Genomic DNA, 72,089 nt, shown 5'->3' on the forward strand with positions numbered 1-72,089 from the left:
CAACTTTTTGTAAATCTAAAATTATTTCAAAATGAAGAGTTAGAAAAAGAAATTATCTTTTTTTTTTTTTGAGGAAGATCAGCCCTGAGCTAACATCCGTGCCCATCTTCCTCCAATTTATATGTGGGACATGTACCACAGCATGGCTTGCCAGGCAGTGCCATGTCTGCAGCAGGGATCGGAACCTGCGAGGCCCGGGCCACCGAAGCGAAACGTGTAAACTTAACCGCTCCGCCACTGGGCCAGACCCTAGAGATTATCTTTTTTTTATAACCCTAGCCCTAAGTCTACTTTAAACAATTTTAAAGGATTTAAATCTATTACATGCTATGCTTATATCATTTTATCTAAATTAACTCAACATTGATGTTTGCTTTTAAATGTTGAATGACGCTTAAATGCATGAACTACAGGAGAGATAATATTCAGAATGGGAAAATATAGGTTGTCAATGCCTATTCTTTACTTGCTTTCTGCATGGTGATTGTCGTTTATGTTTCTAAACACTCTTTAGATGCAGACCTCAACCCTATCCCTCCTTTGGCGAATTGCTCTTTCCTTACTGGAAACACTGAAGTACTGATGTAGCTGCAAGTCATGGTAATGCTAATACCCTCCTCCCGCTTTCAAACACAAGCTTGGCCACATGGCCTACCCACATCTGGCCAAACACAATACAAAAATTTCCTGGCTACAGCGATCAGTCCAGGGTGAACATATTGGTCAAGCCTAGCACGTAGAGTTCTTCTCCAGGGCTTTCACATTGAGCATGGAAAGGAAGTCCTCTTTTTCTCCTGTAGTATGAACTGGAAAGCTGTGATCCCAGAAGGACCAGTAGTCTTGTACTTCACCCTGTGGAAGAGCCTGAGAAATGAGAGCTACAAAGATGTAGAAGCTGAGAAGCGGGGAGAGAGAGAGAACACTTGCTATGCTATTTAAGTCTCTAGGTCTAGTCTCCTTGGCCAGCTCTCTATTTCTTTTTTCATGTGTTAATTACACAAGCCAATTAATTTTCCTTTTCTTGCTTAAGTTAGTTTTAATTAGGATATAGCTCTTTGTCTTTTGAAACCAAAATAATTTTGATTCACCCAAGATGACTTTGTTTTGATAGATGAAAATGTCACATAGATTATACTGTTTATACTACTACTACTTGGGGCTAACTCAAGAAGAGGGGACAGGTAATGTGTGCAAATTTCAATTTAAGAATAAATTCATTCTAAAAGGGAGACACCTGAACCTGTGTCAGAGATCACTAAGGAATATGAGAAAGCAGAACAAGGATCAGTGCTGAAAGACTGGAGGTAGTAAAATAATTCTCAGTTTCAGGAATGAAAAGAGGGTAAATTCTATGGACTTGATCAGTGGACCATCAGTAATTTCAGAACACACTAATAAAAACTGGATTTGTTTTACTCACAAGATAAATATTGATCACTGGCATCCAGCATGACATAGAGCAGGTCATACTAATGCCAGTGAGTGTCAATCCTATAGCCACTATATATCTGGACTTCAGCACATCACGCAATGAGTTCTTTCTGTCATCGTTATGAATAGGCACTGGTAAGGTAAATTAGTAGCTATTTCTAAAGGCAGTGATTATTGAATCAATTAACTTACAGGGAATTTCCTGGTGGCTCTATGTTCTGTCCTGTCTTTGTAAATCTTTTTATTCATAACCTGAATGAAGACACCAGTGGAAAGCTGATGACATTTGTATATAGCATGAAGCTGGGAGCAAATCATAAGATGATAAATCAAGATTCCAAACATCTCAAGAGGCGAAATTCAGCAGGGAAAAAAACTAGTCTTATACTTAGGCTCCTGCCTCCATACATACAGATAACAAAAACAAAAAACTGTCCAAGTCAGGGTGGAAATGTGACTTAATAGCAGCACATGTGACTACAAATCGATTTCTAGTAGAATATTAGTTTAATAAGAAAAAAATACCACTAACTCAATTTTAGGCTATAGTGATAGTGGCAAAAGGATAGTTTCCAAAAAGAGATGAAATTCTTGCTCTAATCAGCACAGATTTGGCCAACTAGTCTACATTTAATTCTGGGTGACATATTTTTAAAAGTATGTTAGAAAGATCCTGTCCAGACAAGAGTAAACAGGATGCAAAAATCATTAAAAAGATTGGAGATGTTTCATCAGGAGTAGAAAAAAGTTAGGCAAGACATTATAATCTGTTTTCAAAGTCTGAAGAGCTGTCATACAGAAAAGAGACTGAGACTTAGTGTGTGCTATAGGGCAAAGTTAGGATGCTTCAGTGGAGGTGGGTAATGAGGGACGATTTATATCATTATAAGGAAAGACTTGGTAACCATTGGAGCCAATCCAAACCAAAGAATGGTCTGCTTTGGGAGACTATGAATCCCTATCCACTTAATAATAATATTCTTGAGGAGTGTCATATATTTAGGAGGGTGTTAACTAGATCAATGCTTCTCAAACTTTAATTGAATATGAATCACCAGGAACTCATTAAAAGTGCAGATTCTGATTCAGTAGTTCTGGGGTGGGGGCTGAGAGACCGAATTTCTAACAAGCTCCAAAGTGATGCCCATCATGCTGATATATGGACCACACTCTGAGAAACAAGAACTAGATAACTTGTAAAGTGACTTTTCAATACTGAGAGTCTATAATTCTCATACAAAAATATACTTCTGGAACAGAGAAAGCAATTATATTCTCGATTTTCTATATGAAAATGGCAGTGTTCGAGAACATAGAGGAAGCAGGAGCATCACCTGGAAACAGAAGCAAAGATACTCCAAAACTCACTCAGTAAATGCATTGTTTAACAACACGTGTTCTAAAGAAAAAATTGTTAATAAATATTTGTATATGACTGCATTTTATTATCCACTTTCAGTAGAAATTACCATTTTCAATAATTGGAATTAATAGCATTCATTTCTTCAATTTTAGTAATTTAATTCTATATTAAATTCAAGATTTTAAGCATTTGTCTAGTTCATTCAACAAAAGTCCTTCATAATTATTCATCCCCTCAGAGCCTTTCAGTGTAAAGATTTTGCTTTTTATTCTCTTACTTCTATTTTTATAGATCAGAGCATCCCAACTGGTGGAATTATAGATGCCTCTCAAGATATTTGGTCTTCTCATCCTTCGGGGAGGCCAGGCAAGTAGCTTGATCCTGGGCTCCGGGGAAGAAGACCCAACTGGACTGACAATTAGCCAATCATGATTAGTGACACCTAAATCTCTTTGGTCTGGCCTCGAGGCAGTGAGCTTCACCAAGCAGAGTGACTATCACTTTGATATCTACTTTAGCAACTTGCAGCAAGCTGGTCCCTTTCCATCATGGGAAAGGGATCTATAGATCTACTGGAGGAGTTCATGTTCTAAGTGATTAATTAGAGCAGTCTGCCCACCAAAATTTGGCCACAGGAGGATAGAAAATGTGAAAAAGAGTAGCGGCTCCTGGCAGATGTATCTTTAGGTGCTGGTTCCAATAACACCCTCTCATACATTAAATAATTTTATCCATTTGTGGCAAAGTAGGTGCAGGGTAACACTTTTAAAAGGCATATGTATTTTCCAGTTTAGAATTTCAGTATTATTCTGTAATACTTGACATGTGAAATTTAGGTAGATTCTAAATCTGTAGCATCATCTTATGAAACTCCAGTGGTAAATTTGGCAAGGAAATAAAAGGAAGAGTTGCTATATTTAAAATCAAATGTTGCAAATTTTTCAGTGGTTGTAAAAATGTCAAAATTTTTATTCTCTACTTGTGCAGATAAAATTTTTCATTGACAGTAGCTATCAAGAATTTGAATAGATTGTCATTAAAATGTTTTAATTGGAAATGGTATATAGGCCCTCAAGCATAAAACTTGAGATAAAAATTTATATTGAAGGAAGTATATTCATTTTCTCAATTTAAAGTTATCTATATTCAATTTTAATATGTTGCCCAAAATATTGCATTTCATTTTCTTGTAAAAATTGTGTCATGTAAAGAAAATGTAATGAATCTCTTTACTAAGTCCCATACAGATGTCCCCAAATTTCCTCCAGTTTACCCCAGCATGCCCTACAAATATTATTTTCTATTTTGAGGAACACTGCTATAGGTAAACTTGCCTCTGTAAAATGCTCTGCTACCAAATACCTTCTAGTTTAATTACAGACTAATTAATTACAGACTTGACTTAATATATAGTTACTCTTACCCACAGGAAACAGATAAGTCTACATAACAACTGGAAAATGTTAAACCTAAGTTATTTCCTCACTCTTTCTCCTATGCCTCTTGAAAATCTTGGAATATTATTCTGGAGGGATAGCAATGATTTTTTTTCTTGAATTAAATAGTTACACAGTGTTAACTTTGTGATAAAGTGGGCACATTGTTTTGTCCACTTTAGTGTACATATTTTATTTCACAGTAACAAAAGGTTTAGAAAATTTGTTTTCGAAGACTAAAAAGATGGTGATTATAGGTCTCTGAACATATTCCTACTTCCTTCTGGTACTAGCCTTGCTCTTATTACTCTCCAAGAAAACTTAATAAATGATTAACTGCATCATTAACAGGGCAGTTGGGAGCCGTCATGAAAGACATGACACTTACGTGACAGTTCATAATAGAAACACAGTCCTCTGGTTTCTGAATTATCCTGTTTTCTATATAAATTAATCAGATGAGTCAAATGCTGTTAAAACTTATGGGTAATAATTGGCTCTTCTAATTCATGATATAAAATATGACGCTGATGGGTCTGGAGGTTATTACTATGATCCAAATAGCAGGATAGGGCTGGCCCTTGATATGACAAAGTTAAGATGGATCTCACATTTATTTGCACCCCTAGACTTGGCAAACATTCATTTCTTCTACATACCAGAAATTTGTGGTAAATAAGGTCCATTGGATAAAATTCAGACAATTTGAGAATAAATTACTCATATATATGCTATTACTATATATTGTATATATACGTACTATATACTATATATATACGAATTACTATATATATATATATATATATATATATATAGTAGTTTGGTTGAGGATATTATCTTCTTACTGTGAGAATTTAGTTTGCCCTATTAAGTATATCAAACAAATGTTTGTTCCAGGCTTGTAAGGTGCTCCATCTAAGACAAATGCTTCATTAATGAGACACTGGTTTCATTGCCAACACTATGCCAAGCTGATTTTCTTGAACAATAATAAGAAAGGGGCAAATATGTTCCTGCTCTAACCTTACCTACCATCATTAAACATTTGCCATGAGGTTCTTTTGCCTTGCTAGCACATAGTTAGCATCTGTCTGCTATGAGAATGAAACCCCCTAGAGAGCTTGAGGCCACGACTCAGCCTGAAGCATGAAGGGAAAAGAAGACAGCTCACTCAGCCATCAACAGTTACGCATGTGAATTTACAGAGCAGACAGAAAAGCTATCGATCTGAGCCCATTCCACAACATCTCATGTGAGAGTTACTTACATTATTGTAATATCCTTAACTGCATCACATGGCTTATTAACACTGGCACTTGTTTTGGTTAAGAAGCTTTATGTTTAAAGAAATCATCTAGTCCACATGTCTGCAAACATGGAAGCAAATGAAGAATTAGCACCACTCAGCCTCATCCTCCACCAAGTCCCAGTCTCATTTGCTTCCTGTAAAGAACATCTCTTGCTTCCTTTCTCCACAAGCTGTCGTGCCTTCTTCTCAATCTTATATCCCTTTTCTTCTCTTTCTCTCGAATAGGCTGCGCCCCCCGGCGGTTGGGAGCTTAAAAAAAGAAAAAACCTTTCGCAGACGAGACTTCTAATCCTCAGCAATTTTATTTGGGGGCTGTGTCCAACGCGTTCCTGTGAGCTCGATGCAAGTAGTCACGATCATGAACCTAACCACATTTCCCCTCTGTGGTCAATTTCCTATTTTTCTGTTTGAAAGAGGGGGAAGACACACGCCAAAAGAGAAACAGCTTGGTTCTGACCAGTCGCAGAAGGGCAGCCGTCCTTAGGGCTCAAAAGGAGGAGCAGCTCCGGCCACGGGCGCGCGTGGCGCTGTCCATTCCTCGGTGCTGAATACTACACACCAGGGCATTTCCTGCCAGGTTCTACCCCTCAGGATAGCAATAGGCTCAGCCACAGTAGACTGAACTCCTTTCTCTTGGGGACGGGGGGGTGGGGGGTGGGGGTGGGGGTGTTATTTAGACATTTGCCTATTCTCTTTCCATGGGAAAACATTCTTCCACAAAGAGATATTGTGCATTTTATGGGAAAGTAATGGCACAGCTCCAGTTCAACACCAAAACGAAATGCTCTACTGAAGGAAAAATGCAAAGTTCGGAGTTAACGAAACCTGCTCTTTCTCTCCCTGAGTCAACGCAACAGCATTAGGCCCCATTTGGGTCCCTAAACCCCCCTGTTGATGAAGAAAGAAAACAATTTTCTGTTTAAAAAATTAATGTAACTAATCATTTTTCTGATAAGCACTCTGAAAGAGGTGATGCTAGACTCTGCAATATCTGGAATAAAATTTTAGATATTGTTTTACTGAGGTTGAGAAACAGAGGAGAGAAGAAAGTAAACTTGTTAACTGAGGTGGTTCGAATGGCTAAAATACATTTTTAAAAGTATTTCCTTTAACATTATCTTCCAGATGTGCTCATTTTCTTAGGCAATTTAGATCAGAATCGGAGCAGTAGACGCTTTTCTCCTCTCTGTCCTCCCAGGCTCTGTCCGATTTGAAAGGCTTGAGAGCCCTGTTCTTCATAGCAGGTGCTAATATCCACAGGGCCATTCTAAGAATTCTCTTCCCTCCCTACCCCCCACCTCGAGACAATCAAGAAAATATAAAGAAAATGGACAGAAGGGAGGGAAAGTGTGCTGCACTCCCAGTTTTTGGTAGCACTTCTCTCTGAGAAGTAAAGGTGTTTCTCACGGCTGCAGAATTTACAGTCAGAGAGCAGACCTAACTGATCCCAGCAAACTGTTCCTTCCTTTTCTTAATCCCCCGCTGCTTATTTTAGCCGCTTCTCCACCCCGCCGGGAATACCATCCAGATCTTAGTCCAGGTAGATCTGACGTCAAGAGATGGCTTTCGTCGATTTGACGTGTAAACACTCATTTCCATTCCGGCTCTGAAGGGCTGGGGCTCCACTCAGCCGGGAGACCGAAGCGCTGCACTGAGCGCTCGCCGCCGCCCAGCCTCTTATCAAGTGCCTCCTATCTCCTCGCAGAACAACTGGGAGCGAGAAGTGGTCCAGAGCCCCGAGGGTGGAAAGGGCGAGTCTTTCCGGATTTTTTTCTATTTTGCTTCTTTCCCCCCTCTCCTTCCCACTTGTGTGCAAGCGAGTGTGTGAGCCATGGAGCGAAGAGCCTGGACTCTGCAGTGTACTGCTTTCGCTCTCTTTTGCGCTTGGTGTGCATTGAACAGTGTAAAAGCAAAGAGGCAGTTTGTGAATGAATGGGCGGCGGAAATCCCCGGGGGACCGGAGGCAGCCTCGGCCATAGCCGAGGAGCTGGGCTATGACCTTTTGGGTCAGGTAAGAGTTTGCACTTTCAAGAAACTTTCTGGGGCCCGAGGGGACGGGCGGTACTGAAGCGCGATGTCCCAAGTGGGAGCCCCAGGTTGCACTCTCCTGAGCCCAGTCGCAAAGAGCAGGAGCTTCTCCAGCTCTCGTCCCTGGCGCTGTTGGAGAGAGAAGGCTTGCATTATTTATTGTTTGGGCAGGGCGCAGCCAGGCAGAACGAAGCCGCTGCAGCTGGGTAGAGCTTATTCTTGCTGTTGTCCTCTCTGGAATTGAAATCAGTTCCCGCGCGGTTTGGAAGAAAAATCTCTCCACGCTTGCTCACGGAACTTGAGATGTACACAGGCTCTTACCAACCAAGCGTCCCCAGGAGAGGCAGCGCGCTCTGTTGCCTGGGACTCAGCGGGTCTGCGTCAGGAGCGGGCTGTTTCCTTCTTTTCAATATGGCAGCATCAGATCCAAGTCCTGATGCAAGGGGCCAAGCAGGCTTGGTGATGTCCGCCGCCAGCCTTTGGGAGCACGCCCAGGGTGTTGGGAGAGCACCAGCGGCCGGGACTTGCAACCCGGAGACTGGGGTGCCGCCGAGTGGCCTGGGTAGCCGGCGGGAGAAGAGGTGGGTAAAAGACAGAGGACCAGCTCTCCGCGTCTCCAATGGGAGCTCCAGGTTTTCACCGGGAACTTGCAAAGTCCAAGCTTCACAACTTTGCTAGGTCACGCTCCCTGAAGGAACAAGCTGCCGAATTGACTATTGAGGAAAGGATTTATTTCTTTCTTGTTCCTCAGCCAAATGCGTAATAGCTTCCCTAGGGATTTCAGCTTGTGATGAAAACTGTTGCCTGTCCAAGTGAAGGCTGGGTTAATAGATAGCTGGGTGAGGGGGACATTAAGGCTTTACGAGGGAGGCTGCTGTGCGATTCCGGGGAACTCCAGGGGGTGTGAGTTCTAATCTAAGCTTTCTTTTCCTTGGCTCAGAATCAAGCCCTCGCCCCTTGCCTTGGAAGTCTGTACGCATCAAAGCGGGGGAGGAGGGAGTTGTGAAAATTTTGGCGCGTTTTTTCTGGAGGTGGTGGTAGAGACGCTGCTGAAGTCATGGATGAGTAATCGACGTGGGCGTTGGCGATTCCACAGATCGAATTCACTGGGGAATACGCCTTCCCTTGCCAGAGGCTTCATTCTCAAATTTTATGAGCCAAACTGTCTTTGAAATGCCCAGCAGGAAAGTCAACACACAGATTAATTTCTCCGTGTCCCGGTAGCAAACCAAGACTTTTGCTTTTGCCCAGACCTTGTTCCGTGCCAGGCTCCGTCTTAGGGGCTGAGGAATAATAGGAGAAAAAGAAACTTTTAAGAAACCAAAAATCTAGAGGAGACTGGTTTGGAAACAAATGATTGCAATTACATGTAATTGCTGTAAAAGTTATGCCTGGAGTCTCAGTATTTGTTGATTGAAGGATTGAAGGTGGAAAGGAACTGGGGAGGGATAAAAGAAGACAGTCCAAAGGAGGAAGCAATTGCACAGGGTTTAGGAAGAAGAGTCAGAGGTTTCCAGGAGAACAGGAAGAGACTGGAGAAGACACTCCAGAGGTAGAAAACAGCTAGTGGGGAGCCAGGGAGATATAAAGAAAAGGGTTTAGTAGTAAGTCTGGTAAGTCTGCAAGGAATAGTTGGGATCTAAAGAGAGTGAGTAGTGGGTGGAATTGTACTGGTGGATACTGAGGGTATCATGGAAATCATGTGTGTCCTATGCAGGGAGGTGACTGGGGACTTAATCCTATATCCCTTGGGCAGCTAAATAGCACTGGTAACTGTGAAAGGAGATTAGAGGAGAGAGCAAAAAGTAAATCCCTCTTTCTTTTCTTACCTATTAGCCCCGGGTATACATCTAAACCTGGACCATGCATTATGGAAACTGCCTTTCAAAATCATAAATCCCCAAACTAAAAATAACAATAAATCAGTATTCTTGGTAGGATCTTCGAAGAAGGGATGGCATAGTCACAAGAAGCTTTAAAAGTAGTGAGAAAAACCACCTATATTTACACATGATTTGCATATTCTATATTTTCTCTAGCCATTTACAGTTAAAATGGCATTACTAACAATCGTTTAAAAAATAATAATTCTTTGTAAAAGACTGATAGAGCTTTGCTGGTTCTGCTTATTTCTCCCTTTGTTTACACGAACTTAGCATCACTATCTTGAGTTCCTTAAGGCCTCAAGACAAAGCTAGGATTAGGGGTGAACAGAATCAAAGCCAGTTGATATCAGAAACAGAGCTAAACATCGGTAATCTTTTCTTATGGCTACTGTTCTCTCTCTCCAACTCCATCTATAGCTTATAGCAGATTCACTGCCTGAGGTCCAGGCTTGGAGCAGGGCCTAGGCATCTCTATTAAAAAAATTCTCTAGGTGATGAGAACCACCAAGTTGAAGAATGTCATTCTTCTGAAATAACCCATTGTCAATTGTTTGTCTCTTAATTAAAAAAATACAGGGCATCTAGAGAATTTGCTGGATTCAAATTAAGTACCATTTTGAATAAAAGAAACACTAGCTTAAAAGAATAATGAACATGGTTCTGAATGGACCGAAGGTATTGACAGTCACCCAGAGAAGTTTACACACTCAGGTGGAACACCTGTCCTAAATGTGGCATGCTGGCTTTTTCCCACAGCCTTGAACTAGTGGAAAGTCAAATGGTCACTACTAGTAGCTTATAGCAATTATCACTATGGATTCAATAGCTATGTTTTACAACAACAACAAATTGTTTTAACTGAATATGGCACTGATAGTACACAAAGGGTTTGCCTGCTTTCCACAGATTATTGTTCTCTAACAGACTAAATTTGATGAAATGGGTATATTTTTTAGAAATGTCAACTACACAACATTGTCACGTAGGAAAACAAATGTAGTTCCTCTGAAATGTGTGAAACAGAAGTATCACAAGCCCACAAGTATATTGTGAACCCAACTGATAACATCATGAGGCTCATCTCGCTCAACACACTGACAAGAGAGGGAAGGCTTTTATCTGTGTCTTCCTCATGAAGAAAAAAAGTTAACTTCAAATACAAGGAATAAGCTTAATAAAAGTTGCCTATCTCTAAGTTAGTTGGGGCACAGTCTAACCCATATAGACTTATTTTGGAAAGTGGACATTTTGCTTTTTGGTGAGGAAGATTGGCCCTGAGCTAACATCTGTTGCCAATCTTTCTTTTTATTTTTCTCCCCAAAGCCCCAGTACATAGTTTGTATATGCTAGTCATAAGTCCTTCTAGTTCTTCTATGTCGGATGCCACCAAAGCATGGCTTTATAAGCAGTGTGTAGGTCCACGTCCAGGATCCAAACAGGTGAACCCTAGGCAACCAAAGCAGAGTGTGCAAATTTAACCACTACGCCACCAGGCTGGCTCCGAAAGTAGATTTTAATTCTAATTTTTTCTTTTATAGATAGGATCACTTGAAAATCACTATTTATTCAAACATAAAAACCATCCCCGAAGATCTCGAAGGAGTGCCTTTCATATCACCAAGAGATTATCTGATGATGATCGTGTAAGTGTTATGCATGTTTTCAAATGGTAACCTGACTTATTTGCTTTTTTTATAGTTGCCAACAAGAGCAAAAGCACTTTGCAAATATGATTCTTTTTTATTGTGCTCACAATTATTTATCATTAGTGTTTCCTGTTATTTCCTTAAGCTTATAATTGCACATAATAATAACTGAATTGAATCGGATTGGATTGATTGAGTTAACTAAATTATATATATAAATGAATAATATGTATAAAGAATATATATTATATATATAATACTAGCTCACAGGTCCAGTCTAAGAGCATTAAAGTGAACATTAAAAATCAAGTAGCAGTACTAATTAAAATGTTTGACAATAAAAGCAGTCAATAACCTTTTATTATATGCCTATTATGTACCAAGCCCTTTAATATCTCATGTAGGAATGCCAAAGAACTATAATACATGAAGCTTGCTTTTGATAACATTTCAGCATAACTTAAAAAACATTGTGTCATTTCTATTTGGTTTGGTTGTGTAGGAAACTAGTGTTTATGAAAGAGCTTTAAATCCATGTCTTCATGAGGCAAATATTTTACTAAGTATTGTATTGTTTGATCCAAAGCATTGGATCTCTTTTTATCCTAGTTTGTATCCATATTCCATCATTAGGCAACAGCAGGAAATGTCTAGACTGAATGTAGATAAATAGTGTGGGGACAGTTTGAATGTATATCTAATGGACCTATTGATTTTTGAACTATGTTTTTGAAGTCAGCAAACATATCAATAGAAATATTGACTGTATTGGGAGTATTGCAATTTGCACACATAATGTTGCCTTTTCTCAAGAATGCGCCTTCCTGGTGGAAATTTATTCTGGCTGGCCTGATATCTGAATACATGATTTCTGTTGCCCAGGACACTCCAGGGAATATGGAAGCTTTGTGAGAGATAGAACACATCCTTTCAACTTCCCAGAAAGAAAAGTATAAGTGACGGAAAGGTGATAGAACTGTTGAAAGTACATGAACCCTGTGAAATAGTTTGCTATTTTATTTGTTCGGCAACTGATAGAATTTTTAAAAAAGAAGAGAGAAAATTATGAGAGTAGAGAATGACCGAGCCTGGGTTACCAGAGTTCAAATGTAAACGCAGCAGCCACACCCAGACAAAGAATACTGAGTCAGGACCGCGGACAGCGACCCACAACTTATACACATCCGTTGCTAGCTTTTACTCAGGTTAAAGGCTAGCTGTGGGAGACCAAATCAGAGACCCTGGACATTAAAAGTTTCTTGTCCGATGAAATCTTCCCTTCCCCATCCCAAGGCAGATGGCATATTGCACGTGGTCTTTGAAAAGTAGGACAACTTCCAGCACCCTGACTAGGCTTAATTCTTATGTAAAGCAGGAGAGATTTCCTTGTCTGCCTCACTGCTTGCCTGATATTAATGCACAAGGAATCAAACTGACTTCCCTTCTCATCTTCATAGGAGAAAATTGGACACAGTAGAGCATACATAACTATTACTACTACTCAAAGTATCTCACTAATATGAACAGATGGTCCAGTTCTATTCTTTAGATATTTCCTTAATCGTTGATTTTGGGGAGAAATCTTAAGGCATAATTAAGAAGAACTAAGAATTTGCTCTGCAACATAACTTCATAAAAAAGGAGTCTATATAATCCTACGAAAAAAATATTTTTAGAATAATTTTATTTTAAGAAAAATCATAGAAGCTTGCAGTGAAAGCTTGGATTAGATGATCTTTAATGCTCTTTGCAAATCAACAGTATTATTTACAATTAAGTACATGATACCTATTATATACAAAATACAAAGACACCACCAATTTGCTCTGTTCCATTTGTTCTGTTCTTGTAGAGATTAATATGGGATTTGGAGTTAATGGCATTAATCATAACACTGTTTCCAACAATTGGATGTTTATCTGATCAGATGGCAGAGTGCTTCTTCTTGTGCTTCATTTTTTAAAAATTGCTTTTGATTTTCACTTTATTGCTCTTTCTTTTGATAGGGAATAATATTCTCTCAAATTAGTCCTCTGACATGCAGCAATAGGCTATCTTTACAAGTCTGTTAATGAAATCTCCAACTGTAAGTGACTCTCTCCCTCAAAGATTAGTACTTGTTCCCTAGCAGCCAGCTCCAAAGACCAAATCAGATGAGAGGCAGTATATTCCAAGCATTGAGGTATTTTAAGCCAAAACAATTAACTTAAAAATATAGGCACTTTAAAAATAAATTATAGTGACTAATTGCTAACTCTCAAGTCCCTCCCAATGTTTATAAAAGGTTTGCAGTATACTTTCTAATTGAAAATTCAGGACAGTTTTAGTGGGTGATTTTATCCCTTAATTGCAAATTATCTTTCAGTTTTTATTTTTGGGTTTAACTTCTGAGTATTCTCACATTAACAATATCCCACCGCACACTGGAGTATCATCACGTGTACAATAGACAGCGTATGTTTTGAGTAGGAAATAGTCATGTTGCCAAGCAAAATAAGAGCATGGTATTATCTCATAGGAGCTGCCCTGGTGGTCTAACGGTTAAAATTTGTGGTCTCATGACCAGAGCCTGGGTTTGTTTCCCAGTCAGGGAACCATACCACCTGTCTGTCAGTTGTCATACTGTGGCAGCTGCATGTTGCTGTGATACCGAAAACTATGCCACCGGTATTTCAAATACTAGCAGGGTTACCCATGGTGGAGAGGTTTCAGCGGAGCTTCCAGACTAAGCCAGACTAGGAAGAAGGACCCACTTCTGAAATATTGGCCATGAAAACCTTATGAATAGCAGTGGAGCATTGTCTGATACAGTGCCAGAAGATGAGAGGATGGTGCAAAAAGACTGAGCAGCGTTCCACTCTGCTGGATACAGGGTCACTAGGAGTTGGAATCGACTCAACAGTACTACCAACAACAAATTATCTCATAATAAATAGAACCACAGGCAGCCCCTCATACTCTCAGGGCCTCAAGTATAATAGGATTATGCCATAAATATGGGGCGGGTAATTTTTGTATTGTCAGATCTCTTTGCATAATACATGAAACTAAATTAATGGTAAGTGTGTATAGTCAGTAGTGCCCATTCAACACCCTGGATCTGTTTCTCATATTAAACACTCTTAAGTAGGAGGTTGAAGCACAGGGGAGCCAGCGTTTCAGATACGCAAAGACACAGCACCTTTCTTGTCTTGTGTAACATTTGCAATTTCTACCTTTTGTGTGTAAAGAAAGAGAAATTAAGCTGTAAGAGCACCAAACAGCAGTCTCTGGGATCTCTTAGCTTGTTGACTCATTCCATGAAAACGGACAAATTTTCAGCTACAGAGCCCTGGAACCTCAATACAAAAATGAGTATTATGGTCCATTTGCTGATGAAAGCAGGCTGAACTTTTACTTCCACTGTAATCACAGTGTAAATAATTTGAGGGAATCATCGCTTCACTGACTGGTTCTCCTCCCCCTAAAGGTACAATTTACTATAATAGAGGAAATATTCATCTTCCCAGTGGGTAACCCCTTCTTCTCATTGAGCTACCAGTTTGATCTGTAGTCAAATGAGAACATGGCGGAGCTGCCTGAACTCTGATAGGAAGGGCACTGGAACTAGTTAGAGGGAAGATGGTTACACAGAGGTGGGTATTTGGCTGTTGACTTTCTTGCTATAAATCTCCTTGTAGGTGATATGGGCTGAACAACAGTATGAAAAAGAGAGAAGTAAACGTTCAATTCTAAGAGACTCAGCACTAAATCTCTTCAATGATCCAATGTGGAATCAGCAGTGGTACTTGGTAAGTACCTACCAAAGGACTGTGTAGAACCTGGGTTATTTATATTGTTACGTTTGCACAATAGTTTTTTTTTTTTTTTTTTTTTGAGGAAGGTTAGTCCCGAGCTAACTACTGCCAATCCTCTTTTTGCTAAGGAAGACTGGCCCTGAGCTAACATCCATGCCCATCTTCCTCTACTTTATACATGGGACACCTACCACAGAATGGCTTTTGCCAAGTAGTGCCATGTCCACACAGGGGATCCAAACTGGCAACCCTGGGCCACCGAGAAGCGGAACCTGTGAACTTAACTGCTGCATCACCGGGCTGGCCCCTAGATTTTTTTTTAATGATGGAGAATTCAGCAGAAGGCTATGTTACCTGGAAACTAGGGCCGATGGGACCTTCCATGATCTGGATCTTCTGTTTTACTAGGCGAGAGTGTCTAAACACAGATCTTTGGCTGCTGTGAGAGAAGTTGTTAGCTTTTTGTCTTCTTAAGTTATCAGGAGTAAATGCAGAAGAATCATGCCTTGCAAGTTAGGGATTCCAAAATAGTACTCATGGCAAAAATTGCATTTGGTCAAAGTTACTCTTGAGAACCATTTATATAACCCAAAGTGTACGGTGAATATGATTCAGTAGATACAGCCCTGAGTGGCAGTTTTTACATGCTTACAGGTGAGATTTTCTGAACTAGGTAAAAGAAGGAATACAAGGAAGGACAAAAGATATCTACTTGCAGTTATCTAGACTTGCAAACCATTCTGCCTTTAAAATAGTTACTAAATCTTTATTGGTATGTGGGCATTGAGTGGACAATTTGTAAGTGTTCCTGCTTGCCTGCAGAGTGTTTCCCATCGGTTTTAGTATTACGTCTCTATAGCAGTAATACACGTTCATAGAAGTGTTTATTGTCGAGAGTATCATAAAAGATAAATTTTCTTGACAACCGTAAGCTAAGGCTTAGACTTCCTTGTGGCATAATGGATTGGAAAGCGGATCAATGCCTTTTGACACTCTCTTAACCTAAGCAGTACTTGCTCATTGCAGCAGAAGGGACTCATTAGCTAACATTTGTGCATACGTTATGTGCCAAATACTGTTCTAAGCGTTTGACATAAAATAATTCATCTGGTTCTCACCACATTATGCTATAGATTCAAGAATTACGCCCATTTAACAGAGGAAGAAACAGAGGCATTGGCAAGTTGAATAACTTGCCAAAATCACATGGTTACTAGTGGTGGGGCCATAATTCATGGCTCCAGAGGCCATACTCTTAACAACCACACTCTATGATTGTTCTTGTGACTGATATGGGGGCTTTCTTCTCTGACTTTGGCCAACAATCTGTGTATATTTCCAGTCTCTTGTGAGTCAGCTTCATGGAGGCCTAGTAAGTTTTTTTCCCCCACATCTTTCTGAGGAGCATCAGCCCAGGGGGCAATCCATTCACTGACACTTCTGATTGTTTTTATTTATAAATTTCTTATTGACCCTTCATTATAAACCAGGCACTCTTCTAATACACCCCCCTCAAATGCTTGGGAATGTGCTCATATCTGCCTTCCCTTGCTGTCCATCTCTTCTCACCTTCAGTCTCATACACTGTAACTCACTAGTTATCTGAAAAAGAAAACCCCAAGTCTCCTCTCAACACATACTTGCTCCCTAAATCACTCTTACTTGGAAGTAGGCCATTAAATTGCAAGTCCTGGTGAGACCACAGCCTCCTGGGCATTCCAGGTTCTGCTTCTTTTTTAGAAAATTTAGAAAAACATCTATGAACGAGAATATAAAGTGGGTTCAGTGTGGCGATGGAGGCTCAGGATTTTGGGGGAGACGGAAATATGGGACATCAAATAAAGCTTCAGTAGATGAAAAGCTTGAGCATATCCTTATAAATGAAAGAAACTAGAGACAAACTTCTTCTCTGAAGTCACAATGTTCAAAGAGAAGGGGCACAGGGTGATTCATCCTTTCTTGTGATTTTCCATTGGAACAACTGGGGAAAGAGCTGCACTCTGATGATTCACTTGGCCCTCAACTTTGTTTTTTATTTCATCTAATTGCCTTCGTCTACAGAGTAGAGTAACCCCAAGAAAAAGAAAGATGGGTCTCCAGACTGGAACTTCAGTTCTCATTTTGCAGCAAGCAAATCATGATTTTACCAGTGCTTCTTTGTTTTTCTTTACCAGCAAGATACTAGGATGACCGCAGCCCTGCCCAAACTGGACCTCCATGTGATACCTGTTTGGCAAAAAGGCATCACAGGCAAAGGAGTTGTTATCACTGTACTGGATGATGGCCTGGAGTGGAATCACACAGACATCTATGACAATTATGTGAGTATGGGCCCTCTGGTGACTGCAGCTTAGGGAGGTCTCTATACAGACACACAGAGCTTTCCTTCCCTCAAGCAGAAGGCTGTTCTGATGTCCGGGCATGATGGGCCAAAGTTTTGCCATTTCCCTCACCCTCCTGCAAGCCCACGTGAACTTTTTTAGTATCAGTGGGCATTGAAAGAATTCAGTGGAGCCAAGGATTGCACAAAAGCATATGCATTGGGGGTGGGGGTGGGGGTGGCACCTACACCAACTAAGTTATTAAAAGCCATTCAGACTCTATACCACTCAATATTTGGGGCATTAAAACAATCAAATCTAGCCTGATGTCTGAGACTATTTTCACAGACTTCCTCCTTATATCCCTCATGGGTCAGTTTCTCTGACATTGTAAAGTTATATGAATGTAATTCCTTCCATGCAAATTCAAAGTGTACATTACACAGCACAAAAATGACAAGCCGAGAAAAATAAAAGTTTACTAGAAATGGGAAATAAGTAAATGAAAACTATTTACTTCATTGTTTATGAAGTTCTCCATAATACCTTAGGCTTTTAGATCAGTGTTTCATCTTTAAGATTGGCCCTTGTCTTTCTCTCATCCTTTCCGCTCATCCACTATTCCCCAACTAAAGAGCAAAGGAAAAGAGGGAAAAAAAGAGAAGAAAAAAGCTAGTAGAAAGTAGGAATTACTGAAAGATATGGAAATATAGAGAAGTAGCAGTCTTGGTGGCAGCATTCCTTTGTGGGAGATGTTTAAGTGTAGCAATCTGGTTGGAAAAGGGGGTGGTACATGGAAGCTTGTCTTAAATTTCAAGCTGATTCCCTTTAAGTAAATCACGTGTTTATTTAGTGTAACTGTGGAGGCCGAAGGAGATTACTGTGGGCCTGAGCCCCACCCCACTGCCACCTCTTTGCACCTATCTTCATGGGAGAGATGAATGTCAAAGTGTCGCTAACTAGCTCTGTAGCTTAATTAAGGCATTCAACTTCTCTGGGTTTCAATTTTCTCATTTGAAAAGTGAGGTGGTTGAACTATGTAAACTCTGATTGATTCTGGTTCTAATATCCTATGAGATTCCACGAGCTGTAGGTTTGGTAACATTTACTGAGAATTGGATGCTGGCTTGCTTTTCTGCATACATCATCTGTTTGGTTTATGGGTGTAATAAATGATCAGTGACTGGGCCATAGTCTGAAATAGACTTTCAAGCTATCAGCCAGGATGGGACTGGGGAATGGGTAGAAGGCATGGGAAGTGCTGGTTTTTTAAATCATGCTGCAGTATTATTTTTATCGTCTCTTTAGGATCCAGAGGCTAGCTATGATTTTAACGATAATGACCATGATCCATTTCCCAGATATGATCCCACAAATGAGAACAAGTGAGTAACTGTGGATTGGTGGGGGGAATAAGTACTTTAAAATGCTTTTATCTTATTTCAGAAAGTTACACTAGAAATATGATCCACATTTCAGCTCTCAGAAAATGTGCATGCGCACCATCCATACCACAATATTTTGTTGTTTTTAAAACAGAAACCAAAGCTTCTGTTTTTATATTCCTTTGAGCTTACAGAATTACAGTTCAATTAAATTTTTTTCTTATATTATGAAGTGCTCCCCTCAGATGTTACTGAATAGGTATAGCTTTAGAATGAGTGTTGGGACATAAAGAGTAAAGATCTTGTGCCCGTCCCCACCGCCTTCAATTCCTCTAAGACTCAGTTGGCAACATGCTTGATGTTACTCATGAAAAGAAATATAGATGACCAAAATAACACATCCCCAGGACTTTCTGTGGTGGTCACAACCATGCTCACTAGTTCCCTCAGAAGAGCGTGGTCAGACACCAGACAAGAGAAATGCACCCTGAGGCCTGGCCCTCAAATTCAACACAGTCTCCAGGGCATTGGACTAGTTTGTGGCCTGTTCCAGAATTCCTGCTGGGTATTCTAAAGCTAAAGGGAAGGGAAAGAGGGTATCTTCCAACTCCTAAATTAGCTCTCCGTAGCAGCCATAGGGCGATGAGGAAGGCCAAGAGCCAGACCTGCCAAAGCAAGAAGCCAAACAAAGACCAGGAGGCAAGAGACTTTTTAACCTTCTTTCCTAGCCCCAAAGAAACTTCAGCCTCTAGACATGTGGCCCCAAGTGTGCATGCCCATGTCAGAATTCATCTTTGCACATAATATTATCTCTCACAGACTCTGAGGAAACATGCTTTCTCTTCATTTGCTCCACCCAGAAGAGACTTGCACCAGAATAGATCAAAGCCAAGGCAAAATTAGGGCATGCTGCTACAAGTGGAGATGGAAAGAGCAAGCAATGACAGCTCTTTGTGTATGCTACATAAAGTGCTCCTCTTGTCCCTCATATGGCTTTTTCTCTCTGGGACTATCACCCAACTTAGATCAATTGTGTTCTCTCTTTTTCTCCCTCTCTCCTTCGCTCTCACTTTCCATCTCCCTATCTCCCTAATTTTCTCTCAGAATTCCCGTGTGGCTGTAATATCGTAACATTCCCATGGTGCAGTAATATTGACCTAAAGTTGCTTCTTTGGGTAGTCCCCCCCAGAAAGCCAACAATCCCCCAGAGGCAGGCTGGGGCCCATGCACTTGGCCTCAACTTCTGGGTTTATATTTCTTCCTTGGGCAGAAGGGGAGAGTTCAGGAGGGTTCCACGATATTGCTTCTTTGAGTACCATTTACTTCTTCTAGGGTTTATTTCTTAAAGGAGTTAACCACAAAGGCTCGCTACAGGTAAGAACATTCTAGTAACAATACAACAGGAACTGTGAAGAAGCACCTTTGGAGGAAAGGGGGATGTCTTAGAAACTTATAGCAGGGACCCCAGACAAGCTTTCAGCCTTATCTCTGAGTCAGGGCAGTGCAGGACCAGGAGGAACACCTACTCTTTTGGAGCATGACCTCGTAACGTTAGCCTGGCTGATAGTCACAGTTTTGCAGATTACCATTATAGAGGGTGACCTCTTCTGCCTCCATTTTTAATTTTGTCTCCTAAAATGGGTGACAAGGCACCTGCTCCCTACACTCCTGAGAGGAACTTCCTAAAGAAATGGGCAGTAAGTGTTTGGAAGAAAGGAGCACCTTTCTTAGAATGAAGTAAAAGTGACAGCTCTTATGCCACTGCTTTGGTCAAGACTAAGAGAGAAATCTGCTCCCGGCCACACAGTGCTGCTGAGGAAACTGTTAGGGGGATAAGTCAGCCTCCTTCCTGGGCAGCACAGCCTGGGTCCAGCCCCAGGATCCAGTGTGAGCGCTAACTTGTGTGGTGGCTGGTATGATAGGGAAATACTTGGTGAAATAATATGCTGTGGAGTTTCTCTACTCATGAGAAGGGGACTCAGATTTTCCTCTTCATTCCCCCAAAAGGGGGAATCTAACATCACAGTATTTATAATAGCCAAATTTCCCCCAACTCACAGAGCTCCAAAGGCCCTTAGGAGGCAGCCCACGTAGTGATACTTATTTTGTATCTGAAAACTCTGAGCTTCCAGAACATAGCCTGCCATGGACCTTCCCCAAAGCATAGAGTTAGTCTGGCTAGCCAAACAGTTCAGAGAATAGACTTTGCAGCTAGATTTAGACCAAATATTAGATCTGCAACTCAATAGCTGAGTGACCTTGAACAAATTATTTAACTGCTTTATGCCTCAGTTTTATCATCTATTAAAAAGAGATAATAGAATCTATTTCATAGGGTTATTATGGGGATTAAATGAGTTTATATATGTAATTGGCTTAGATAGTGCCTAGTACAGAGAAAAAGTTGTGTTGTGATGATGATGACAATGACACTAATGACAAATGATGATGATGAAGGCTTCTCATGTTGCAACTAAGGTAGACCTCCTTTTAGTGGGAAATCAGCATGACAAGAATAAGATCATTTGATAGGAGCAGAACCAGAGACAAGTCAATTTTCTAAGCCGATTTAGAATCTGCTGTTTGAAACTTACACAATAAACAACTATCTCTCAGGGTCCTCTTAACTATTAACCAAAAGGGCAGCATCCCTATCATTTATCAAAAGGTGTAATAAAAAATAGAGTCACCCTTCTAGTATGTTGTCAGAAATAGATCCCTTAGGTTTGGAAAATGAATGGCCCCGTTTTATCTTGGCCTTTATTGAAGTTAGAGAACTACCATCTCCTAATTCCAAAGGAATTCTCTCTCCAATCTGTGTTGCTGCTGTTCTTTATTAGTATGTAAATGAGATTAATAGAAGCTGCATTTGAATTCTTCTCCACAAATCAAAAGAGGAATCACTAAATAATAGAATCTTAAAAGTGCAGGTAACTCTTACTATTAAGTTGGCATGAATCTGAATTCAGTATTTCAACACCAAGTACAGATTATTTTTCTAGTTAAATAACATGTGTGACAAGATATTTTAACCAGAACAATATTAGTCTTTAAACTATCTTGTGCAATAATTTTTTAAAAATCAATTTGTTTAAACGCCACTTACAACCATTGTTCTAAGATAATAGAGCGTTCTTTTATCTCAGCACCTGATTTAAGGGAAAAAAAAGCTGTAGGTCTATAAAGAATGACATAGAACAATTTCGATAAAATCTCTTTTTCTTAAGGTGTGGAGCTGGGAAGTGGGGATAAGAGGAGGAAAAATTACCAACCCCTATTTGTACCATGATCCTATTGCAAATTCCAAGAAAATAGTCCTCAGTATGTAAGGAGAGATAAATAACAGGTGGCCACATTGCATCATTTTTAGGACCGAGGTACATTGCTGAGGATGTTTGCCAATGGGTTGATTCTGTTGGCTCAGGTTGGAGACTTTTCTGTCCCGGGCCCTGTGTCTCATCCTGTATAAAGAAATATAGGTGGTGGTGACTTTTGGGAGCACATTCCAGAGGATGACAACTGAATTTCTCCTACAATGACAAAGAGGGCCAATCCATCAAAGAAGTGTAAGGTCCTTCCTATGTGTTCAGTGTGCACATATTTCTCAGAGAATGGGTGTGTTGGTCAGGACACCTTCAGTGGCAAATGAAGATCCTAACTCAAAGATTAAGTAAAATGGGTTTAAAAAAAAAAAAAAATCACCTAAAGGATGCTCTAGCTTCAGGCATTGCAAGATCCAGGAGCTCAGATAATATTCCACCAGGACACCAACCATTCTTTCCATCTCCTAGTGCTGCTTGCCTCTACTTAGCTTCATTCTCAAGAGAATCTTGCCTGGCATAAAGATCCACATGGTTCACAGGGAACCTAAAGCTCAAGAGAAAGAATGTAATTCTTTTCCCCGGAATCTGTATAAATCCTTGAAAGCTGTGTGGGACGAGAAGCCTCAGGGATAGAGGATCACAAGGAGTGAGGAACGACCACTTCCCAAAAGGGGAAAATGCTAGGAAACAAAAAAGAAGTAGATGTTTGCTGCATTAGGGAAGACCTTGAATTATTATTATATGTTGTTCTGATTTAGGATTCCTACCCAGGGTTAACATGAAAAAGCAGGAACATCATTTAACAGAAAAAGACCATGAAATCATCTTTGGTACTTTAGGAAAAAAAGATAAGTGAAAAACAGAATCATTTTGAATGGCCCAGTCAATTTAGGATTTTTACGCCCCATGCTGGGCTAAATTAATAGATGTCTAGTGCAGGAGTGTCTAAAAGTAGCCGGCTGACAGAGCTGCTCAGAGCTAACACTTCCTCTCTTTTCATCTGTGTCAGCCTATGTCTGGTCAATGGCTCCTCCAAGGCAACAGCATTCACACTGCTCCTCGGTGCTTCCACAATGGAATAAAGTCATGAAATAAACAGTGAAAGTTCTCTTGACTTATTGGCCCTCATGAGGTCAGAGGGGTGGTGAGAAAAGACAATTATTATCCCCAGAATTTCAGAATTCATGCTTTAATGGTGGACTTTTGTGTGTTTTAGAGAAGGAATTTTTTTCTCCCAAATACTCTGAAAGCATAAATTACCCCCTTTGTCTAATTGAAAAACCAGTCTTGTTTAGGCTTCTGGCCCCAGTCAGAGTTGCAGGAGCACCCTAGCTTCCCAATTAGCCTGTAGTGTCTTGTTAAAATCTCAAACTCCTCTTGGTACCAGAAACCCCTCAGATGTTGTAGTTTGGTGTATGGTTAGAAGAGGGGAAAAAGGCTTGAGGGGGGTCTCTGTTCTATCATATCCTACTAGGGCTGGCCCAGGACAGCCTAATTCAAGGAAGTCACTAGGGGGAAAGTGAGGAGCCACTTCTCAACCATGCAGCAGCCATTTCTTTGAAAAGGTTTCCAAAAGTGTCAGATTTGCTCATAATAGTATCCATAACTAACATTTCCTAGGTTCTTACTATATACCTACTGGCCACTGTTCTAAGTGTTCTACATACAATATCTTGTGTGATGACACAACCCTTTGAGGACAAGTAAGTTCCCCAAGGTCACACCATACTTAGTGGCAGAAGCTCGAATTTGAACTCACATACTCTGGCTCCACTACCTGGGCTCTTCATCTGATATCTATACTTCATCTAACACGGATGAGAAGAAATCCAGCAATAAGGCGGAAAAAAACTTAATATATTCATGTACCATGGATTCATGTGCAAAAGAAAATGTTTATCCTCATTTATATTTTATAATTCCTATTTTTTAATCCTCAGACATGGGACCAGATGCGCAGGAGAAATTGCCATGCAAGCAAATAATCACAAGTGCGGGGTTGGAGTTGCATACAATTCCAAAGTCGGAGGTAAAGCAGAGGGCCATTCCTGTAGTTGTGCACTTTAATTTGAGTCTTGCATCACCTGGTATAAATGAGGTGGGGTGGGGGACTTTCAATAACCAGAGGAAGAAATGAACTCCATGCAAAATTTGCTATGAACTTGACTGTGACTTGCAAGCAAATCAATGGATCTGGATTCCTAGGAAATGATAGCTGAAAATAGCCTATACATTTTTGTAGGGAAATAAAATGCAAATGTTGAATAGTTTTTGAGCCAAATCTAATTTTCTCAGTGTTCTGATTTAGACGGGTTTGCTATTGAGTGCTTACTAAGGGACCAAAAGGACGAGGTAAATTTAGGTGGAGGCTCTCCCTACCTCCCAATTCTGTAGTTCTTCATTTCATAGCAAAGAACAGTTTTTAAAAATAAGAAGAAAACATATTTGTTATATTAAGCTAAAGGTTATCTTTGATAGCAGGAATTTAGAATTTTTCGTTGTTTCAGTCAGGATCTTTATGGGGAAACATATGGTAGGTTCCATCAGGGCAATTTAATAAAGGAACCATTTACTAGAGTTAAAGGAAACCAACGAGGGGCCAATTAGTGTAGGCAGATGTTACCACCTTTAGGCGTAATGGAGCAGGGGGAAGGAGAGGTCAGCAGAAACTGGAGATAGAAAGCTGTGGCCATCAGAGAGATCCACTGGACAAGAGCCATGGCCTTGAGCAAAACAACAGAGTTAGTTCTAGGCAGAGAGGATCCAGGGGAATGAGTACCTCACTCTCCTCTCATCCCCCAACCTCTTGCTGCTGTCATCTTCAGTTGGCTGAACCCAGTGGAAAGGGAAGAGAACCCACTGGTGCAGTCGTTTTTCCTGTGGAGAAGGTGGAGAGGGGATCTGCATGGGCTCACAGAGAATATAACAATACTCTCTCCTCTTTACACTATCCCTGCCATTGGCTTTCATGGTTATGCTATAAACTTCGAGTTTCTTTCGTTCTTAAAAACTATAACCACAAGAAAGTTCAGTTGTAGAACATGTCAATGACAGTAAAATTCTTTTAAACTCTTCATAAGTGTATCTTGAATTCGGTTGTGTATTCCTTTTTAGAAATCAAATATATATACATCCTGGCATAGACAATGCATCTCTCACTAACAGCATACTTAGATTTTAAATGTTATTACTAATTCCTTTGATACTAGCATCGCCAAAGTGCAGTGTTAATTTAAGGAAAATTAAGACAGAAGGACAAATTATGTAATTACCTGGAAAAAGAAATCACTTTTTAAGTTATGATGAACTAAGCAGCTACAGTTTGTGACAGAATCATCAATATAGAGGACGAATCAGAAACAAGATTCTCAAGGTAACAGTTTGTGGCAGTGTAGCACTAAAACACGAGACTTCTGAATCCAAGTCTACTGGTGTTTTTTTTTTATTACTCCACCCTTTGATGATCTAGCCCCAAATGCATTTTTTAAATAATATTTTTCATTTATTAGGTGCCTACAACACATTATAGGCAGTGTATCCTGGAAGTTAACAGGATGGATTTGGGTGCCAGATTTCTGGGATTCAAGTCCCAGCTCCCCAGTTTCAAGCTGTGTGGCCTTGGGCAAGTCACTTTTCCTCTCTGGCTTCAGTCTCTCCACCTGTAAAATGGGTAGAATTATGGCGCCCACCTCAAATGGTTGTCATAAGGATAGATGAGTTCATACATTTAAGGCCGATAGAATGGTAGTTCCATATAGTATAGCTTCAATGCATGTGAGCTGTTATTGTCCCCACTTTACAGATGAAGAAACTGAGGCACAGAGAGGTGAACTGGTTTGCACAAGATCATGCAGCTAGTCAGTAGAAGAGCTGGGATTTTATTTTCCCAAATGCATTTTTAACCAATTTTCTTTTTATAAATATGACTTTCACTAATCACGTCAATTACATGTTCTTTTTACCTATGCTCCATAGTGAAAAATAGTGTGAAAGTCTCAGGCTGTGTACTGCATTGCCTTATCAGTCTGAAGCTGAGAATAACCAGGTAGCTTCATGTATCTGTCTAAATTGCTTTTGCCTTCCTTGTTCTTGGATCCATGAGTCTGATGATGGGTGACAGCCTGTTGGAAGGCACAAAAAGCTAGCACATCTGCCTTCTCCTGATGAAAAATGATTCTCCCTCAGGAGTGAAATCCATGGCAATGATTTCATCCTTGAGATTATTTAGAAGAAAAGGAAGCATGTTCCTTGAAAATGTTTCTTAGCAAACACATAAAAGAATGGCCTCTGGGTTATTTTTAATCAGTGCTTAGAAACAAAAGTTCTTTCTCTATTTGTTAGTTTTCTATTGTGGGTAGATCTTTTCAAGCTGCGTGGTTTCCTGTACAGAATCCTTTGTGCGGCACAGGCTGGGCCACAGCCATTCGTGGTATAGTCAGGAGCAGGAGTGTTGAGGCAGGGCTGCTTGATGCCTCTTTCTGAAAGCTATCTTGTCGTTTTCAGGTTATTGGGGTAGTGAGGGAGGGGAGACATTTTGTAATCAACAGAAACCATGGGCACTGCACATGCATATAGTTATCTCTAAAGGGCAGATAAGAAAGCTTATGCAGGCAGTGACTTGTATCTTCTGTGTTCTTAGCAGCTGAGTCTCTGGCATTTAGGACATCCAGTGGTTACCCTGTTTTTGACTCTTTTGAGAGTCCTTTAAAAAAAATGATTCAGCATTGTGCCATTTTACATGTACATGCTGACATCAACTTACGTGTATGTTTGTTTGCTTTGCTGTGCAGGCATAAGAATGCTGGATGGCATTGTGACTGATGCTATTGAAGCCAGTTCAATTGGATTCAATCCTGGACATGTGGATATTTACAGTGCCAGTTGGGGCCCAAATGATGATGGGAAAACTGTGGAAGGGCCTGGCCGATTAGCCCAGAAGGCTTTTGAATATGGTGTCAAACAGGTGAGATGCTTAACACAGACCCACCTACTATGAAACCTGACCGTTTGGAAATGAGGAGGGAATGCATTTATGTGAAAAGAAATGGTTGTGGATTTCTTGTCACTGCTTACAATTTGACGTGTATTTAGAGAGCCAAATCATTCTTCAAAGGGATGGAAGTTAAGGGTTAAGAGAGTTTTCCCCATTTGGGTCTGACATTCAAAAGAGATTTATTACTCCTAGAGTATTTCTTAAGAAATACTCCTTGTATGCCTTTTCTCATTTTCCTGCTGCTTTTGGATTTTTACACTAGGTAAACTACTACCCAGACTTCTTTTAAATGCTCTGAAAATGCATCCTTAAATACAGCCACGTGCCACTTCTCACTCTGCACGTGCCACTTCTCACTCTGCATGTGCCTGGTGAATACTTGCGCCTTGGTTGTGCTGCTCTGTGACTTGGATTTGCTGCATTCTTGCCAGGAGTCTGAGGCCTTGTTCTGCACAGGATGAAACAAAAGTAGAAACTTTGGAGAGTGCAAATTGAAAAATCATAGAAAGGGTAGCCTTGACGAGTTCTATTCAATTGAAGAGTCCCTTTTAATGCAGCTGCAAAGCAGATCTGAATAATGCCTGATTTTGTCATTCTATCAGTCAGCCAGAAGATTCAAGCAGAAAGAAAGAGAGGAAGTTCAAAGATTCAAGTGTAGTGACATAAGCCAAGGGAAGAGTGAAAAAATATGAGTGAGTGCTAAAGGCCGGATTATGAATCTGCGTAATAAAGAAAAGCACTTGCTCAGCCCCATCCCAGAGACAGCCCAGATGAAGCAGGACAGCAGAGCCAGAGCCCAGTGGCTTATAATATACAATCTTGTGAGATTTCCAACATTGTTGCTGGAGCCCCTGGAGTTGAAACAGGCTCCTCTGAATAACTGTCTCAGAGAACTTCCTCCATGTGTTTGTTGGGCATTTTATTGGGGTGTGACAGTGACCCACAATAGATGATAATAGATGTGATATATTCTATTCTGGCTTTTCCTTTAGGGGAGACAAGGAAAGGGTTCCATCTTCGTCTGGGCTTCCGGGAATGGGGGGCGTCAGGGAGATAACTGTGACTGTGATGGGTACACGGACAGCATCTACACCATCTCCATCAGCAGTGCCTCGCAGCAAGGCCTGTCCCCCTGGTATGCTGAGAAGTGCTCCTCCACGCTGGCCACCTCCTACAGCAGCGGCGATTACACCGACCAGAGAATCGTATGTTGCTTTTGTCTAACTCTCTGCGTAGGTAGGAGCGCATGGCTTGTGTTCAAAAGGATCGCTTGGTCAGTATCTTTGGTAAAATTGATTTGCTTAAGCTTGATGTCTCAGTTGGGGAGACTCACGCTTTCCTTACTTGAAAGCCTGGCATATATTGGAAAGTTTTCTGTGCAGGCATAATGATGCTTCTGCCAAGATGATGTTGCCTCTCTGTCATTTTTAAACTCAGCCCTGAGAAGCCTGTCATTACAAATGGCTGAGACTCCAAATGTCTATTTGGTTTGTGCGATGGCTCCCTGAAAACAGCCTTAAAGGAGATTCCAGGGTTGTAGGGGCTTTATCACTCTTGTACTTGTTGATCCTTTAATATCAGGGATACGGTCTGACTTGCCCTTTAGCAGATGATAAAAATACAGAGCATACACCAGCTACGTCTCCTAAGAACGGACGACCTGAAGAAAAATAACAGTCCAAATTTCCCCTGAGGTGAACTTCTCAGCATCCAAATAAGCAGCTCGGGAAGGTTATATGCTCAGAGAGCATCTCCAGCCCACGCTTGGCTGTGTCTTCGCTTCCATGAGTCAGACTGCCAAGGGCAATTATTGGATTTCCCTTCAAGGGCACGATGAAGATGGGCCACAGGGGCCTTTGAGAACCAAGAGAGGTACTTTTAATTTAAAAATTTAAAGCCCCAAATTTAACTCCTGACACAGAAAGAACCAACTAGCTAAAGTTCGTAGATCCTAATCTCAATGAAATAACAGGTCATGATCCAATTAGACTGTGGGTGAACTCCATAATAATTAGACTGTGGAATGTTTTTAAAATTCATATTAATGGCATCTCAACAAAATTGTCAGAACTACCTTCTTCATACAGGATCACTATTCTGTAACTCTGCTTTTTTCTGCAACCTACTCTGGTTTAGATGGTATAAAACTGGGGTCTCAACTTAAAAGCCCTGGCTCCCCTCTCATGCCCATACCTTAATTACTCAAAAAATAGACACTGACGTTCTACCCAGAGGTCCTTTATGGCAGGCATACTATACCTTTGAAAGGGGTCTATCAGACATGGACCCCACTTGTGTTCAGAGCTCCTGGCTATTGTTGCCTCTGTGGGTGGTCCAGAATTGCTTTTCAGAAAATAGCCTGTTATGCATTTCGGAGCCACCATTTCAAAGACTGTCCCTCATCTGAGCTACTCGGCTCTGAAATAGGAGGAAGAGTTTCCATTTTTGTAAAGATCCCTCCTTAGGTAAATCAGCCATATGAGAGACAGCTGGTGGATTCTATTTGAGACGGTTGCAATAACATAGCCTTTGTTTTACGCAAACCTTTTCCACAGCACAGTCATCTCTGAGGGCTTACTTGCGTCAACAGGTAAAAAGGGTAATCTTGCTTCCGCAGGCCTCTGAGGAGCGGAGACACTGTAACTTGAGAAATTCAGTGACTACAAGTGGGAAGCCAAAGGAGGTGATAATAGAACAAATTATTTTTTTACACCTCCCTCCCACACATTGAAGTCTTTAGGTAAAAACCATAGTGCAGGGGCCTGGTCGGGTGTCTTGTTAGCGATCCTTTGGCCCAACTACTTATTCAGCCAGCAGCGCTGTGGTCCTTAAAGTAGATGACTGGAAGTCTTTTTGGGTTCTTCCTTTCTTCTAGGCAACCTCTTCATTAAGCTACAATTAGGCTGGGTAACTCCTTACATGCAATGATATTGTGTAAAAATGCTTTCACAGACAGGATCTCACTTTAGCCTCAGAAAACGAGTCAGGAAATGTCAACCTGGCTTTACAGATGGAGAAACCAAGTGACTCGCCCCTGGGACACATCTACTAAGTAGCAGTTTTAGAATTTGAACCCAGATCTAAGTCTAGCACACTTTCCATTTCAAAAACTCACCATTTTCATCAAAGTGCAAGTGTGGACACTAACTCATAGGCATAAAATTATGTCAATAGTGAGCGCAAACTACACACTAAACAATTTTGTGCAAGTAGTTCAAGTGGCCAAAATTAGGATGGCTTTCCATCCTTGTGCTGAAGAGGCCGTCAAATGTCAATCTGAAGGCAAAAGGGAATTTTGCATGAGGCAGAATTTCTAAATATGCCAGACCAAACACAATGGACCTGATGATTAATGGGCCAGCATGATTCACAGTGATTTCGAAACAGTCCCTTTTTTACAGACAGCATTTCGTTGGGAATCTCAGAAGAGAAAATATTCATAGTGGGAGTACTTCATCCCCAGAAAAGGCACCCTGATGCCAGAATTATAGACAAGTTGCATATAGAGGAGAGTGAACCAAAATATCAGCAGATGGCAAACATCCGCCTGGGGTTTAAAGGAGGAAGCGGGGGAATCGAATCAGCTGAGTTTCCTGATCATAGCAGATGCAGCCCTCCGTGTGGTTAACCCCCGGGGACAGGATCACACTGCTCACATGTTCTCCCATGTTTCTTTCCTCCCCAATGCCACCTAGACGAGCGCCGACCTGCACAATGACTGCACAGAGACCCACACGGGCACCTCGGCCTCAGCACCCCTGGCTGCTGGCATCTTCGCTCTGGCCCTGGAAGCAAAGTAAGGCGTGGAAAGCTTCGAATCACGTTTACTAAGGCTGCTTCTCCTTCTTTTTAATAACATGGATTGTTTTCTGAATACCTGGTTACAGTAGAAAACTAAGAAAACTACAAAAAAAAAATTAAAATAAGCTCTCTTCCTGTTAAGATCTCAATGTAGATTTAATGCACACACATCTTATAAAATTGGGATCTTAATATACAAATTATTTTGTAATTGTTTGAATCTACTCTATAATATATTAAGAGCACTTTCTCATGTCTAAATCAACGTTCCCTGACCTTTAGAAACCTGCTCTTCTCCCAATCCTCCTCCCACTCAGACACCAGGCCTTCTCACTTCTGTTTATTCCCACCAGGAAAGACTTTGTCCAGATAATTTCTTGTGGGCAGTATTAGGAACAACGAGTTTATAAAACATCCTTTTTTTCAGATTATATAAGCCCAGCCCTGGAGCTGATATAACACATCAGGGGATGTGAAAATTAAAAACAGGATTTTTATCTTTTTGTAGTGTCTATTATATAATGCAAATTTTATTAAAATCATCTAATCATGCTTAGATGAGCACTCTTGTCCATAAATATTGGTTATCATCTCTGATAATTTCCTCAGGCTAAATAAACACCCACAATTAGAATTTCTGGGTCAAAGGCCATGCATGTGTTAATGATTTTGATACATATTGACAAGTTTCTGTCCAGAGAGACTGTACCATTTTATATTCCCACCAGCAGTGTATGTGTGAAAGTGCCACTTTCCTAAACACTTATCAAAGCTACTTTTATTAGCTTTTGAAATGTTTGCTATTTTGATGGGTGAAAATGGTATCTCGTCTTTATAGGCTTTTATTTCATTACTAATTTAGCTCAATATTTTATATTCTTTGGCCATTTATCATCTGTGATTACTTAGTTGTGACCTTGATTTTGTTTTATGGGCTTAGTTTAGAAAAGCTATTCGTGCTTGGTTAGTTTGACATTTACCTTTTAGTTTTATTTACACAATTTTTAATGTTCTGAAGTTAATGTGTACACAGTTATATTTGTCAGTCTCTTTCTTTAAGGCTTTTTCCTTTGCTTTTACGCTCAGAAAAATCTTTACAACGCAAAATTAGATAAACATTTATTTACATGTCTTTTATTATGGTTCCTTTACCATATTTAAGTTCTAAATCCCCCTGGCATGTATTTTACTGTATGATGTTAAAAAGGGATGTAATAACATTTTTTCCCCTCATAATAGTTACCCAATAGTCTAACACTTAATACAGAGGAAAATATCTGTCTCACACTGTATATTCACAGCTTTTTATTTGTCTTCATTTCTGCTTTCTGATTTTGTGTGGTGAGAAGTCATTAAATGTCAAGTCAAGAGCTATGCTTGCATGATAGAGGAAGCGACTGAACTTGTAAATTACTGTTATCCTTCCTAATAAGGAGGTTATCCTAGAAGAACATCCATATTCTCCAGAGAGAGGACAAAACAGTGCCCTTGTGTCATGTTCAGCAGAGGAGGTTCAAGTAGCAGAAGAGTAGAACACCATGGCCTGTGCCACAGCTGGGAAAGCCCTGAAGTTTCTGACTCTGTGTCCAGGAGAGTCCAGCACAGCTCCAAGAGCCCTGGGGCCACCTGTGGAGTTGCGGCTTAGTCCCTGGTATCTCAGCTATGAGACGGCCACAGTGGCTAAGAAAGACAGGCCTAGCAAGGCTCACACCAAGAGTCTACCTACTTGGGGGGGCTGGGAAGATGTCTGGTAAGTGAAGAGAACATCCAGGTGCTCGATCAGAAACAGAGGGAAAGTTGAAGCTCTTGGGCCAAACAGAAGAGCTATGTTCAGGATCTGAGTTCACTTGTAACAGGAAGAGGATGGACAGAGGGCAAAGTCTATGAACACAAGCTAAGACTGGCATCAGCCGATTCAAACCATATTTGAGGAAAAATTTCGAAGCCGTAAAAAGAGCATGGAACACCTGGCTTCAGGTTCTAGGCATATAACCAGCTGTGTGACCTTAGGCAAGTTAATCCCCAAATGAGAGCTCAATTTACCATCTATAAAACGGAGGGGTCAGATCAGACCATCTTTTTCAAACCTCTTCCCTTTAGAAGATTCTCCAATTTGTAATGGAAGGTGTCAGCATACATAGATCATCCAACATGGAATTGTGGAGGTTGGTGGTGAAAGGTCCAGAGAGGAAGAAAATAAGGTCCTATGAAGACGAGCAGTTGCATACAGGTGGTGAGACAGGCTTATGATGTTCATGATTTTAGGATATAAGCTTTTAGCTCTGGGGAGCTATTAAAAGAAAACCATCCTTAAAATTTTGTCTTCTCTACCTAAAACCTATTAGATGTATGTAAATGTAATTAGCCAAGTCTAGCCCATCCTTGTCTAGTGGCCAGCATAGTATAAATCTAGCTCAACAGATGTAATGTTAATTTCACATAAAAACTGAAATTTCAAAATTGCAATCTCTGATTTTTAAAATTTCAAACCTTTTTCTGTACAAGGAGAAAATGATCTGAGAATGGTCTAGCCTAATTAACCTTAGTTAATTTCTAATGAACCGTTTATAAAGCAGGGGCTCCATGGATTGCTATGAAATACATGGATGAGTTTCCAGGGGTCCATGAACTTCTCTGAAACTAGATGCAGAATTGTTTGTGAGTGTGTGTATGGCATTTTCCTGGGCAGTGCTTTGTAGGTTCCATAAGATTCTCACACTGTTCATGATTTAAGAGACATTAAGAGTCTACGATATCCCTGGTGCATATTAAGAATTTAATTCCTTTCATTTTGATTCAATCATCAGTAAGATGAACACAACCTATCTTAACATTTATATACTTCCTGCCAAAGTACATAGAGATTATTGAGATGTCTGTTCTCACATGGACAATTTTCTGAACTCTATTCAATTGTCTATACCGAGATGATTAGTTCAGAAAATCTGAATGCCGGAATGTCTAGAAGTGTCCCTAGATGGTCAAGGTTAGAAGGATCATTTAACCATGTGCCACTCCTCAAGAAACAACTGTGGAGAATGAAGAAGAACTCGGGGCTAAATTTATCAAGAATAATAACATTCAGTATTCATCATGTTCTTACTACGACCAGGCACAGTGCTAACCTCTTTATAAACAATACTAATCCTTACAACATCCTTGTGACATAGAAATTAAGAGTTGCATTTAATAAATGAAACTGAGGCTTAGAGAGGTTGAGAAATATAACCAAGATCCCACAAAGAGATTCAAAATGAGGTCTATCTGACCCCAAAACCTGTGCCACCAGCAACTACACTACACTACCTCCCATTGCCCTGTAAAGAAGAGGAAACATTGAATGCCAGCCCATCATCCCCTCAAAGAGAGGGGGGGTCAGAAGATGGGGGCTCATAAAGGAACATCATAGCTCTCATCTGTCTATGAGTTCCTCATCAAAGGCTCCTGTCACAAGCAGACTACTTACTATGACACAGTAAATATTACACAGCTGGAGCACTGGGGATTGCGAAGAGGAGAGGGAAGAAGAAAGAATGGCTTATGGCTCAAATATATAGAGAGGAATACTTTCCTTCCTTAGAAGAGTGTTTCTTGGACACCAGCATATATAATAATCACCTTATTCTGCATAAACCTTGAGAGTTTATTTAGTATACAGATTCCTAAGTCCTATTGCCAGCAACTCAGATCCAGAAGTTTCTGGTATTTGGCCTAGGAATCCACATTTTTAACAAGTATCCCAGGCAGTTTTAATGCTGGTAGTTATCTTAGCCAAATTTTGAGAAACAGCTGCAATAAAGAGTTACTTTAAAATTGTGTTTTCCTACAACCTCATCCAGCTGTGATTGGGAAGATCCCCATTAGGGTACTTAATAAGCATATCCTGGAGATATATATATATATATATATACACACATATACACACACACGCTAAGGGATACATATATACATATATATACATGCACACTAATAAAGACAGGAACTGCTTAGATAAATGCCCATGGCACCATTATTATGTAGTGAGAATATCTAGGAAAGATGGCAGAAAATAACCTGTCTTCTGAAGAGAGTGCAAAGGAATCAATAATTTGTAATAAAGAACAAAGATTTTGAAGTGAAATATTGAATCCCCTCCCACCTTTGGAGGCATTAAACAAACATGAACCAATCTCCTGTTTTCATTAAAGGCTGGAGAAAGGGCAATGGACTTTCAATGCTGCATGAAACCTCTACATAAATCCCATTAAAAAAATCCTTGACTCATTGGGTTGTGAAGTGTTGGAAAGTCTCCAGGTTAGAAAATCTTCCACATCCAGGCTCACTTTGATGTGATTAGAGGCTGAACCAGGTAGCCTCTAAGACTTTTTCACTTTAGAATTTTGTCTTCAGATTTCTTTCCCTACACTCTTCTAATTAGAAGCAATGCTTCACTTCAACGTTTAATTCCATAACCCTTATTTTCTATAAACATATCCTTGATTAGCAACCCAATGCAGTATTAAAAAATTTAATTATTGTGGATGCTGTTGAGCACTCATTAACAAAGGAAGGTTGTCAGCAACGAGATGCACTATTGTTAGAAGCTCCTTTTCATTTACGAAATGCAATCACATGAATGAAGAAGAACTTTGTTAGGAAAATTGGCTTAATTTTTCTAATTGCATGACAATGAAGCCTCCTTAAATATTTTGCAAAGAATAAGTAAAAGAAAATAAAAAACAATGAAACTTGCAACTAAATATAAAATAAACGCTCTACTATAGCAATATAGAAAGTCTATCCTTTGTGTTTAATTATCACTATCAAGACCCTGCCTTATGCTTCCATAGTACACTTCATCCCAACCTCCATAACACACCTGTTCACACTGATGGTCTGAATGGGAGGTTGGTATGTTGCCTATTGACCACCTTGATAAGAGGCTTTTACCTAAAACTCCCTTTAAAAGACTGGAAGGAAGCAAGAATTTCAATAAAAGTGCTTTATAGGACAGACCTGGTTTCTACACTGAGAAAATAGCCATTTATGCTCAGCTAGTTAGTTATTCCTGAATGTGGGATGGCCGGCGTGGAAACAAGATCTACAACAAGGTATTTATGACATTGGGCAGATAGGAGGTCTGAATAGCAAGGAATTCTGGAGGTTGTCACCCTCAACCCTCTCATCTTATAGATGAGTCAGCTCAGGCCCAGGGAGATGAAGTGACTTGCTTTAAGGTCACCCAGGTCCTTGGTAGTAGAAGATAGTTTAATGCGTAACTTCTGTTATGCCCTATTCTGACTCCATGATTTGAAAAGATTTCTGATTGTCTTAATTAGTTATATGTTTGCATTCTCTCTTCCAACTCTTATTATTTTAGCTATAACATAGACAGTTTTTTATTATAAACATAAAATCATGTCCTACCCTCAGATATTTTGGTTCAGCAAGTGTGGTGGGACTCAGGAACTTTACAAGAGTAAAGTTATTTTTTTTATTATTTACAAGAGTACCAGGTGATTATGATGCAGGCTGTCTGGAACCCATGAGAATCACAGAACTGGAGTCTTTCTAAGGCCTCCATCAGTCACTCTGTGGGGTTAAGTGATGTTTGTCAGGCACTCAGCTGAGCTGAGAGTGTACTGAGCTGCCAGGTGTCAGAATAGTCAATTAAAGCAACAAACCGAAAATGAAAGAGTTAAGCCTTTAATGGCTCACTTGGTGGTGTAAGCCAGAGTCTAAAACCAGAGAAAATGCTGACTCCCCCTATTCCATTTTCCCCCACGGACAGGTGCACCAGTGGAGGGTCAGGTGGAGCAGCACAGACATGGGAGTTGTCTCACTGCTGAGGGAGCCCCAACAAAAGACTCTCTTAGTTTTATGGACTCTGGGGTACGGGTGCGGTGAGGTGGAAGGCCAGAAGTGGAGAAGTACTGGGTACTGAGTCAGAGTGGGATAAAGTGTCTTCAAGGTTTCTCCCTCCTTCCCCCGTAAGGAGGCCTTGGCAGAGACACCTGAAGAAGACCTCTGACCAAGGCCTCAGATAAGAAGACCTAGGAATGAAGTCGCAGGGGCTAGGAATGTAAATATGGGAAGAACTTGACCGGGGAGGGGCGCCTGAGTTCTTGACTGCAACTCCCTTCAGAAACTGCAATGCATGGTCTGTGCACACAGGCTGGCGCGGGGAGGGCAGCTTCCCTGTGAGGCCTGCCAGGTAGAGTCTTTGTAATGCCTGTGATGAGGCCGGGATTTTTAACCAGGAGCTGGACTCCTCAATGTTCAGGAATGTACATTGCTTCTTTCTTGTCACCAGGGGATTGTTTAACCAGTAAATTATGGTCTCTGGGGAGAAAACAGCAAATTGAGCCAGAGTCCCCTGATGGTTATTTCACAACCTAGTGATGAGAGAGAAACCTTGAGGACTAAACACTTGGGCATTTATTTATTAAATAATGCTTGATTAGCTTGATAGAAACAATGCAGGTCTCAAAGCCAAGGAAAAGTTTGAGATCTTGAAGGAATCTCATGACAAATGGCAATAAGTTTTAAAATTATATTTGGGGCTATTTAACACTTAGGTACCTTCAATCATCCAACCAGCCAATATTTACTCAGCATATACCTGGCATATACATCCAGCCAACCAATATTTACTCAGCATATGCCTGCATTCTTCTGAGACCTTGCTACACATCGCAGAAGAAGGCAGATAAAAATCTCAGCCCTTCTCATGGCTAATTCTAGCAGGAGAGACAGATATTAATAATACACAAAACAAATGAGTTGTCCCGTGTGTTAGAAGGTGATAAGTACTGTAGAAGAAAAAAGTATAGCAGGATAAGAGAGCTCAGGAGCATGTGGGGAGAACTGAAATTTTAAATAGGGTGATCAGAGAAGGCTTCATCTTCTTTTTAATAGACCCAACAATCCCATGCATCTCTGATTTATCTTTATATTGCTGCTAAAGTAAGTTTACTAAGACTTCTGATTATACCATTTTCTTGCTCAAAAATCCTTGATGATTCCCCATTGCTGAAAGGGTAAAGTATAAGCTCCTCTTCCTGGCATTCAAATCCTCGCTCTCTGGCTCAGTACTCCTCATCGCCTCTTCCCTGCCCCAGCAGACCAGACTATTCACTGTACTCTGGCCACATCCTGTACCTTCCTCCCTCAGAGGTTTGGCTCCATTGCCTCATCCCCTTTTCTCTCTTTCCACTTCACTTTGTTGTTGTTAATTTTCTTTTTTCTTAATTTATTTTATTGAGGTCACATTGGTTTATAACATTATATAAATTTCAGGTGTACATCATTATATTTTGACTTCTGTACGGACTGTATCCTGTTCACCACCAAACGTCTAGTTTCCATCCATCACCATACCCAATATGCATGTGCCCCTTTAGCCCTCCCCCCACTCACCTCCCCTCTGTTAATCTCCTTATCTGAGTATTTGTTCATTTGTTTATCTTCCACATACAAGTGAAGTCATACAGTAATTATCTTTCTCCCTCTGACTTATTTTGCTTAGCATAAAACCCTCAAGGTCCATGCATGTTGTTGCAAATGGAATGATTTCATCATTTTTTGTGGCTGAGTAGCATTCCATTGTATATACATACTATATCTTCTTTATCCATTCACCCATTGATGGCCACTTAGGTTGCTTTCCAGTCTTGGCTATTGCAAATAATATGCTGCAGTGAACATAGGGGTACATGTATCTTTTCAAATTAGTGTTTCCATGTTCTACTGGGTAAATACCCAAAAGTGGAATACCTGGATCATATGGCATTTCTATTGTTAATTTTTAAAGAAATCTCCATACTGTTTTGCATGGTGGCTGCACCAATTTATATTCCCAGGACCATATGAGAGCTCCTTTTTCTCTATATCCTCTCCAAGACTTGTTATTTCTTGTCTTTTTAATAATAGCCATTCTGATGGGTGTGAGGTGATATCTCATTGTAGTTTTGATTTGCATTTCCCTAATAATTAGTGACATTGAACATGTTTTCATGTGCCTATTGGCCATCTGTATATCATCTTTGGAAAAATGTCTGCTCGTATCCTCTGCCTATTTTTTGATTGGGTTGTTCATGGTTTTTTTTGTTGTTGAGCTGTATGAGTTCTTTATATATTTTGGATATTAACCCCTTATCAGATATACGATTTGCAAATATTTTCTCCCACTTGGTGGGTTGTCGTTTTGTTTTGTTGATGGTTACCTGCACCATGCAGAAGCTTTTTAGTTTGATGTAGTCCCGTTTGTTTATTTTTTCCTTTGTTTCCGTTGCCTGAGTAGTCAGGGTATTTGAAAAGATACTGCTAAGACCAATGTCAAAAGACATACTGCCTATGTTTTCTTCTAGGAGTTTTATGGTTTCAGGTCTTACATTCAAATCTTTAATCCATTAATTATGAGTTAATTTTTGTGTATGGTATGAGACAATGGTCTACTTTCATTCTTTTGCATGTGGCTGTCCAGTTTTCCAAACAACATTTATTGAAAAGATACTCCTTTCTCCTCTGTGTTCTCGGCTCATTTGTTGAAGATTAGCTGTCCACAGATGTATGGGTTTATTTATGGACTCTCAATTCTGTTCCATTGATCTATGCCAGTGTGTCTGGTTTTGTGCCAGTACCATGCTGTTTTGATTACTATAGCTTTGTAGTATATTTGAAGTCAGGGATTGTGATCCTCCAGCTTTGTTCTTTTTTCTCAGGATTGCTTTGGCTATTTGGGGGTCTTTGTTTTTCCACATACATTTTAGGATTCTTTGTTCTATTTCTGTGAAGAATGTCATTGGAATTCTGATTGGGATTGCATTGAATCTGTAGATTGCTTTAGGTAAAATGAACATTTTAACTATGTTTACTCTTCCAATCCATGAGTATGGAATATCTTCCTATTTCTTTATGTCTTCTTTGATCTCTTTCAGTAATGTCTTATAGTTTTCAGTGTATAAGTCTTTCACCTTCTTGGTTAAATTTATTCCTAGATATTTTATTATTTTTGTTGCCATTATAAATGGGATTATATTCTTGATTTCTCTTTCTGTCAGTTCATTGTTAGTGTACAGAAATGCGACTGCTTTTTGAATGTTGATTTTGTACCCTGCAAATTTACTGTATTTGCTAATTATTTCTAATAGCTTTTTGTGGATTTTTTAGAGTTTTCTATATATAGAATCACGTCATCTACAAATAGTGACAGTTTTACTTCTCCCTTTCCAATTTGTATCCCTTTTATTTCCTTTTCTTGCTTAATTGCTCTGGCTTGGACTTCCAATACTATGTTGAATAAGAGCAGTAAGAATGGGCACCCTTGTCTTGTTCCTGATCTTAGAGGAACAGCTTTCAGTTTTTCCCCATTGAGTATGATGTTGGCTGTGGGTTTGTCATATATGACCTTTATTATGTTGAGGCACTTCCCTTCTATATTCATTTTATTGAGAGTTTTTCTCATAAATGGATGTTGGATCTTGTCAAATGCTTTCTCTGCATCTATTGTCTCTCTCCTTCTTGACATTCTACCCACCCTTCAAAGTTCGGCTCAAATATTTCCTCCCAGTAAAGTCTTCCTAGATCTTTCCATCCTGAAAGAATTCTTTCTCCTCTAAACTCCTACAATACAGTATGAACAGATATAGTATAGTTATAAAAAGACTTAGTTCTTTTACTAGATTGTAAGCTTCTTAAAGACAAGAACCACCTCCTTGAATATACCCACAGTATTCAGCATAGTGCCTTGAAAGAATGATTTCAAGTAACTAAGAGTTTCTTGACACTTTTGCTATGTAAAGAAAAGATGCGGGGCTGGCCGCATGGCTGAGTGGTTAAGTTCACGCGCTCGGCTTGAGTGGCCCAGGGTTTCACCAGTTTGAATCCTGGGCGCAGACATGGCACTGCTCATCAGGTCATGCTGAGGCGGCATCCCACGTACCACAACTAGAAGGACCCACAACTAAAATATATACAACTGTGTACTGAGGGGCATTGGGGAGCAAAAGGAAAAATAAAATCTTTAAAAAAAAAAAAGAAAAGGGGCAAAAAATATTTAAGAACAGGTAGCCAGCCTGTGCCTTTAAAGTCTAAGTCATCTGAGTCTTCCTAAGAAAGAAGTCAAGCCCTCATCTGTGGATTCATAATGCTGAAAATGCTAAAGCTGTTAATGGACAGCAGAAGACAGGAAGACACAAAGGAAATGTCATTTTTAACTTTTCTCCAGTTAAATTTAAGTAATTAGAAATCAAGGACCAAGTCCTACATTTCTACAATGCTAAAGCCCAAATTTTATTCATAGTAAGAGCTTAACTTACGTGGCATGGGGAATTTTCAGTACTCTATTTTGAATTCTGAATGAAAAGACATACCAATAGTCATACACACTAGAATTACATAAGTACAGTTGCAAAAGGCACTTCATAATCTCTGAATGGAGATACTTGTTTTTAGCATTTGCATTTGCAAGGAAACTTCATTTTGTCCCTGAAAGATATTTTGGGTCATTTCCCCTCCAGTCCAAATCTCACCTGGCGAGATATGCAGCACCTGGTTGTCTGGACCTCTGAGTATGACCCACTGGCCAATAACCCCGGATGGAAAAAGAATGGAGCAGGCTTGATGGTGAATAGTCGATTTGGATTTGGGTTGCTAAATGCCAAAGCTCTGGTGGATTTAGCTGATCCCAGGACCTGGAGCAGTGTGCCTGAGAAGAAAGAGTGTGTTGTGAAGGACAATGACTTTGAGCCCAGGTAAGTGACTCTAAGAATTTTAAACAAGTGTGTGTCCATGGCACTATTTGATTATGATGTTTGTCACTCTGCCTAATTCTTTTCTCACCTACCCTTCTGAAGTAGATGGAGACAGCATTTGACAGTGTTCCCTGTGGGTCCATGGAGAATCACTGAGAAATCAAAGATCTGTGAATTATGTTAGCATATTGGCATTTTCCTCTCATAGCCTACCTACCATATGGCATAAGTCTAAGGTACACCATTGTTTTACATACCACCAAGAAAAATCACTACCAATTAAACTATTACCAGCCATCAGTTTTAAGATTCATCCAAAATTCAAAGATATTAAAATATTTTTAAAAGTGCGTCTTAGAATTGACGAAATGCAGTACTTGGCAACCAGTATTATCCAGAACCTTCCAAAAGAACCTCACTTCATGCCACAGTGTTGTGATTCATAACTTTTCCATGAAAGGTCCTTTATCATACTGCTTTTACATAGACCACACCTGGCCCACCACATCTGGCTATAGAATCAGAATTTGGTGTGACTATTTTGTTGAGTCTATCAAGACAACCATGATTATACTGAAGACCCACTTACACACAATGCCTAAGGATGGGAGGCTTAGGGCACATGCATTAGGAAGAGAAAATCATTTCTTAAGAGGGTCTATTGCAGTAATGGACCACTTTTTGAAGGATATAAGACAAACCTGCCTAAATTTGATTCCAAAGCAAATAGCATTGTATTCAAATATCTGCGTTCCTTACCACTTTCTTTTCTTTTTACTGCGATAAGAAAACTTAACATGAAATCTACCCTCTTAACAAATTTTTAAGTGTACAGTACATTATTGTTGACTATAGGTAAAATGTTGTACAGCTGATCTCTAGAACTTATCTTGCTTAACTGAAACTTTATGCCCATCGATTAAGAAGTTACCATTTCCTGAAGCCCCTGGCTCCAGGCAACCACTATTCCACTCTTCGATTTTATGAATTTGACTATTTTAGAGAGCACAGAAGTGGAAACATGCAGTATTTATCTTCCTGTTACTGGCTTATTTCACTTAGCATAATGTCCTCAAGGTTCATCCATATTGTCACATAGTGCAGAATTTCCCGTTTTGTTAAAGCTGACTAATATTCCATTGTAAGTATATACCACATTTTCTTTATCCATTCATCTGTCGATGGACATTTAGCTTGTTTCCACATCTTGACTGTTGTACATAGTGTTGCAATGAACATAGGAGTGCTAATATCTCTCTGAGCTTCGGATTTCAATTCTTTTGGATAAATATCCAGAAATGGGGTTGCTGGATCACATGGTACCTCTATTTTTAATTTTTTGAGGAACCTCTATACTGTTTTCCATAGTGGCTGAACCATTTTGCATTCCCACCAATTGTACAAGGGTTCAAATTTCTCCATATCCTCACCAACACTTGTCTTTTGTTTTTTTGATAATAGCCATCCTGACAGGTATTTTAATTTATAGTTTTGATTTGTATTTCCCTGATGACTAGTGATGGTGAGCATTTTTTCATGTTAGTCAATAGAAATGTCTATTTAGGTCCTTAGCTCATTAGTGAATTGGGTTATTCGTTTTTTTGCTATTGAGTTATAGGGGTTTGTATATATTTTGAAGATTAATTCCTTATCAGATATTGTCTCCCATTCTATAGGTTGTCTTTGCTCTGCAGAAGCTTTTTAGTTTGATGTAGTCCCACTTGTTTATTTTTATCTTTGCTGTCTGTGGTTTTGGTGTCTTATCTACGAAATCACTGTCAAGACCAATGTCATGATGCTTTTTCCCTATGTTTTCTTCACGGAGTTTTACAGTTTCAGGGCTTATGCTTAAGTCTTTAGCCCATTTTTGGTTGATTTTTGCATATGGTGTTAGATAAGGGTCCAGTTTCATCCTTTTGCTTGTGGATATCCAGTTTTCCCAGCACCATTTATGGGAGAGACTACCCTTTCCCATTGTTTGCCCATTCTTGAAATCATTTTTAAATCAGGAAATGTGATGCCTCTAGCTTTGTTCTTCTTTCTCAGGAGTGATTTGGCTATTTGTGCTCTTTTGTGGTTCCACATAAATTGTAGAGGTTTTTTTTAAATTTTGGTAAAAATCTTACCCATTGTCTTATGCATTAAAATTCATTTATACCCAATCCTGAATTGGGTTCTGCTCATAACAGGGAGAGAAAGCCTAGCTGAGTAGTTAAGGGTAATATGTACATATCTGCATAAAATGCAAGGAAGAAAAGATACGTTATATTCAGTGATGATTCTTTAATGTATTTAGAGCCTTGACAGCTAATGGAGAAGTTATCATTGAAATTCCAACAAGAGCTTGTGAAGGACAAGAAAATGCTATCAAGTCCTTGGAACACGTGCAATTTGAAGCAACAATTGAATATTCCCGCAGAGGAGATCTTCATGTCACACTCACTTCTGCTGCTGGTAAATTAAAAAAAAAAACCTTCAAGAGTTTCTTCTAAACTTTTTGTTTAAATTTTTAAGTGTAAGTTAAATGATTTCAAATCAATGATTGTTTTCGTTTATTTAGAGGACTAAGTCTTCCAATAGATATTTTTAAGTCTTAAAAAATATGCTAATTTTTAATTCATCTTTCTTGGCATTAGAACTCCGCCCCACTCATTCCCACTGGTCCTTAGATAAACAGAGAATGAAGATTATTCAAATAATACCAATTAATAAACTTTCCTGGAGTCACACATTTTCAAGCTGTGCTCGCTTTCCCAGGTCACTAATATATCATTCATTTCTCTCAGGTTATTATTGAAAGTTACTCTGATAATTAATTTAAAAAGCTGACAAATATATCAGACACATATGAGAAATCAATTGAAAACCTGAGAATTCTGATCCATGAAAGAGGGTTGACAAGATTAACAAATTTTTCATGATGATGTGATTCAGGCCACATGATATGATATCTGCACATCTCCCTTTCCTGAGAGGGTGCTAATTCAGAAGAGATCCTGGATGGGAAAGAGTTTGTGAGCCATACACCACAATCCAACCAGGGAAAGCTATCCCAATACTCTTTCACGTTTTAGTAGGATTCAACGGACTAAATTCAATTTCTATAGGTGATACATGAGGAAAGATGACTTACCTCTGTAATCTCCTTCCAGGATATGAACTTCCTAGAAGACTGGAGTAGGCTCTGTTAATTTTGGAGTTATGCTTTCTAGATGTCTTAGAATTGATCTGAAGTATTTGTGGAATGCTTTTTCATTGATAGCCCTATGGTTCATTTGACTGTTTCGCTTAGAAAGAAATATTATTTATTGATCTATAGAGAGCTTGGATTTGAAATTTTAGAGTTACTCCTAGTTTTTATATGACAAGAGATTATTAAATTAATCTAGCTTTATTTTTTTATGTCTACGTTAGATTATAGATTCAGGCACCAATTAAATTTTTAAGATTTCCTCTTAAATTTCAAAATGATAGTTCTACAAAAATGTATTTTGTCTTTAACTCTCTTCTTTAATGTAACTTATCTTGTAATTTTCTCTGAGCTTTCTTAATCAAATAAACCATAATCAATATATCCATTCATTATTATTTTTCTATAATACTTATTGAGAACTTATTATATGCCAGGCAATATGCTAAGTACAGTGGATAAAAACTTTTTCTTCTTGTGAATGTCTCTATTCTAGTCTTAGACTGAAAGTGAAAATTAAGAGTGCTAATCTCTCCCAGTTTTCATTTTCAGTTATTAGATGCTAGAGAGTATCCTTCTATCAGAGCTGTTAGGACATTCATTAACCTCTGTTTGTTGCATGAAAACAGGAACCAGCACTGTACTGTTGGCTGAAAGAGAGCGGGATACATCTCCTAATGGCTTTAAGAACTGGGACTTCATGTCTGTTCACACGTGGGGAGAAAATCCCATCGGTACCTGGACTTTGCGAATTACAGACATGGTAAGCATGAAGGCAAGGGTCTAGAAACGCAAGCTTACAAGCACTTTAAGATTGGTATCATCATCAATCAGGGCCCTAAGGAACTTTAATCATCCCTAGGAAAAGTAAAGAAAAGGTGTAGTGTTTCAAGCCATGCCCACTTGGCTATATAGATTAAAGAAAAAAAATAGATTAAGCACTAGTCATACTATAAGAAAGAAAAGAGATATGCTGATCCAGAATGTGACAGACTATGGGACAAATCCAAGTGTTCCCATGTCAGAACACAGCCGGCCACATGACCTACTCAGCCACCAGAATCACCTGTATTCACAAAGATAGTTAAATGCTAGAGCAGCTTTGCTATGACGCTCTGCTGGGGTCACCTCAAGGCACTCTTGCAGATATTTACTGCAGTGGCTATTTAGAAGTAGCTTACTGGTTAGACAAGAGAGCTTATTTAATAGGTCTTGTTTTGTTTCAGTTATGAAACAAACTGAAAAACATCTCTCATTTCCCTTTCATTCTGTTTGCTAACAGTCTTGGCTATCTTTCTAAAATTGTGACACACAATCACAAAAATACAGCAAGGAGTGTCTGAGAGAAAAGCCAAATACAGCTGAATTACTTATTTTTGCATCATTTCGCCAGCACTTTCCACAGGTCAGCAGAGAAATGAATAGAGTTTCAGATCTGAGTTCTCCCGAGACAGAAGTGTCATAAGCAGCAGCAGCACTAGATTTCCACGTCTAGATAACTTTTCAAAAAGAAATCATTTTAAGTTCCTGAAGATGTCAATTAAATTAAAACAAATTCTATAAACATTGTTACCTTTTTCTCCAAGAGTAGCTTTCTCTTAAAGACTGCTAAAATTGTTATTTAGAAATAGAAGATGTAAAACTTCCTGCTCTCCCAGGGAGAAGAAGAAAACGTTCTTAGTAAGTGGTCCTGTTCTTGAGCTTGGCTTCCACTCTTTAATTCAACTTCACCTTCAGGAAACTAAGAAAATCTATTTACTAAGACGGGACTATTTTATAACAAGTCTGCAAAATCTGACTTACACTTTTAGATTTTTTTAGATTTCAGCACACTATTTTTAACATAATCGTTACGCCTCTGAAAATTATTACTCTTCCCATAAATACATAGTTTTTAAGAACTGATTAATGCTGAAAGCTATTTAAAATACTTCACAGAGGCTGACTTTTTCCCAATGGAATGTTTCTACAAGTTGATAATTGATAAATATAATTCTATTTATAGAAGGTACAGTCAACTTTTCAAGAAGACTCCCAACATAGAAAACCAGGTTCACATACAGAGTTCTGCTTTTTTAATTAAATGAAGAAATGAATCAGTCTTTAAATTCCTGAACTTGTAAATGGTCAATGTTCATAGCAAGAGCAAATCCAGTGATTTACTTTTCTGTATATAGGGCTCTACACATGGAATGCACAGAATTTTTTTTTTTTTGAGGAAGATTAGCCCTGACCTAGCATCTGCCGCCCATCCTCTCTTTTTGCTGAGGAAGATTGGCCCTGAGCTAACATCCGTGCCCATCTTCCTCTACTTTATATGTGGGACGCCTGCCACAGCATGGCTTGACAAGTGGTGCATAGGTCTGCACCCAGGATCCGAATCGGGGAATACCGGGCCGCCAAAGTGGAATGTGCGAACTTAATAAATGCTGTGCCACCTGGCTGGCCCCCAGAATTTTTAAATTACATTTTAACTATGAAATTCTTCTTAAATATTTTGAAGGAGTTTGTTTGATATTACTCAGAACATGCAGTAAAATTATGTATGCTTATACATTAGTCTGGAAGAATGCAAAACGAAGGAAGAATCGTGAACTGGAAGCTGATTTTGCATGGGACCTCTTCTCAGCCAGAACACATGAAACAGCCTCGTGTATATACATCCTACAACACCGTTCAGAATGACAGAAGAGGGGTGGAGAAGATGGTGGATTCGGGCGAGGTCTGTGTGGCACTGTTCTTGGCACGCTCTTCTTTGAGCCGTAGTAGACAGTGCAGTGAGGGAAGCTGCATGTAACTTTCAGGGAGGGCAGGAGTCAGAAGCGGGTGGCAAGGAAAGGGAGCGGGAGTGGCAAACTATTTTCCATAGGATGAAACCCTGTTATTTTTTAACGTATTCTTTTATCCAGAATTTAGAAATTAAAAGTAATGAATTCAAAATTATAAAATTCCCTAACATGAATTTTCTCCATTTATGACAGAGATCAAACTGAAAAGAGAGCTATCTTTATGTGTGATCAATCCACCTACCATTTGTATCGTACTTAGTTTTTAAGCATTTTTTACATTGTCTTGTCTAACGAACAATTCCTGCAACCTAGAAAGGGCAGACATTAGTATGTTTGTTTTGCAGAAAGAAAACCAAGCCTCCAGTGACCAAATGCTGTAGGTTTCCCTTCACTAATTCCTTAACCCACACTCCTTGGCAACTCCAAGGAGAGCTACAGAATCACAATTTCTCTCAGAAAATTTCAGAGGAGAGCTAAAGTCAGTCATTCACGTTCCTGCGCCTCAGCCTGCTGAGGCTGCCGGCTTCTCCCTTATCAGACGGCGGGCAGACACCACATTTTCCTTATCTCTGTAGCCCCCAGCATCTAGCACAGTGCCTCAGATATAGCAGGTAGGTTATCAGAATTTCTAGAATGACCTTCCCTGAAGTCTGGCTCTATGATGGGTGTTTGGAAGATATAAATACACAGTATTTATTCAAGAAACTTATAAACTAGTTGTGTGAAGGCCTCAGCTCATATTCTGGCCCCATTTGTATTCTGCAAAGCAGCTTGCCCCTGGGACCCCACCCAGGGAACTTCTCTTCACGGTCCCAGAGGCAGGTTGACCGTGACGGTGTTTCTGCCTCTGAGATTCTTTAGCGGGAATTAATAAGACCCGTTGGTTGTCAAAATGTTGAAATATGGTCCACAATGACTGACAAAGAGCTTCTTTTCTGAGATCTCCAGTTCCGCTTTACCTGGACCACCACTCCATTCTCTCCTGAGACGCCTTCTTAAAGCTCAGGGGCCGAAAGAGCAAGACGACTCTGGGAAGCTACTCCCACATGACAGCAGTGTGGGTGCCTTCTGGATGAGCTATTAAATATCTTAGTATCAGCTCCTTCCCAAAACATGGATGGGGAGGAAAGGGAGTGGAAGTGATAAACTGTATATTTTTTCATAGGATGAAAAATTTTTATTTTTAAAATTTATTCCTGTATCCAGAATTTCAAAATTAAAATTAATGAATTCAAAATTATTAAATTTCCTAACATGAACTCTACTATAGCAGGCTGACAAGTGAAGGAGACCGATAAGGTATGGTGGTCTTCAAAACCACCAGAAATGGAGATATTCTTATTTCCATTTTACAAATGAAGTTCAAGGAGATTTAAAAGGTGCCGAGGGTACGTCTTGGAAAAATGGGGACTGAAACCCGAGTTAGTGTGACTCCAAGCTTCATGCTGTCTCTGCTCCCGGAGCTGCCTCTCCAGGGGCAGGCAGTGGGCATGGGCTGTAGCTGGCTTGCGTGGCCCTAAATAATGAGCCTTCCTCCCTATGTCGGTGGCATTCTGTGTTTTAGGAGCAGCCCACACAAGAGAACCTGACCACGAACCCCCTGGCGTCAAAAAGCCCCAGCGGCAGCAGCAGCGCTGGGGGCAGAAGGGCCGAGCTAGCCGAGGGAGCCCCGTCCGAGGCCATGCTGCGACTCTTACAGAGCGCTTTCAGCAAAAGCCCAGCCGCACAGCAATCACCAAAGAAGTCGCCAAGTGCAAAGCTCAACATCCCTTACGAAAATTTCTACCAAGCCCTGGAAAAGCTGAACAAACCTTCCCAGCTTAAAGACTCTGAGGACAGTCTGTATAACGACTATGTGGATGTTTTCTACAACACAAAACCTTACAAGCACAGAGATGACCGGCTGCTGCAAGCTCTGGTCGACATTCTGAGGGAGGAAAATTAAAATAAGCGTGTGGTCCTGAGTTGGAAATATTCATGCTTCTTCCCTCCCCTTAGATTTTGCCTGTGTCTGATGTGGTTGTTTTTGTCATTGATTCTTATGCTTATAATATCCTTTGAGGTACCTTTTCTTTTTCTCTCCAAACTGGACATTTGAAAGGGAGGAGCTTAAGTAGTAAATCCAGCTTCCTGAATTGACCATAGCTCTTTCAAAACACATCTACCCTGCCTGCACAAGTCAAATGTTTTGTTCTTTCTGGAGCCACAGTTCACACTTCCTCACACCACATTAGACTGCCTCCTTGGGCCCTCGCATTTCATTTCTCAAAAGAAAAGGCATAGCCTGGGCAACAGATTAATTTGAAGAAGTAATCTGCAAAGAACGAGAGAGAAAGAAAACTGTTCCTATAGCTTGTCCCCTGTCTCTGCCACGTGGTTCTTCTGATTTTCACACCAAGGGAGGATTTGAAAGTCTCTCATAAAGAATTCACAATTAGAATCACACTCTAGGCTTTTCTACTCCAAAATTCTACTTATTCTGGAAGTGGCCATCTGGTCATTTTGTGTAAAAGCTGGGTTATTTAGATCCAGAAACAGACCTCAAAATCTGTGTTATCTGGTTTGAGCAATTTTAGAGCATTCTTCTTTGTTTGGTGTGCCGTGTAGAGTTCTCTGTGGAGCTAAAGGTGACCGTGACTCATGATGTGTGCTCTGGTCTGCCTCTATTTCCGCTTCTGAAGGTTTTCGTACCTGTCTTCTTTCTCAGCCACAAAGTCAGTCCTGACAGAACTAATTTATACTACTTCTTGGAACAAACTTACACCTGCGACTTGGCAAATTCCTAGTCATAACTTTTTTAACAGTAATCATAAAAAACCATTCATAACATGGAGAACCAATGTAACAACAGGAAAATATTCATAATGGGGGGAGCCAACAGGATGTTTTGTTTGTTCGTTTTTAAGTTATATTCATTAGAACTGGTTTTTCTAGATCTTTCAAACTCAGTGTTCATTCCCTGACACTAAAGCCTCTTCCCCAGTCTTACAGCTGATAGTATTCAAATTCTCACCAAATTGCTTCTAAGCTTCAACTCAGAGGATGCATGCTGGCAGCCCACAGGCCACATTTGTCCCTCAGGTAGATTTTCTTTGGCATGTAAAATGTTTTTAAAATGTGAGTGATTATTGAAAGTATGAGATTTCACAAAAAAACTCATTCTCAGACCCACCTTCTCTCATGGCAACAGTTGGCTGGGGCTGAGTAGCGGGTGCCCAGCTGGGCTTGAGTGCCAGGTCCCCGTAGCACCCTGCTCCCTGCCACTTACAGTGACCACCTTCCTGCTCTGCACTGGGTAGGCATTTGATTTTGCCCGCTCCTGCACCACGTGAACATGTACAACGTGTAAAAGCCTTAGGAAAAAAATACCCTCAACTTCTTTCAGGCAGGATCTGTATGGTGATCAATAATTATGAGAATTTGCCATGGTCTAGTTAATTTATAGGCAAGAATAAAAAGGTATTTTAGACCCCCTATGAAATCACGTCTGACATATTCATTTAACTTCCCCTCATCTGGTTGCTCATTTGTACTAATTCATTGACTACCTACCCACTAGCTTCCCATTCTCTGTATGCTCACAAAGGCTCCAGTCACCTGCAAGGCTGGCATTCTCCCATTGAGCTTGCTGTATGCAATTCTGCCATGAAGTTTGAACTTCCTAAGGCCACCTAGGAACTGGACCAAGAAGAGAATGCTACAGCCTGTCACTTGCTTTAGTTTGAAGTGTGCTTGGTGAGACAAACTTTCACCCCCTGTCCTACCATTTGAATTTGTGTACAGCGAGGGCATTTCCAGAGCTGTACTCATCATGCTCAGAGGATGTTCTCCTGAGAGAATTGCAGTATCACTCCGTCCTTGGAAGTTTCACATGTCATTTGATATAAAGTGTTGGATAGAATTTTGAATATTACAGCACAGCAACAAGTATTACAGCTGAAAAGGACCAGAGAGTTATTAGATACATTTTCAAATAAAAAACAAAGCTAAGCCAATAAAAGGTAATAAGTGAAAACTCACGCTTTCCCCATTCCTAATCGAGTGCTCATTGTAGGAGGCTTTCTTTTTCATCCTTGTAATAGTATCTTTTCCTGGTTAAAACCCCAACCAACTCATTGGATTATAGCCAAAGGTTCACTTTAGAGAAGCTTTAAAATGTAAATAAAGTCATGTTTGAATGTTTCCAACCTGGAGAATATTGTTCGGACATAAAACATTTTTGTCAGTCTTTCCTAGTGCCTGTGTGGATTTTTGTGAAAATATAAAACAGGAAACTTATATAATATTTCCCTCAGAATTTTAAACTATATTTTCTTTACAGGTGTTTATAATGTACCAATGCTTTTATCAAACAGAATTTTAAGAGGCATAATAAATTATATTAAAGAACCAAAATTTTCCTGAGAATAAGAAAGTTTCATCCAATACAATATTTTTTGAAAGGCATGTTCCTCTGCCAGTGAAAAAAAGTATAATATGTATATGTTGTGATATTAAAAGTGACATTTGTCCATAGCCCAATACGATGTGTAGCTGAGTTTTACACGTGTGGTCTAAGCATTCTTAACGGAACTCGTAAAATATACACTTGATGTATTAACCAGAATATGTGAAATATGCTTATAAATCATAAGAATAAATGGTTTCTCACTGTCAAAAAGAAAAAAAGCTCATGTTTCCAACAATAACAGGATCGCTTTCTCTTACTTATTGTGTTTCCCGAATGGACTGTAAAAAAGAAAAGCCAAAGGTTTACATTAAGAAGTTAATTCCTTTTTAGAAAACTGGGCTTTCTAGGAGGCAATTCAAGAATCTACTTGAATAGGTATATTTCATTTTTCCTTGTAGTCCATTCTTCCACTCTCTTGACATCACAAAGTTGTATGAGCCTTAACTGAAGTGTTGAGGGAAAAAAAAAAAACTAACTAAAGGGACTTGCTATATGTGAGAGAAATTATTTACAAAAGTTCACTAAAAATGACTGTATTTATAGGCCAGATTACAGCAACTAAGCATTGAATCTTTCCTAGAAGTCCCCTCGTCAGAAGCCCCCGGTCCCCAACTTTGATCTCCTGTCCTCTTTTCTCTCACTTTTCTCTTTGAGAAAAGGCCCACTTTTCTCTCTGGTGTCAAACCTCCATCACCCATCATTTCAGAATCTGACCACTTCCTACCCATGGGGGTTGGTTCTCCCCCAGACTCCATTCCTTTCTTCTGAATCATAATTATTCAGTCAAACTAGAATAATTTTTCAAGAATTCCAGAAGCACTGTTCTAATAGGCTTTTGTCCTCCACATCTAGCCATCTTCAAAATCTTCCCACCAGGAGGGTTGAAAATATGTCTCTGTTTTCTTTTGAATGCCCATTCGGTAGCTATTGGATTAACCATGTGCAGGCTGCAAGTATAAACAGAAATGCACACATATGTCCCAAGGATAACCATTAATTCTTAAATACAAATTAAATCCATAAGGAGGAAGCATAATGTTTTCTTAACTGCCTCATAATTTTGCAAGGCTATAGCACTAATACACACGGTGATTATTATTACTCGCTCCACTCCCTCTGCCCCTGTGAACAGAGTGTATTTCCTGGGCAGTGAAGTTGAGCTTGACCATGTGATTTGGTCAGTGGAACGTTAATGGACGCGCTGCAAGCAAGGGCCTTGCACAGTTTGGCTTGGCTCTTGCTTTTCAGTGATCCAGTACTATGAGAAGAGGATGCCCCAGGGAGCTACAGCCCCTTCAACTTGTTTCCAGAACAAATGTGTATGGAGCAGATTCACATTCTAGAACCAAACCCAGCCAACTCACAGCATGAAACAGAACGGTCCAGATGAGTGTGGCCTAAATAAGCTGAACTTGTCACCTTGGCAACTTGTGAGAATGAAAGCAAATGCTTGGCGTGAGCCACTGAGTCTTGGGGTAGTTTGTTACATAGCCTAACTGTGTCAGCAAGACTGACTAATAATAAAAGTTTCATTTGTTCATCCCACTATCAATGCCACTCCTTTCAAATTGTGCCTTCTTGAGCCTAGAGTACAAAAAAAGAGCCAGTATTAAACCATAGACCTCTTAATGCTGATCCCATAGCTAAACAAAGACCCTGCCCAAGCTTTGAAATTTTTCATTTTTAAAGGTCTGTCTTAGCTTAGATCTTCCTGAAAGCAGAGCCTCAGATAATCAATGAGTTGTGTATAGGTAGTTTATTTAGGAGGTAATAGCAGAGAGCAGAAGTGACTCACACATACCAGAGAGCAGCATGGAGCAGCGTTGATCAGTAGTACAGATCCACGGCCATCAGTAGTGGCACAGGGCTTCCCAAAGGCTCGAAGGGATGTTTCAGCTGATACTGGCACTGGAAAAAGATAACTCAGAACAGACATCTATGCTACCCTCACTCCCTTATCTTCACCCCATCCCTACTTTGATACTTCCATTAGCCTCTCTCAGAAGTTAGACACAACTCCAGAGTAAGGGAATAAAACTTGATTGGCTGAGACCAAGTTCATACCACTTCCTAGAAAAGGAACTCAACAGAAACAAATTTCTGTTATTAAAAATGAAGTAATCTTTGCTCACCTGGGTTTTGGCTTGCAATTTGTACGTTTGTACAATTCATATTGCCTGTACATTGCTACATATAGATACTATGTAAGCATTACTCTATCATGAATGTATGGACAAGGAGGTAACTATAGGCATTTTGTGTCCACCATTCTCCTGGCATGTGCAAGGGTGGCAGACATCACTTTCCTGGTTTCTATACTGGGCCTCTACCATGGGTGCTACTTCCAGACAGTTTGCCTGGAAATCCACAAAGCACTTTCACTGTCTTCCACATCCACATACCCCCCACCTCCACATAACCTCATACTGTAGGTATCTTCATTGAGTATTTATCTGGGGAGGGGGCTACAAGCTCAAAAGGAGTTCTTGTTTATAAAAGAGGGTAGGGGAAAACATTCTCTGACTTGTTCTTGCAGGGTTGTCATGATTGTGTCCTTCCACTGTCAGTTCCTTTATCTCCGTGCCTAGGAGCCTCAGGAGCAGGTGACTTATAAATCTGGATGATGTTTTGATGTGAGCAGAGTAGCCTCTGGGCCTGGTTCTGCCTTAAAAACTTGATAGTTACTTCTCACAGCATCACTTCTCCTTCTCCAGATACCACTAGGGCCCAGCCCAAAACTCATTCCTGGGGAAGGTCCAGTGCTTTTCCTACCTCATGCACAATTTTCAGTTTACAGTCACGGTCACAGAAATGAGTGTCACTTGAGTGTTCCACAGTACTGTGTGTGATGCCAGTCTGTTTTGCATGAGGGAACGCTTCGTGCATAGTATAAATTTTGAACCAAAAATTTTAAGATCAGAGGGATTTGTAATGAAAGAGGAATGTATGGAGTGTTTGAAGTTCTCTTGTCAGAGAGAACCAGAGTGAAGAGAGCCACCTGTGATACTCTATCCACACCAACAGAGCTCTCATGGGTGGATCAAGCCTGCCTTGTTTATCTGAACATCCACGCCTCAGCTCTGGTCGTTCTTTACCAGCGTTTACTAAGCTTTCATGACATGAACAACTGGCCCTGAATCTGCTGCCACGTTGTTATGATGCTATTTTTACTTACAGAAATCAAAAGCCACAAGCTTTAGGTTTATCAGTTATTTGCTGTAAATTATGTTGTTCTAATCATTAAAGGGCAAAAAAAAAGGTCTGAAAATATAACAGCAACACTAACTGACCAGAGGTATGGGCTTTTGAGGCAGCCACAAGTGAGTCTCCATCCCGGCTCTACCATCGCTGAGCTGTGTGTCCTTGAGCAAGTTACTTCACCTCTGGGCCTTCTTCCCTCATCTATAACAATGGAGTCTACCGCTTATAGGTTTGCTGTTAGGATTAAGTAAGATAATGCAGATAAAGAATTCAGTGTGGTTTCTGTACCTAGTAAATATTCAATAAATGTTAGTTTTTATTATTAGTGAGACTTATGCTCTTATTATTATTCTGGTGTTGTGAAAAGAAAATGGACTTTAGAGACAAATAGATTTGAATTTGTAACTCTTATCTAAAAATTCAATAAAGGAGAAAATATTAGAATCAATGAAGAAGATGGAAATACCATAAATTGTTGCTCGTCAAGATGGTGTTGCCTTGGAATTCCAAAAGTCCTATGCACCCCAATGTTCATTGCAGCATTATTTACAATAGCCAAGACATGGAAGCAACCTAAGTGCCCATCAACAGATGATTGGATAAAGAAGATGTGGTACATATATACAATGGAATACTACTCACTTGTAAAACAGAACAAAATCGTCCCATTTGCAACAACATGGACAGACCTATGTTAAGTGAAATAAGCCAGATAGAGAAGGACAATCTCTGTATGACTCCACTCATATGAGGAATTTAAAAATGTAGACAAAGAGAACAGATTAGTGGCTACCAGGGGAAAGATGGGGTAGGGGGTGGGCACAAAGGGTGAAGGGGTGCACCTACAACACGAATGACAAACATTAATGTACAACTGAAATTTCACGAGATTGTAACCTATCATTAACTCAATAAAAATTAAAAAAAAAAGAGATGGTGTTGCCTTGGGAATTGTCATTCCAATGTAAACCTTCTTCTTCTAAGGCCACGTTGGAAACCATTTAACTGTAGCCAGTGTAGACAGACTGCATTGAGCAGGGAGCTGAAAATGACAGGTGAGACTCAAAGAGCAGTTATCAAAGGCCAAGGCCACCCTGAGGCAACAACTAAAGAGAAAGGAGATCACAAAAAAATGGAAAGATTTGTTTAATTTTCTCTTATGTCCAATCATCTTTTGTGTAATGAATTAGAGTACCAGTTTTCAAATACAAACATTTTACAAAGCATTGAAAAGTGTTGATATTAATAACAATGAAAAACAATGAGTTCTTAACTGTATCCACAGCACGGTGCATTGTTTAACTGAATTCTCACAAGAATTGTAAAACAAATAGGAGATAGATATAATTGTCTCTAATTTGTAGACTGGAAAGGTGAGGCAGTGAAAGGTAACATGGTTTGTTCAAAGTCACACAGATAGCAAGTAGTAGAGTTGAGATTTTAACCTGGCAGTTATTCTAGAACCCAACCTATGACTTACATTAGCAAGACAAAAAGCATAACATTTAGAAGTTATCTATAGTATGGGAATCAAATGAGTACTGCGTGTCTTATACTATCAATTCTTTTCTGCTATTTTAAACAGTAGAAATAGCTTTTATTAATTGAATATTTACTACATGTTAAGCACATATATTCTTTACTTTCACAATAATGACATAATTCATAAGAATAAGATAATGCTTGCATTATTCTGCAAGTGAAGTGTCTACAGATATGGAAATTGAAATTCAGAGAGGTTAGTCACTTGCACAAGGTCACACAGCTAAGCCAGGATTTTAAAACTGGTCTATCTGACCCCGTCTTTCCACTATTCCAATCTGTTTCACTTTTTAGCTTTACTTCAAAATTTTTCAAACTGATGCCTTAATAGGCAATCTCATGCTTCCAGGAACAACTAGGTAGATTTTCTACTGCTTCCTTACTTCCAATTTTGGAAACCCCAATAAATTTAAAAGTGAGACAGGCAGTTATCCTTGTAAGTCATCACTCCTTGACTTATCTTGAAATAAACCAAAGCTCTTCTCTTAGGGGAGCAATAGGCCAACCCCATGGCTCAGGTATCCTTTGGATCAAGAATTAAGTCCATATGAATTTATATGTAGTGCAGACCCAGGGTTGCCAAAATATGTTGAAAGTCAGGACGTCATAATAGTCTGGGCACCATCTCTAGGAGTTTTCTACTATGTTAGGTCATTTTATTTCTCTCCCCATTCCTTAGCCTTCCTACCTTGATGCTAATGTGACTTTTTTTTAATTTCCCAAAATGTGTTCTTCAGCATATTAATCAGTGTGTGTGTGTGTGTGTGTGTGTGTGATGAATGTGTGTGTGTGTGTGTGTTGAAAAAGGATCCCCTGGTCATGTACTTCTGTGAAATACTGAATAAACACTGAGTTTTCATATTTCTTCACTGTAGTTCTCAGAAGTCCTTTTAATATGCTAGTGTGCATTGTGACTCTTCAAGATGGGGATGTGTTTCTCCAGACAGAATCCCTTTTTCCTGGACCATCTCCTAGGACCAGTGTTCTCTTAGCTCACTTGGAGAGACACTATCTTCCAGCTCACTATCTCCAGTTAATAATTTCCCAGCTTGATTCTGGGTTCTATCAGAAGTGAGGCTTATGATCACCACATGTCTGATTATTTCTGCAAGCTTACAGCTCATGCCTTCTCCTTGCCTCAGTACAAAATGCTGCGGCACCAGTCAGCTGACAGAAAACAGGTGCCAACTGTAGTCACTGAGAAGATGAGTCAGCGCCCACCAACAGTGATGTAGGGGAGAGCTGAAACTCACCTTCAGGAGGGAAAATGACTGTGATGTGGGAAAAAAGAGGGAACCTATTCAGTCACTCATGTCCATAATTGAGTGGTCATTGTCCCAATTTGTTGAGGACAGCTCAGTTTATCTCTGTTGTCCCAGTATAAATTATTATTTCAAAAGTATCTTGTTGGACAATAGTTATATCCTGTTGCTAGAGCATTGGTATGGACTGCCTTTCTGGCTTGCAGGTGATAATGCACTTGTCTAAATTGGTTTCCTCCCACCGCAATCAGAGAGTCTCAGAATAGGAAGGGGTTATCTATTTTTCTACCCAATCTCCTACACTTGAGAGAAGTGCTAGGAAGGATTCCGGGGAAAGTATTGCCCCTTTATAAAAAGAGATGCAGAGAAGGAAGCCCCTTCTCTTATTCATCCAGACCTTTGTGTCTGTATGCAATGTTGGGCACTTTGCCAGCCATCTTGGGATCTTCCTTTATACAGTAAATTCATTTCTGGAAAAGCTCCCCAATTCCAAAAGCTTTAGGTCCCATAAAATCTGGATTTGCCTCCTGTTCATCTCCCTTATCTGAGTCACCAAGTCTATCAGTTCTATCTTTCAAATCTACCCACTTGTCTCCGTTTCCAATACCACTATCCTGGTCTACACCGGCATCTTTCAAGAGAGTTCTCACTGGTCTCCTTTCATACTGTGATATTTTTAAATTGTCTGTCTTATCACATCACTCTCTTCTTTAAAACCTACTGTGCTCAGGATAAGACTAAAATGCTTAACCTGGTTTGGAAGCCCTGGACATTTTGGCCCTAATCTGTCTCTATAGCTTCATGTCATCTTATTGCTTTACTTAGTCTCTGAGTGTAGCACACTGGCATTTTTTTCTTTTATTGCACTGCCCAACTTTCCTTTAAGTTGCAATGCCCAACTTAGTCTTGGGGACATGCTCTTCTCTGAGAAATCCTCTTGCTCCATTTCTTTTCTGGTTAATTCCTTTCTACTCTCCCCTCACAGCTTAAATTAAAAATCTCTTCCTGAGGGAAGCATCTCTGACTACGTGCCAGATTAGGTGAGAACCTCTGACATATGCTCTCATATAGCATTCATCACAAGTGCCATCATATTTATAATTCATTGTTTAATGTCTGTCTCCCTGGAAGCAATGTAAGTTCCACTAACATTTCTCATGTTAATTGTTATATCCTCAAAGGTTAGAACAGAGTCTTGTACAAGAAGGTGGGTACTCAATAAATACTTAGGGAATGTTTTGTTGGGCATTTGGTTTATCTGCAGGGCAATGATATGCTTTGGAAATTCAAAATTGGGGGGAGCCAAATTCACACTTCTCAAGCAGCAAGGATAGCTACTGTTAGCATTTCCTTCCTAAAGATGCAGTACAGGTACTGGCTCTAAGCTGAGTCAAGCTCAGGTGGTTTCAATTCTGACTCTGTGACTTCCTACTAGGGTGATACTGGATAAATTACTCTTCCTTTCTAAGTCTCAGTTTTTTAACCTGTAAAATGGTGAGAGTCATTACACTTACCTCAGAAGGATGCTTGTTGGCTATGTTTGTTAAACATCTACCGTATGTCAGGCAATTCTGTTAGAGGCCAGAAATAGAGCAGTGGGCTACGTGGACGAGGCCTCCACCCTCACGGACACTGTTTTTATTCATCTCTGTATCCTTAGCCCTAGCACAAAGCCTGGTATATAATAGTTTAATACATATTTGTTGAATTATCTAATATAATTCTTTATTTTCCCATCCATTTAACGTACAGTTGAGATGAAAGTGCCTATGAGTAAAGCAGTGAAGAACCACAGCAGATGTTCACGGAGGACTCACCAGGTGGGAGGCAGAATGTGGAGCACGGTACATGGATTGTCTCACTTAACCTGCATCCAGTGATGCAGATCCGCATATTACTATCCCCGTTTTAAAGAAGGGAAATAGCACAAACAGCTGACATTGCTTGATCAAGGTCACATAGCTAGTAAGTAGTGAACACGTATTTGAATACTGGTAACTTCGCTATGCTGACAGCAGCCTTAAGTCATGTCAAACTCTAGCTGAGAATCCAGAGGCCCAGAGAGAAAGGAAATGAGAGAAATTCAAAGCACCAAAAGGGAAATATTGATATCAGAAAAGCAGCAGGGAAATATCTTTCTTTTCTTTCTCTATTTTCATCCAGCCGCTTAGTTATCTATGAAGATCTCATACACCTTTTTCCTTCTTCTGTTTTTATGTTCTATATCAGATAAGAATAGACTTAACTATGTCAGACTGTATAGTTTTATTCAACTTTACGTTTTCTGTCATCAGTTGAAGCGCTGAGTCCTAAGAATGCCATCTAATTCTATGTATTTTGATAAGGAAATGCACTTAAAACTGTAGTCTGCCGACTATTCCTCATGCTGATTTCAAACTCCCCCGATGAAACAACATCATAAAAGGTAGACAAAGAAGAAAGCCATATGCCAGATGTATTAAACACAAGGAAGGCAGACAGAAGACTAGCATCTGAGATCAGAAAAGCGTGTGTATGACGTGGCAAAGCAAACAGCCTCCCTGGGAGACCAAGAGCCGCGCTCACCGTCACGTGTCAGTAATCAAGTTCAGCAGACTTCAGGGCACGTGAACAAAGTACCAAAGAAGCCTTTTAAAGCTTTGCTTTCCTTTTTGATTTCTCTTAATCAATTATTTATTTATGTGGCTGTTATTTGTCATTACACACAATTTTTACATTCACATCAGGAGGTCATCCTAATCTATTGCTGACTACGTTAACTCACTTGGCATATCTTCATGATATCCACATGCAAAATTTCCCAAGAATAATTTATTAGGGTAGCAGTTGTTAAATTTTCTGGAATCAAGTCCCCCTTATATTCTAAATATTACTGAGGACTCCGAAGGAATTTTGTTGGTGTGGGTTATAATTATTGGAACTTTTTTTTCTTTCGAGGAAGAAGAGCCCTGAGCTAACATCTGCTGCCAATCCTCCTCTTTTTGCTGAGGAAGACTGGCCCTGAGCTAACATCCGTGCCCATCTTCCTCTACATTATATGTGGGACGCCTACCACAGCATGGCTTGCCAAGCAGTGCCACCTCCACAGCCGGGATCTGAACGGCAACCCCCGGCTGCTGAAGCGGAACGGGCGAACTTAACTGCTGCGCCGCTGGGCCGCCCCCTGGAACTCTTTTTTTTTTTTTAATTAAAATTGAAAAAAAATCTATTTATTAATTCCAAAATTACAATAATAGACCCATTGCACATTAACATAAATAACATATTTTCGTGAAAAATAACTATTTCTAAGACAAAAAGTTAGCGAGAAGAATGGCATTGTTTCATATTTTTGCAAATCTCTTTAAAGTCGTGCTTAATAGAAGAAAGCTGGATTCTGTCATCTTCATCTTCACCTCAGCATTCAACCTGCTACAAAGTGATGTTTTGGTTGAAATATATGAAGAAAATATATCCGCATATAAATATAGCTGAAAAGGAAGGAGTATACTTAAGGATATTCTTCTTTGATACCACACCAGGGTTCAACAAGCAGTTTCTTAAAAAGTAGATACAATGTAGACTCTGAAATCATATCAATAAACTTTTGGCACTCTCTTAAACTAAAATCCACTGGTCTATCTTGAACTAGAATAAAACTTTTACCCATGCGTAATTTGGTAACAACGTGCATTATTATTTAAAAAATATTGATTTAACGAGTTATGCAGATACTCCAAATGCTACCATATTTCATCATACAATATTTTTTAAAAGCACCACCAATCTCATAAAAGTCTAAGTATTAAGAAATTGTCAAGCTCATGATGGTAGATACAAGTTTTCCAAAATTTTAATTTAGCCGAAAGCTCAGATTTTATCATTGGCAACAAATACTGTCAATTGTTTTCCTTGAAGTGACAGGCTCACTTTATTCATTCTCAAGAAAATTTCTGCCAAACATCCAGGTCAAAGTAACCATAGTTTGTCTGTCAGTCAGTCACTTTTTCAAGTAAAAATGTTATGCCATGAAAAAAACCCAGCTAGTTCAACCTGCAACTCAATTGCATAAATGTTTTTCCTCAAGACAACCATGATAATTTGGTATATAGCAAAGTGCCTACATGTATATTTCCAACTTTGTCACTTAAATTATTAAAAAGCTACCTATTCAAGGGTCAATATTTAATTTTTAGTGCTTCACCAAGGGTATTCTTGAGTGCTGTTTGTTTGTTTAACATGAGTGCGTGATGGTGAGGCACAGTGACTGCTAGCATGGTTTCGAGCCACAGCCTTGAATCTTGCTAAGGTGCCATCATTGCTTTTGCACCATCTGTACCAATGTCACCGAAGTGAAAAAGGCAAATAATGTCATGGTTATTATGAAAACAGTTTTGGCTTTGCAGACACCTCTTAAAGGGTGTCAAGAATTTGGGGACTCCCAGGGGTCTCTGGATCATGCTTTGAGAGGACTCCTAGGATTTCCAATACTGTGTTGAATAGGAGCGGTGAGAGTGAGCACTCTTGTCTTGTTCCCGATCCTAGAGGAAAAGCTTTCAATCTTTCACTGTTAAGTATGATGCTAGCTGGAGGCTTGTTGTATATGGTCTTCATTACTTTGAGGTACTTTGCTTCTATAGCCAATTGGTTGAGAGTTTTTATCATGAAAGGAGCTGAATTTTGTCAAATGCTTTTTCCACTTCTATTGAGATGATCATATAATTTTGATCTTTTGATTTTTCAGTCTATTAATGTGATGTATCATATTTATTGATTTGCATATGTTTAACCATCCTTGTATATCAGAGACTTCCTTTCTTTTTGAGAAAGATTAGTCCTGAGCTAACATCTGCCACAAATCCTCCTCTTTTTGCTGAGGAAGACTGGCCCTGAGATAACATCTGTGATGATCTTCCTCTATTTTATATGTGGGACACCTGCCACAGCATGGCTTGACAAGCGATGCACATGTCTGTGCCTGGGATCTGGACTGGCGGACCCTGGGCCGCTGAAGCGGAGGGTGTGAAAACTGTTATGCCACCAGGCTGGCCCCCATAGTGTATGATCCTTTTAATGTACTGTTGAATTTAGTTTGCTAGTATTTTGTTGAAGTACTAGCAGAAACAACGCTGGAGGCATCACACTTCCCGATTTCAATCTATACCACAAAGCTACAGTAAACGAACAGTACGGTACTGGCATAAAAACAGATACATAGACCAATAGAATAGAATTAAGAGGCCAGAAATAAACCCACACATATACAGTCAACTAATATTTGACAAAGGGGCCAAGAACACTCTACGGGGTAAAGATAGTCTCTTTAATAGATACTGTTGGAAAAACCAGATATTCATAAACAAAAGAATGAAACTGGATTCCTATCTTATGTCACTCACAAATATTAACTCAAAATGGATTAAAGATTTAAATGTAAGACTTGAAACCATAACATTCCTAGAAGAAAACATAGGGAAAAGTCTCCTTAACACTAGTCTTGACAATAATTTTTTGGGTATGACACCAAAAATACAAGCGACAAAAGTAAAAATCATCAAAAAAATCTACATCAAACTAAAAAGCTTCTGCACAGCCAAAGAAAAAAATCAACAAAATGAAAAGGCAACCTACAGAATGGAAGAAAATATTTGCAAATCATGTATCTGATAAGGATTAATATCCAAAATAAATAAGAAACTCATACAACTCAAAGGCAAAAAAAACCCCAATACTGTCATGCATTGCATAATGAAGTTTCAGTCAACAACAGACACATATGGTGCTGGCCCCATGAGATTAGTACCATATAGCCTAGGTGTGTTGTAGGCTATACTATGTAGGTTTGTTTAACTACCCTCTATGATGTTCACACAAGGATGAAATCACCTAACAACGCCTTTCTCAGAACACGTCCCCATTGTTATGTAATACATGCCTGTGATCCAACTAAAAAATGGGCAAAGGAACTGAATAGACATTTTTCCAAAGAAAACATACAAATGGCCAACAGGTACATGATGAGGTGCTCAACATCACCAGTCATCAGAGAGATACAAATCAAAACCATTATGAAATATTACCTCACACCTATTAGATTGGCTATTATCAGAAAGACAAGCAATAACAAGTGCTGGTAATGCTTTGGAGAGAAGGGAACACTTGTGCACTGTTGGTGGGAATGTAAATTTGTACAACCACCATGGAAAACAGTATGCAGCTTCCTCAAAAAGTTAAAACTAGAACTAGATCATATGATCCCACAATTCCACTTCTGGGCATATCCAAAGGAAAAGAAATCACTATCTTGAAGAAATACCTGCACCCTCACATTCATTGCAGCATTATTTACAATAACCAAGACATGGAAACAAGCTGTGTCCATTGACAGATGAATGGATAAAGAAAAGTGGCATATATATACAATGGAATATTGTTCAGTCATAAAAAGAAAGAAATTCTGCCATTTGTGACAATATGGATGAACTTTGAGGACATTATGCTAAGTGAAATAAGTCAGACAGAGGCAGGAGGCCAGTGAGGGCGAGAATGGGTGGTAGACAAAGGGTGCACATTTCCAGTTATAAGATGAATAAGTTCTGGGGATCTAATGTACAACATGGTGACTATAGTTAACAACTCTGTATTTGTATACTTGAAAACTGCTAAGAGAGAAGATCTTAAAAGTTCTCACTACACACACACACACACACACACACACACACACACACAAGGTAACTATGTGAGTTGATGGATGTGTTAACTAACCTTACTGTGATAATCATTTCACAATACATACGTATATCAAATCATCATGTTGTACACCTTAAATTTACGCAATGTTATATTGTGTAAGGGGGAAAAGCTAATAATAAATTATCCTAGATGATGACTTGGGACAATTTTTATTTTCTTCATGCTATTTTACAAAGTCTTTAAAATACTCAAGATTTTTTTTCCTTACTGCCTTTCCTTGTACAGCTATGGGGAAAATTTAGGGGAAAAAATCCCATATTTAATCAAGAAGAGAACTTCCAAATTTGAAGACCTGCTGATTGATCAGATTCTTTCAGTCTATGGACGCTTCAACTCTTTCATTCCCAATGCCTTTCTGTTCTATTGTGGCTGAAGTTAAACCAGTTCTCTGTTACCATGTTCTCTTTGTTTTGTTTCCATTGTTCCGGTCAGGAGCCTTTAGCTGCAAATCACAGGATAATTTCGAACTAATTTAAGCAAAATAGGATTTATTAAAGTATATTAGTAACTTCATCAGGATCTCAAGGAGAGCCAGAAAAAATGCTAAGTAGCTAATAAAGCACACAGGAATAATACCCATCCACCTGTGGGGAAATGTCTTAGTGAAAACACCACTGCTGCCACACCCCACTGCTCGGCACTGGGCATACCTGGGACTGGATGCCAGATCTGGCACCACCGCAAACCCAGAAGCAGCAGAACCCCCGCTGCCACCACACTTGCCAGGAAATGGGTCTGTATGGGACCACATCCTAACATTGCTCCCTTCCTCATCCATATCTTGTCCAGTGTATCCAAATGGGAAAATCTAGGTCAAGTGTTTTTGTACCTTAAGCAGCAAGAGATTCTGATGCAGTCTTTGGCATCCTACCTTGACAAGGCAGGACTCAAAATGTAGGAACCATCATGACATAAGAGAGTGTTTTCAAAAGATGTCGAGCAGTCATAGGTGCTTACCATACCCATTGGCACATGGCTTATTCAGATTGAATAGATAATATGGTGAGCCACAAAGAAAGCTCAGTGTCCTAGCGGTGTAGCATTCCTACCTCTCTAGCCTTGAGCCAGAGGAGTGGAAATCAGAAATCATTTCAGTCCACAATGATTTCCATTATACCTTCTTTATGACAAAATTTCCAGAATAGATTAAATATTCATGAGCATATAAAAGTTTTTACTGGGATGTCCTTTTCTAAAGCACTGGCTTACTTTTTGGAAACGGGTCTGTGTTAGATGGTCCTAAATATTTCCTGCTGTTTTCTCACTTGTCATATCAGCAAAAATCAGATAAAGAAAAGAGGAGAACCAGAATCAGAATCAAAAAGAACCTGTGCCGGAATTGGAAAACATATAGTTCAGGCAGATATTGCTTTGGTGCCATGGAAACTCATCTTTCCTCCACCAAGCATATTTGAATAGCTGACAATTATCCAATTTTGAGTGGTGAGAAACAGGTTCTCTACATAAGGTGCCCAATCTTAATGTTTTTACACATGTTTTATATCAACTTCATATGCTAAATGGAGCAGCAAATCCTACTGCCCACACTCACAATAGGCAAAATATCAACTCTTTTCATCAAAAACAACTAGCTCAAGAAGATATTATATAAGGCCAATGTTTTCTGGAATTCTGGTAGATTGATATTTCTCAGTTAGGCTGCTTCTCACTACTGAAATAGTTAGGAAAATAATCTGTCCAGGTCCTTCCTCCACTGATTCAAAGAATGAGAAGATTTCCCATGGCTGCAACAACTCAGTTTCTACTAAAATGAAATCACATGCTCCATGTCTAGTACAACCAGCTTCACAGATGACAAAACTGCTCATGTCATGCCTGTAAACATTACAATTCCATACTTAGATGTGAAGTTATTTAGAAGTGTGTCCTCAAAGGGAGTAGCTGCTTTTCTTCCCTATGGAAATGTTCACAGGGCTGCAAATTTTCCAGGATATTAAGCAATTTTTTGAAAGCCATACACTTTAGTAAAAGAAGAAAACCTGCCATTCCTGAAAAAGACAGTGGCTACACTCTCTGTGGAATATTTTTGGAAAAGCAGAGATTAAGTTGATCTACAGCATTAGAGAATTCTATTGCATTGTCATCTATTTTGGCAGAGAAAAATAACACACTGTTACAGAACCTGAGATATTTCATGTCTTACCCTGCACCTTACCCAAAGAGCCTATTAGCCATTATAAACAGTCCCTTGGTGCTCTCTGCCATCTCATTCCCAACTCACAAGTAGAAATGATCCTGAAGCCTTAATTACTTTTCATAGGTCATCATCACTGTCATCCAGTGCTCTTTTAGGAGCAAAATTTTAAAAGGCATGTAACGTAATCAGCTGTCAGAGTGCTCAGCTTTTCCTTGCCTGTCAAATGGAGAGAAAATATCACAGCAGAAAGATATGCATGCCTGGATTCAAGCAGATGCTAAGGATTCTTTCATGAGAAAGAAAGCTAAGAAAATGGAGGATCAGCTCAAAAGAGAGAGGGATGCAGCTCCTAATTAGTAAACAATTTCCTTTCCTAGCTGTGCCTGGACATTGCACCAAATAAATTGAAAACAAAATGCCAAAGCTGCTGAGGAACGAACTGCTGTAGTTCAGCTTGGGAGCTTGATCATGAAGAACAAAGAGAAGGAAGGGCTGAAATTGAGCTTTCAGTGATGTGAGGCATTGAGAATAACCATGAGCTTAGAGGAAGCAACAAACAGAGGCTCAACTCTTGTGCCCCAAAAGCTGGACAGAGATGCAGATTGTCAGGAGATCTGTGAAGCTCCATTTCATGGGGTTGAATATAAATTGGTGAAAAACACATCCAGGAGCTAATCTTCTAAGATGGTAATGAAGAAGAAGCTCTCTTTGGTGTGCGCTGATGGGACCTCAGGCTGAGTGCATCCATAAAGCAAGGAAAGAGGATCACAGAAGATAAATAAGAGAGTGGTTCTCAAGGTACAGCCTGAGGAAAGGCAGAAATCTGGGAGATTTTAGCCAGGAAGCTGTGACGGAAGCCCCAGCAGGGTTTGTTGACAAATGTTTGTTGAGACAGGGACAACATTTAAATCTGGAAATAGCCAGGACCCCCAAGTTACCCTTCTCCCTGGTATCAGATTTGCTCATCCTCTGCCCAAGTTATGGTATCTCCATTTGTGGCCAGTGCAGCACTTTCTGGTGAGTTCTAGTCTCTCAAGGAGTGTTCAGCCATGCCCTTGAGCAAATGGGGTTCATCCTCCCAGAGTCCTCCTCCTGCAGGTTGTCAAGGCTTCTGAGGTCAGCTGCTGCAGTACTCATTGGCAGTAAGAGCTAACTCTGGCCAAGGCCTAGTCAAATTCTGAAGGTCATGAGTACCACTTAAACGTCATCAAATTAGTGGGCAAAAGAAAAAATTAAAGGATTGAAGAACAAAGCTCTCAGGAAATTCTATCCTAAATAGAATTCAAGAGGATGAGGTATGTCCAGGGAGTACTGAAGGAGCCATTTGATGTTTAATAGACAGAGGGTCCGAGGAGTCAAATACACCTGGGTTCATATCCTAGCCATTCCATCTACTACCTGTGGAAAAACTACTTAAACTCTCAGTGCCCCAAATTTTCCATCTCCAAAATAGTGATGATCTCTGCTTCCTGTAATTTATGGGAGAAAACAAGGTGAGCATCTCTGTACAATATCAACACTTAATAAATGTTAGTTTTATAAAAGGGACTTAGTCAAGGGCAATTTATTGGGGGGAAAAATCAGAAAGTGAGCTGGAGGAATTTATATCAGTGATAACAAAGGCAGCCAGGTATACGGCCTTAGTATTAGATTATAAAGTGTCATTTACCTCTATAGTGATTAAAAATTCTGTTGTGTTAAAGGTTTCTTTTTCTGCTTGTCTTCACTTTTTATCATATTTTCAGCCTATATATCTGGTGTGCTCTTTAAAGACTAATATAGATTGTCCAACCAGGCACATGACCAAAATTCCTCCCAATGCATGTATATAATTTAGTCATACTTTCATCCAATGAGTATTTAGTGAGCACCTACTATGTGCTTGATGCTCTGAGAGGCAATGAGGACCCAATGCTCAGGATGGTTCCTTCCTTCCTGGAATGTATAGCGCAACAGGTGAAAGAGACACAGAGTCTCCTACTGCAAGATAATTGAAGGGAAGCGCCATTTCACACCTTGAGAGTCCAGTCACTTTATAAAATATTTTATCACCATAAAACTGGCAAAAACATTTCTGGAAGAAGGAAGGAAGAAAGGAAGGGAGAGAGAGGAGAAAGTGTGTCACTGGAAAATAAAATAAATGTGAACGTGCTAAGCCCCTGCCCCATAGCTCGTTGTGACTTGACAGTGATCCAAGTAGACCTACCCTCCCCCACAGGCAGCCACAGGATTAGTAAAGTATCTACAGGCAGTTGGGAGTCGTTGAACAGCCTTGTTAATGATGACCTTCCTGGAAACTTTGCCAGAATCTCTGAGGGTTTTTTTTACCTCCTCTGAAGCAATCATGCTTTATCAGCTTTTCTACGTAAAGACCTATGGAAATGAGCCAACCATGGAAGAATGACTCCATTTACTTAGCTCTGAGCTACAGATGGTCTAGTGAACACTGTGAGCTAATGGAAAACTAACACACGCCGGTGCAGGTCAACAGCTGTTTCCATTGTAACTGTGGCCTGTGAGACACAGGTGTATTTCACGGGCTCTTATGTAGACTGCCATCTACTCAATGAATGTTTTTCATTTCCTTTAAATATGAAGATACATACGGTGAATTGAAAGTGTAAGTGGGTGTATTATGGACATCAGCTTTGCTTCTCTTAGGCTTACATGGTTGGAGAGCCTTCCAATCTGATTTACATGATGCACAGGTGAAACTATAACTCAGCACCTCAAGCTTTCTCATCACTCTTCTCTGGGAGAAATAGGAAAGATCTGTGCCTGTCATTTTGCTTGAAGATTTGTTATTTATGTACTCTTGTAACTTCACCACATTAAATCTCTCTGGAGTAATAGGTGCACCTTGTAGTAGAAGCAGTCTGGCTGGGCACTTACAATCCAAGCTCTTTACCATATCCTCAACCTGAACATGGAAATGGCGCAGATAAAGCAACAGTACTCTTGATTCCTAGGCCTACCCTTCACTGTGAATCACCTCCCCTTTCCCTGTGGATTTCAGTACTCTGCGTATATAGACTGGAAGCAGTGGTGGAGATAAGAGTTGAAGGAATAGCCTGGCCCTGGAGGGGTGTTTGGCAGCTCCATGTTACTCTCTTTAGTTCATGAGGGTTCATATTGCCTATTGTCCCCAGTTTGGGGCCTTTAGCTGAAATTGCAAGATAATAAGAAAATTCCGTTCAATGCCCTATTAAACTTGTTTGCTTGATTTTTATCTTTCTCACTTCCAGAAATACCCAGCAGAGGCCATGTCTATTTTAGTCAATGGTTCATCTCTGGAGCCTCCAATAGTGCCTGGTACATCCAAGATTCTGGTCCTAGTTCTACTACTGACTAACATGGTCTGATCTTGGGCCAGTCATCTAACTTCTCTGGGCTTGAGTTTCCTCACTTATTATTTATTAGATTAATTTTATACAATAAACTATGAAAGATATTCAATACCTCCTATAATTACTTCTATATCACTAGGAAATGGTGATAATCCATAGCCATTCGGATCCTCTTTTATTTAGTTTGAACTATATAAAGTGGTATCTTGAAGGCAAAAAACAGTTGAATAGCAGAAATTTCATATGATTAACCTAACTTATTACATAAATTTTTATTGAGCACCTCCATGTGCAAGGTATTGTTGTCACATATTGGGGATACAGCAGTGAGCAAAAAGAGATAAAGCCAGTTTCATTGACCTTACATTCTAATTGGAGAATTACAAGTAAAAAAGAAATTGCAAAGAAAAAACAAATTAACAGATGAAAATATAATGGGTCATGCAATGAAGAGCATGAAGAAGGAAAATAAAACAGGATAGAGAGAGAGAGAGTGACTTAAGGACAGGGGTGCCATACTGAAAAGAGAGGGATTGACTGAAATTTACCTATGAATGTTAGGACTCTCAGCCATCTTCCCTCACTTGGCTCCCAGATTTCTGGAAGTCGGGTGATTAGACATCAGAAAGGAGATTAATGGGGAATCCTTCTCTGAAGAAAATTATTATTCCAAGAGAAAAGATCTAAAGATACTAACGTTGGGTGTTCATTAACAAAATTGCTCAGTCAGATCTTATTAGAGTGAAGCTCAGCCGCAAAGCTTCCAAAGTGTTTTCTGGTGTCCAATACTTAAAAATAAATAGGCATCCAGGGCCGACAGATATCCAAGGATAGCCGTTAATCTCAAGATTAGGAGACAAAACCAGCAAGGAAAAACAATAACTTAGAGGAAACCAAGACTTCACAAGGAGAAGAAAATGTCAGAAAATGTTGATGTCTTCAGAGGGAGAAGAGAAGAAACAGATACTTAAACGTTTAAGAAGAAAGTTGGAGGGGCCGGCTTGGTGGCCGAGTGATTAAGTTCGCGGCGCTCTGCTGTGGTGGCCCAGGGTTCGGATCCTGGCGCGGACATGGAGCCACTCGTCAGGCTACGTTGAGGTGGCGTCCCGCATCCCACAACTATAAGGACCTGCAACTAAGATATACAACTATGTACGGGGGGCTTTGGGAAGATAAAACAGAAAAAAAAAAAAAAGAATAAGATTGGCAACAGTTGTCAGCTCAGGTGCCAATCTTTAAAAAAAAAGAACAAAATTGGAGAATTTAACAATTCAGAGAAATAAAAAATAGGCTAGAAAAAGGAAAAAACTCAGTAAGAAGTTTTCATGATTATCTTTGAGGAAACTAGTAAAAAATATAGAAAAGCAGGCAAAGATATAAAAAATCAGAAATAGAAAAAATATATAAAATATATAGATAAAAAACCCAATAATCTGCAAGGTCTATATCCAAATAATAAAAGTCTAAAAGGAGACAGAGGGGTGGCCCCATGGCCGAGTGGTTAAGATCATACACTCCGCTTTGGCGCCCCAGGATTTCGCTGGTTCAGATCCCGGGCGCGGACATGGCACCACTCATCAGGCCATGCTGAGGTGGTGTCCCACATAGCACAACTAGAATACACAACTATGTACTGGGGGGCTTTGGGGAGAAGAAGAAGGGAAAGAAAATAAAAAGAAAAACATTGGCAACAGATGTCAGCTCAGGTGCCAATCTTTAAAAATAAATAAATAAATAAAAGGAGACAGAAAAGAATATTGGGGGCTGGGCGGGGGGCAAGAAATCATCAAGTAAATAATTCAAGGAACTATTGACAAATCATTGTGAAGTTTCAGAAGCGTGGCCACAAAGAAATGCACACTTTCAAAAAGGGGAGAAAACATGTTTCACATAACAGCAATACTGGACTAAGGGGAAAATGGAGCAATACTTTCTAAATACTAGGGGAAATTCTTTCCAGCTTGAA

General features: G+C 39.7%; 1 protein-coding gene across 1 annotated transcript; it reads left to right on the forward strand.

The window, feature by feature from the left end:
* Window positions 1-6,955: 6,955 nt before the first annotated feature.
* On the forward strand, window positions 6,956-52,099 carry PCSK1 (proprotein convertase subtilisin/kexin type 1). Its single transcript, XM_008534524.2, has 14 exons — window positions 6,956-7,550; window positions 10,992-11,096; window positions 14,780-14,890; window positions 17,071-17,217; window positions 18,526-18,602; window positions 23,866-23,954; window positions 26,716-26,888; window positions 27,911-28,123; window positions 30,614-30,714; window positions 41,219-41,452; window positions 43,749-43,906; window positions 45,272-45,405; window positions 47,203-47,364; window positions 48,996-52,099. Exons 1-14 carry the CDS (start codon window positions 7,371-7,373, stop codon window positions 49,374-49,376), a joined length of 2,265 nt encoding a protein of 754 aa, XP_008532746.2. The 5' UTR covers window positions 6,956-7,370; the 3' UTR covers window positions 49,377-52,099.
* The last annotated feature ends 19,990 nt before the right edge of the window (window positions 52,100-72,089 follow it).

Source organism: Equus przewalskii, chromosome 13 (genome assembly GCF_037783145.1).
Source record: "Equus przewalskii isolate Varuska chromosome 13, EquPr2, whole genome shotgun sequence".
Lineage (NCBI taxonomy): Eukaryota > Metazoa > Chordata > Mammalia > Perissodactyla > Equidae > Equus > Equus przewalskii.

What these genes read in the sequence shown, in the direction of transcription:
- PCSK1 (XM_008534524.2), top strand. Translation starts at nt 7,371, where the DNA reads ATGGAGCGAAGAGCCTGGACTCTGCAGTGTACTGCTTTCGCTCTCTTT. An exon ending in GATTATCTGATGATGATCGT is followed by an intron (nt 11,097 to 14,779) that starts GTAAGTGTTATG and finishes ATCTCCTTGTAG; the next exon opens with GTGATATGGGCTGAACAACA. An exon ending in GACAATGACTTTGAGCCCAG is followed by an intron (nt 41,453 to 43,748) that starts GTAAGTGACTCT and finishes TAATGTATTTAG; the next exon opens with AGCCTTGACAGCTAATGGAG.